At 45.2% G+C, this 72,089-nt stretch overlaps 1 long non-coding RNA gene across 1 annotated transcript; it reads right to left on the reverse strand.

The window, feature by feature from the left end:
* Positions 1-21,796: 21,796 nt before the first annotated feature.
* Positions 21,797-35,044, reverse strand: LOC146036703 (uncharacterized). Its single transcript, XR_014460937.1, has 2 exons — positions 34,910-35,044; positions 21,797-22,055 (listed from the first exon to the last, which is right to left on the reverse strand). It is a non-coding gene; the product is annotated as an uncharacterized LOC146036703 (long non-coding RNA).
* Between the last annotated feature and the right edge of the window lie 37,045 nt (positions 35,045-72,089).

Raw genomic sequence — 72,089 nt, forward strand, 5'->3', positions numbered from 1 at the left:
GAGAGATAGAGAGATATAGAGAGAGATAGAGAGAGAGATAGAGAGGCCTAGTGACAGAGAGTGCTATCTTTTGTGCTGCTGCAGTGTGATAGTTATAGATAGAGAGATAGAGAGAGATAGAGAGAGATAGAGAGAGAGAGATAGAGATAGTGACAGATTGTGCTATATATTTTTTATATAACTGACTGCTGCCCCCCCTTTTGTGCTGATCAGTATAAATTAACTGATCAGCAACTTTTTGGGGGCGCAGATTTTTTTTTATATATATATATATACCTGTCACTGCTGCTGCTGCAGTGTCATAGAGTGTTAGATAGTGAGAGATAGAGAGATAGAGAGAGATAGTGACAGAGAGTGATAGAGAGTGCTAAATTTTGTGTCTGCTGCCCCCGCCTTTTGTGCTGATCACTATATCTGAGGTGATCAGCAACTTTTTGGGGGTGCAGAGGTTTTTTTTTTTATATATATACCTGCCAGTTGCACTGTCAGTTGCACCTTAGATTGTGCACCTGCTGCCCCTCACTGGTAATCAGTGTCGCATCACTGATCACCTTTTTTTTTTTTTGTGTGTGCTGTGGGGTCTTTTTTTAAATTTTTTTTTACACACACTGTGATTTTGTGGGTGTCCTGTGGCCGCTGTGCGCTGATCAGTGACGTACATCACTGATCATCTTTTTCGGCACAGGGTTGATCTATTTTTTTTTTTTTTGATCAAATTCCTGTTGCCTTTGAGCGCTGTTTAGTGACGGACGTTACTGACCAACATCTGTGCTCAATTTTTGGCGCAGGACCTTTTTTTTTTTTTTTTTTAACCCCTTCAATTTTTTTTTTTAACCCCTTCAATTTTTTTTTTTAACCCTTTCAAATTTTTTTTTTTGTATAAAGTCTTTTTTTTTTTTCTGCACTACATACACACTCCACACTACATACCCCCCGGCTTGAAATAAAGTTTGAACCCCCCCCCTACACTATACACGTGTTGAAACATTTCACTACCAGTAACACAAAAATAAAAATGGCATCCCAAATGTCATCCCAAATGTCATCCCAGTCATCCAGAAGAATGTATTCAGTGGAGGAGGCATATGCCATGCTTGCCTCTGATTCTGACACAGCCAGTGAGGCAAGCGGGGAATTTGAAGGATTCGTCTTAAGCTCCTCTTCCTCCTCTGGTGATGAGGGACCCCCTCAAAGACGCCCCCGTAGAGCAGCTGAGACCCCCCCCCCAATAATTGATCTCGTATGGACCCCACCACCAGACAATTTTGAGCCCTAGGTTCCTGAGTTTTTGGCCATGCCAGGAATCCAATTTGATTCCACAGGTCTCAGAGAAATTGACTTTTTCAAATTATTTTTCTCTGATGATTTTATAAATTTAATGGTGGACCAAACTAATTTATATGCCCAGCAGTTTATTGCTCAAAACCCCACGTCATCATTTGCTAGGTGGACCCCTGTAGATGCAGTAGAGATGATGACGTTTTGGGGTCTGGTGTTTCATATGGGCATAGTAAAAAAGCCACAAATTAGGCAATATTGGAGTACAGATGTTCTGTACAGCACCCCATTTTACCGTATGGCCATGACTCGGACTCATTTTGAGGCAATCCATAAATTTATACATTACACCGATAATGCACAGTGCCCACCCAGAGATGATCCCACCTTTGACCGGCTATTCAAAGTCAGGCCGGTCATTGATCATTTCAGTGCCAAATTTGCAGAGCTATACATCCCTGAAAAATGTATTTGTATTGACGAGTCCCATATACATTTTAAAGGAAGGGTTAAATTCCGCCAGTACCTTCCCAGTAAGAGGGCAAGGTATGGCATAAAAATGTATAAGCTGTGTGAAAGCACCACAGGGTACACCCACAAGTTTAGGGTATATGAAGGGAAGGATTCAAGAATTGAACCGCCAGAATGCCCCCCCTCCCTCGTAGGTGTTAGTGGAAAAATTGTCTGGGATTTAATGCACCCCTTCCTGGATAAGGGTTATCACCTCTATGTGGATAACTTTTACACCAGCATCCCCCTGTTTAAGGCCCTTGGTTCAAGAGGTACAGCAGCTTGCGGTACTGTGCGCAAGAACCAAAGAGGCCTCCCCAAAACGCACATTGCCCAAGTAATGAGAAGGGGTGAAAGCAGGGGAATATGCACCGAAAATATGTTGTTGGTCAAATATAAGGACAAGAGGGATGTCCTTATACTGACAACAATTCATGGAGACAGTACCACCTCCATCCCTGTACGAGGTACCAGTACCCACACCTCAAAACCAAATTGTATCCTAGATTACAATAAGTACATGGGCGGAGTGGATCTTTCAGATCAGGTACTGAAGCCGTACAGTGCCCTGCGGAAAACAAATATCTGGTACAAGAAGCTGGCCGTGTATATCATCCAGATGGCACTGTATAACGCTTACGTGCTATTCCGTTCTACCGGCCAGAGGGGGACATTTATGCACTTTCAAGAGGAAGTCATAAAGGGCCTAATATTTGGGAACCAGCAGGCAGAGGGCCCCAGTACTTCTAGTACTGGCCCCCGTATTGTACCAGGGCAGCATTTTCCCAACGAAATCCCCTCCACTGCAAGAAAGGGCAGGACACAAAAAAGGTGCAAAGTTTGCTATAAAAAGGGAATAAGAAAGGAAACTATTTTCCACTGTGAAACTTGCCCCGACAAACCCGGCCTATGTATAAAGGAGTGTTTCAAAATATACCACACATCGATGGATTATTAGGTTCATCATTTCACCGTGCATCGGGGGTCTTGCTAATGCCACATAGCACCCACCATTCATTCCACCAGAATCTGAGCTGCAAAATCCAAAAATCACTCCTTCCCTTCTGAGTCCTGCCATGCACCCAACTGGTATTTTTTGGTCACATGTGAGGCATTGCCGTACTCTGGAGAAATGGGGGCACAGATTTTGGGGTGCTTTGTCTCCTTCATTCCTTGTGAAAATGAAAAATTTTGAGCCAGAAGTACATTTTTGTGTAAAAAAATGTAATTTTTCATTTTCACAGCCCAGTTGTACCAAAATTGGTGAGACCCCTGGGGGTTTGAAATGTACACTATACCCCTAGATGAATTCCCTGAGGGGTGTAGTTTGCAAAATGGGGTCACTTGTGGGGGGGTTCCACTGTATTGGCAATGCAACATAGCACCCACCATTCATTCCACCAAAATCTGTGCTGCCAAATCCAAAAATCACTCCTTCCCTTCTGAGTCCTGCTATGCGCCCCACTGGTATTTTGTGGTCACATGTGAGGCATTGCCGTACTCGGGAGAAATTGGGGCACAGATTTTGGGGTGCTTTGTCTCCTTCATTCCTTGTGAAAATGAAAAATTTTGAGCCAGAAGTACATTTTTGTGTAAAAAAATGTAATTTTTCATTTTCACAGCCCAGTTGTACCAAAATTGGTGAAACCCCTGGGGGTTTGAAATGTACACTATACCCCTAGATGAATTCCCTGAGGGGTGTAGTTTGCAAAATGGGGTCACTTGTGGGGGGGTTCCACTGTATTGGCAATGCAACATAGCACCCACCATTCATTCCACCAAAATCTGTGCTGCCAAATCCAAAAATCACTCCTTCCCTTCTGAGTCCTGCTATGCGCCCTACTGGTATTTTTTGGTCACATGTGAGGCATTGCCGTACTCGGGAGAAATTGGGGCACAGATTTTGGGGTGCTTTGTCTCCTTCATTCCTTGTGAAAATGAAAAATTTTGAGCCAGAAGTACATTTTTGTGTAAAAAAATGTAATTTTTCATTTTCACAGCCCAGTTGTACCAAAATTGGTGAAACCCCTGGGGGTTTGAAATGTACACTATACCCCTAGATGAATTCCCTGAGGGGTGTAGTTTGCAAAATGGGGTCACTTGTGGGGGGGTTCCACTGTATTGGTAATGCAACATAGCACCCACCATTCATTCCACCAAAATCTGTGCTGCCAAATCCAAAAATCACTCCTTCCCTTCTGAGTCCTGCCATGCGCCCAACTGGTATTTTTTGGTCACATGTGAGGCATTGCCGTACTCGGGAGAAATTGGGGCACAGATTTTGGGGTGCTTTGTCTCCTTCATTCCTTGTGAAAATGAAAAATTTTGAGCCAGAACTGCATTTTTGTGTAAAAAAATGTAATTTTTCATTTTCACTGCCCAGTTGTATCAAAATTGGTGAAACCCCTGGGGGTTTGAAATGTGCACTATACCCCTAGATGAATTCCCTGAGGGGTGTACTTTGCAAAATGGGGTGACTTGTGGGGGGGTTCCACTGTATTGGTGCTTTGGGAGTCTTGCTAATGCAACATGGCACCCACCATTCATTCCACCAAAATCTGTGCTGCAAAATCCAAAAATCACTCCTTCCGTTCTGAGTCCTGCCATGCACCCAACTGGTATTTTTTGGTCACATGTGAGGCATTGCCGTACTCGGGAGAAATTGGGGCACAGATTTTGGGGTGCTTTGTCTCCTTCATTCCTTGTGAAAATGAAAAATTTTGAGCCAGAACTGCAATTTTGTGTAAAAAAATGTAATTTTTCATTTTCACTGCCCAGTTGTATCAAAATTGGTGAAACCCCTGGGGGTTTGAAATGTACACTATACCCCTAGATGAATTCCCTGAGGGGTGTACTTTGCAAAATGGGGTGACTTGTGGGGGGGTTCCACTGTATTGGTGCTTTGGGAGTCTTGCTAATGCAACATGGCACCCACCATTCATTCCACCAAAATCTGTGCTGCCAAATCCAAAAATCACTCCTTCCCTTCTGAGTCCTGCCATGCGCCCAACTGGTATTTTTTGGTCACATGTGAGGCATTGCCGTACTCGGGAGAAATTGGGGCACAGATTTTGGGGTGCTTTGTCTCCTTCATTCCTTGTGAAAATGAAAAATTTTGAGCCAGAACTGCATGTTTGTGTAAAAAAATGTAATTTTCCATTTTCACATCCCAGTTGTACCAAAATTGGTGAAACCCCTGGGGGTTTGAAATGTACACTATACCCCTAGATGAATTCCCTGAGGGGTGTACTTTGCAAAATGGGGTGACTTGTGGGGGGGTTCCACTGTATTGGTGCAACATAGCACCCACCATTCATTCCACCAAAATCTGTGCTGCAAAATCCAAAAATCACTCCTTCCCTTCTGAGTCCTGCCATGCACCCAACTGGTATTTTTTGGTCACATGTGAGGCATTGCCGTACTCGGGAGAAATTGGGGCACAGATTTTGGGGTGCTTTGTCTCCTTCATTCCTTGTGAAAATGAAAAATTTTGAGCCAGAACTGCATTTTTGTGTAAAAAAATGTAATTTTTCATTTTCACTGCCCAGTTGTATCAAAATTGGTGAAACCCCTGGGGGTTTGAAATGTACACTATACCCCTAGATGAATTCCCTGAGGGGTGTACTTTGCAAAATGGGGTGACTTGTGGGGGGGTTCCACTGTATTGGTGCTTTGGGAGTCTTGCTAATGCAACATGGCACCCACCATTCATTCCACCAAAATCTGTGCTGCCAAATCCAAAAATCACTCCTTCCCTTCTGAGTCCTGCCATGCGCCCAACTGGTATTTTTTGGTCACATGTGAGGCATTGCCGTACTCGGGAGAAATTAGGGCACAGATTTTGGGGTGCTTTGTCTCCTTCATTCCTTGTGAAAATGAAAAATTTTGAGCCAGAACTGCATGTTTGTGTAAAAAAATGTAATTTTCCATTTTCACATCCCAGTTGTATCAAAATTGGTGAAACCCCTGGGGGTTTGAAATGTACACTATACCCCTAGATGAATTCCCTGAGGGGTGTACTTTGCAAAATGGGGTGACTTGTGGGGGGGTTCCACTGTATTGGTGCTTTGGGAGTCTTGCTAATGCAACATGGCACCCACCATTCATTCCACCAAAATCTGTGCTGCCAAATCCAAAAATCACTCCTTCCCTTCTGAGTCCTGCCATGCGCCCAACTGGTATTTTTTGGTCACATGTGAGGCATTGCCGTACTCGGGAGAAATTGGGGCACAGATTTTGGGGTGCTTTGTCTCCTTCATTCCTTGTGAAAATGAAAAATTTTGAGCCAGAACTGCATGTTTGTGTAAAAAAATGTAATTTTCCATTTTCACATCCCAGTTGTATCAAAATTGGTGAAACCCCTGGGGGTTTGAAATGTACACTATACCCCTAGATGAATTCCCTGAGGGGTGTACTTTGCAAAATGGGGTGACTTGTGGGGGGGTTCCACTGTATTGGTGCTTTGGGAGTCTTGCTAATGCAACATGGCACCCACCATTCATTCCACCAAAATCTGTGCTGCCAAAACCAAAAATCACTCCTTCCCTTCTGAGTCCTGCTATGCGCCCCACTGGTATTTTTTGGTCACATGTGAGGCATTGCCGTACTCGGGAGAAATTGGGGCACAGATTTTGGGGTGCTTTGTCTCCTTCATTCCTTGTGAAAATGAAAAATTTTGAGCCAGAACTGCATGTTTGTGTAAAAAAATGTGATTTTCCATTTTCACATCCCAGTTGTACCAAAATTGGTGAAACCCCTGGGGGTTTGAAATGTACACTATACCCGTAGATGAATTCCCTGAGGGGTGTAGATTGCAAAATGGGGTGACTTGTGGGGAAGGTTCCTAACTTTTAGCACTTATGGTGCCTAGAAACCTACATGGTGCCTAAAAAAAAATCTCATAAAAAGGAGGCTCCAAAATCAAGTAGGTGCTCCTTCTATTATGAAGCCTGTGGTTTGGTCAACGTGCACACTAGGGCCACATATAGGATATTTTTGAAAACACAAGAATTGGGGGAATCAATTTTTAGTCACATTTCTCTAGTAAAATCTACTGTATTTGTTAGAAAAATGTATTAAAATTGAAACTCTGCAAAAAAAAAGAAATTTTGAAATTTCACCTACACTTTGTTTTAATTCCTGTGAAACATCTAAAGGGTTAACAAACTTCCAAAATGCTGTTTTGAATACTGTGAGGGGTGCAGTTTTTGAAATGGCATCATTTATGGGGGTGTCTCACATACAAGTCCCTCAAAGTCACATCAGAACTGAACTGGTCCCTAAAAAAATCAGTGTTTGAAATTTTCTTGAAAATTTGAGAATTTGCTAGTCATATTTGAAGCCTCCTAGTGTCCAAAAAAATGAAAAGGGGGTTGAAATAATGATGGCAACATAAAGTAGACATATGGTCTATGTTAGTTATTAACTATTTTGAGTGGTATGATTATTTGTCTCACAAGCAGAAAATTTAACATTTTGCATATTGCTAAATTTTCCATTTTTTCACGATATTTTGGTATTTTTCACAAAAAAACACAGACTGTATCGACCCAAATTTACCACTAACTTGAAGTACAATGTGTCACGAGAAAACAATCTCAAAATCACTGTGATAAGTAAAAGCAAAAAAAAGTTATCCCCACTTAAGTGAGACATGTCAGATTTGAAAAAAAGGGCTGTGTCATGAAGGCACAAACTGGCTCTGTCATGAAGGGGTTAATACCCCTTTTACACCAAACATCAAATTACCAGGTGAAGCAGTTCTACCTGGAAATTTGTTCCAAGGAAAATGGTCAACCCTGGTCTTAACTTCCAGGTCGCCGACCTGGCTTTTTACCAAGGTTTCACATAGAATAAATACCCATGTAATTCAGCAAATGACCGGGTTGACATTTTTAACCCGGTAATTTCCTGCTCAGTGTAATACCACTTTTACACCAGAACTGCCAGGTCGCACCATGGTTTTTGAACCTGGATGTAATCCGGCAGTTGTTCACTTTTACACCGGCGTCCCCCAGCATTATGCCGGGTGGGCGAAGTCGGCGAAGTCGGGCCCTGAGCCGGCGTTTGGAGATGACATCATCTCCAAGAGCTGGGAAACCCACCAGCCTGACCGACATGCATGCTGGAGGCAAGTCCAGCTCCCAGGAAAGCTGCTGGGCCGCCCCCAGCCTCCGTGCTCCCCCAGCCTCCGTCCATGAGGTGAATGAATGCCGCACACAGGCATCCATTCACCTCCTCCCAGCCTCCACTGCTGTCTGCATAGTACCGCAGACAGCAGTAGAGGCTGTACATGGCCCCTGCCCAACCTCCGGACTGACCGCAGGACGCTGCGGTACGGAGGTTGGGGCTCCCCTATTGGTGGAAATGGTTCCCCGAGTCGGATAACCCGGGTTACCCATTTACAAGCCCCGTTTATGACCCTGACCATTTGCTGGGTCGGACACATGCAAAACAGGACTCGGGTTTTTTTTTTACCCATTTTACACCAAGCCCCGGCCCGGACTAGCGCAGCAATAACCCGGGTCGAGGCTCTGGTGTAATAGGTGTGTAAAAGGGGGTCAGACTGCACCTGCCGAGTAATTGCAGGGTCGCAGGTCTAAAAGGGGTATTATTATTTAGTCTATGGAAACTTGTATGATTGAAATATCATCAGTACTGTATGTCTTTGAATTGTATCTGGCCTGCACCGGATGTCTCCAGCCTGTCCTCCATGGTCATTTACAGGTGGAACCATTATAATTTGTGTCTCAATCATTACTCTATATACAGGTCCCATCTAGATATTGTTTCCCGTTTCCTAAGATGTTCTGAATGTAACTACTGTTTGATATACAGTAAGTAGCCATTCTATTAAGGCGCTGAGCACTAGATGAGCACTCTCAGCATACTATATGTGTGCTTGGGAATTCAGCTAAGGCCATCTCAAGGCTTTACAAGAGATATACCAACAGTCTCTCTTTGATCTGGTTCAGAGCATCGCAGGTAATTGTCACACCTTATTTAATGCCCTTGGTGGCTTTGACCTTAATGTAAAATATTTCTGATATAAACTATTAATATCCTGCATATCAAAGATCAATTGTGTACCTGCTGGTTCTAGGAAAATCAAAGGTAGGAGGGTTTTATGCAAATATTGCCATTTGGATGATAGGAATGAGCAACCCAAAGACATCAAGACCTGGATGAAGATCAAGGGTTTAACAATAGATTATTACAACAGTTATTTGCAATTGCTTTGATGCTTCAGATTACTAATGAAGAACCTTATACTTTGGGTGTACATGCCGTGAATGTAATCACCCCCATTCATCACAGACGTTTACCATCAACTATGGATTTTTATGTTCATACTTTGTTTTTAACGTTCTTTTTTTTACTGATTTTGTAACTTGTAGGCAAAGATACACCACAGCATATAATATTATTATGTATTATTATCCAGATAGAACTTGAAATCTACATTTATTGATGTTTATACAACACAGGCATTATTGTTTATTACATTTTCCCTTTACATTTGAAAACATTGATGTTTAAGGCCAGAAGTAAGCATAATACAATACTTGCCCACTCTCCCAAAACCTGTGGGAGACTTCAGATTCTATGGATAGTCCCCCTGCACCCCTGGGAAAAGAGTGGCCATTCCTCCCACACTTCCTAGTGAAGCGGGCAGAATGGGTAAAACAATATAGGGAATCAAGGCTCTGTGTGAAGGGGGTGGGTCTATGGCAATTGGGTCATTTTGACCCCTCCCTCTATGCAAATATGTGGGTGGCAGTAATGGAACAAATAACCTTGCTCCGCCTCTGTCTCCTCTTTGGACTTCTCATGGATAGTAAACTAGGATTGTAGGCAGATATGCTTTATGTGAGAAAAAAACTAACCTAGGTTAGTGTAGAGCGCTTTCCCAGAGTAAATTTTGTCAAAAAGCTGCTGCTTGAAGGGAGTAGTCAGTTCCCAAATGGATAAAAAAACAAAGAAAAATGGAAGCAGCGCTGGTGGTATCAAATCCACATGTAGTACATTTAGTAGTGAAACATGATAAAAATACACAATAATAAAACACAAAGTATAATTCAATAAAATTTGAATGGACCCAATTTTGATAATCACCAGTTCGTGGAGAAAGATAAGTCCTGCTCTGTTCTTGGTGTAAAATGGGAATGAGTCCGTATTAGCCAGTTGATGGTATCCTGTAGATGTTTGGGATGGACTCGACCGATGGCACAGTTGGAATTAGCCGGATCGGGAGTCCTCACTGCTGCGAGTGACAGGTTTCCACATGGCAAGAGACTTCAGGGGGTAAATGGATGCGATCAGATGTATCAGCAGGCGGGACTGGTCCTTCAGTAAGTGTGGGTATCTCCTTTGGGGCAAAAAAATTGGGTCCACAGGGCAAGCACCAACGCGTTTCGCAGTGCACTCACTGCTTTGTCAAGGTGGCTAATACGGACTCATTCCCATTTTACACCAAGATCAGAGCAGGACTTACCTTTCTCCACGAACTGGTGATTATCAAAATTGGGTCCATTCAAATTTTATTGAATTATACTTTGTGTTTTATTATTGTGTATTTTTTATCATGTTTCACTATTAAATGTACTACATGTGGATTTGATACCACCAGCGCAGATATGCTTTATGTATTGGAGATGTCTTCTGATTTACATCCACTGTCTCCCGCTGTCAAAGGCACTTTCTGGGCCTACTCCTCTCCTGCAGTCTAGAGACACTGGGATTGTACCAGGGTCTACTGCACATACGCAGGTCTCCGGGAACATGGCGCCTGCACAGAGTTCCTGAGGACATCTCTTTTGCACATGCGCCAATCACTGGAAAATGGCAGCGGAGGGCATTTGCTGCTGCACTGCTAATGCTGGACTGCTGAAGAGGTGGGTATAATTAAATGGGTGCAGGGTGTGCACTGTACACCTTACATCCATTATAGATATGCCAGTGGCCACAGCAGCCATACTCATATTTGTTTATAAGGATGGTTCTTGTTTTTGCAGATCTTTCTTGAATGGACTAAAGCCAGCTTCAGAAGTCATTAGCACTTTTCTGCTATGAGGTTGCATTGTGATCCCTCTCCAATGGGTGTAGGACGTCACAAAGCACATAACATCTATTGCTGTAAAGCCAGACATGCGCAGACAATCCCTACAGTAGGTAGAAGTGTTGTCCCACTGTTTCTCCTACAGGTCTCAATATCCCATGAGCGCTGAGCACACCCCAAAGTGACATGAACAGGGAACCATGGTGCTAGGCCATGACCGAGGCCCCGATACATTAATAACAAAAGTTGGGTGGTCTGCAGATGTTTGTGTGCCGGTGATACACAGAGTAAATTTAACACAGAATAGGATACATACGGATAACTGACAGACAGGATGCCGACAGTCAGAATACTGACGCCAGCATCCCAATAGAGGGAATCCTGACAAGTACCTTCCCCAAACCCCCCTAACCCTCCCAGCAGCCTAACCCTAACTCTCCCGGATAGTGCCTAATCCTAACGTTACTGCCTCCTTAGCCTAATCCAAACCTTCCCATTCCTTAGCATAACCTTAACCCCTATACTGTGGTTCCCCCCTAGCCATGCACACAGGGGGGAACCACACCATAGAATGATTTCCCCCCCGCTCGCAGCACTGAGTACATCTAGGCTCACTTGGCGCTGTGAAGACCATGGGGAGAAGGAGGCCGCTGACTTCATCACCTCCCAACGGATGGGGAACACCTGCATTTTCTGGGGCACTCCCAGAAAATGCTGCGTTACCGCCCCCAAACACCCGCAAGCAGGTCTAAAAAAAACCTACGAGCAGTCAGCGCAGGCTAGCCTTTGCTGGCTGCCTTTGGATGGATGGCTCGCTCATGCGCACTAAGCACAGTGCTCCTGCGCGATCTTCATTTATCGGATGGGCTGCAAATTCGCAGCCCGTCTGAATGGGACTGAATTGTGCCAAGTACGACAGTGACATAACAGGATGCCTCGGTCAGTTCCATGCGGGAACACTGATTTGCTGACACTTTATACAAATGACGCTCAGAAAATAAAATTTGAAGCATGATCCTTTAACTACAAAGAGAAGCACATTTGCTGCTCGCAGTTATTACAGCTGTCAGGCGTAAGAGAGGCCTAATCAGCCCACATATCTTGAGACAACATACATAAGAAAGAGTAACGAGTTTATTTATCGTGAAAGAGGCAATCAGACAGTAAGCACATAGAGAGGCTGAGAATATATATAGCTGATTTCTCATTTGTAACACAGTTCCCAAGTTTTCAGGAGCTATACTAGACACATCAGGGGTCATTTAGAAGCTGATGCTGTGGGGCAGAGGTCCTGCAAATGTTTTTGGGGACGCACTAGTTTGCAGGAATCTCTGATCTGCAAACTGTCTTGGTTCTATGGAATAGGATTGCCACCTAGCAACAGCTGGTGGGTTAGGGCGCAAGCCCCGGGCCGGCACTACCCGCTCAGCAGAGGATGCATTGCAAGTAGGCGCTGGGCAGTCCCTGCTCTACATCCCCTGCTGTCCTCACACTCCAACACAGGCACAGACCTCCCTCTTGGTTCGCAACTCCCTGGTCAGCGGCAGACTCAGAGAAGGGGCGGGACTACTCGGATGGAGGGGGGGGGGCTACATGGGATATAGGGGTGGAGCTATAGAAGAGCAAGACTGAAAACAAAGCAAGCAGGAGAAGATGAGCTGCCAGCCAGAACTAGATGAGTAAAATGTGAGCATACTATTGTTGGCAACTGGTGTGGGCATATGTATAGGCAGTGCTACTGCTGCTGGAAACTGATGTGGGTATTTGTATAGGCAGCACTACTACTGCTGGCAACCGGTTTGGGCATATATATATATATATAGGCAGTGCTACTGCTGACGGCAACTGGTGTGGGCACATGTATAGGCAGTGCTAGTACTGTCGACAACTAGTGTGGGTATATGTATAGGCAGCGCTACTACTGTCGGCAACTGGTGGGGGCATTATGTATAAGCAGCGCTACTACTGTCAGCAACTGGTGTGGGTGTTATGTATAGACAGTATTATTATTGCCAGCATCTGGTGTGGGCATATGTATAAGCAGCGCTATTACTGTCGGCAACTGTGTGGGCGTTAAATATTAGCAGCACTACTTCTCTCAACTGTGCGCGTTATCTACATATAAGCAGGGCTACTACTGTACGCAACTTTGGCCGTTATGAATAAGCAGAGTTGCTTCTGTGGGCATATGTAGGAGTACTCAGGGCATTACGTGTAGCATAATGTGTGGGCATTATGGTGTGTGGCATATTGTGCAAGGGGCATTACAGTGTGTGGTATAATGTGTAATGGGCATTATGGTGTGCTGCGTATTGTGTAAGTGGCATCATGATGTGGGGCATAATGTATAATGGGCATTACTGTGTGTGGTATAATGTGTTATGTGCATTACAGTGTTATTGGTACTGTTATATGGCCACACCCCTTCCCATAAGCCACGCTCGAACATTTTTCTGCATGCCTTCGACGCACACTCTCCCAGTTTTGACTTTGGTGGTAGGTTAGTCACCAATTTCCTTTCAGGCACAGGGCTCCAAAATGGCTAGTTACATCACTGGTGCTGTGTACAGTGTATAAGATTGTGCTACTGTGTGGTGTAAGTTGGAATGGATGTACTATTGTGTGGCCACACCCCTTTCTTGTGAGACCACACATCTTTCTTTTGGTGTGCCTTTGTAAAGTTTGGGAAGGTGCAAATTTAAAGTTTGCAGGAGGGCGCTAAACACTCTAGCACAGGCCCTACCTCCCGACATACAGTGGGATGGTATAGTGAAAGAAAAACAGGGAGCTTAGCTGCAGTGCACGTGCATGGCAGGTCAAGCACGTGCACCTGCTGTATATAAGGCTAAGACCCTGAGGTCAGATTTTACAGAAGTGGAACAAGAGAGAAATGAGAAGGAAAAGAAATGTCAATCATTTCTTAAAGCATAATAAAAAAGGACTCAAGACTGTTGTATGCAAAAGGAAAATGTTAACTAGAGAATTTATAACGATCAGATCTGAGAAACTCTACTGAAAGATCAACAAAAACTCAGCCCCTCTGGCTGCAAAGTGAAGCTAACTTCTTTGAAAGGCCAAAGATATCTGCAGATGGTGGTATAGTAGCCAAGAAGTTCAGAAAAGGATTAATATACCACCTAGTAGAATGCTGTGGACATGGAGGTCTAGCTAGGAAGAAACCTTTATGTAATTTTATTATCTGTGTGGCCTGGGATTAGGAGAGCTAGAGCCAAGCCATATGAGCATATCTTGGCCGAAGCAAAGCCTGTTTCGAGCTTAGTTGCTAGGAAGTACACAGAAAAAGGGGGCCTGAAGAAGATGGGTTAGAAGACTGTCAGGCCAGAAATCCATCAACTATGGATTGATATCTGGATCTTGTTCTAGGCCTCAAACAGGCACAAAGCAAGGCGGTGGAAGAGGCTGAGAGGTTGGGAATGGTCAACAACCTAGTAATGCTGCTATCCACATGCAATGTCACCTCACATGACCTGTGTCTGGGAGAAGCCTCCTCTGAGGACTCTGTGGCTCTCACATTGCTCACGGTTCAAACTGCTTGTTGAACAACAGAATGACCCTCCTAGCAAATGGGCCCCTTGAAGAACTGTGGACCTTTAGCGGTATTTAACCTTGTCTATGAAGTCAGGGCTGAAAGATCAGAATTAGGTTTGGGGCCGCAGCGTCAGTTACTTGATTTTTTTTTATTTTGTCAATCTCTGGGGCAAATAGGGCAGGGATTTCAGGAATGCCCATGTGTTACAGAGAACCATCTGTCCTCCTTAATAAGAGGCTGCAAAAGCCAGCTGGGTGAAATTATACACCTGAAGCGCTCGCTCAGTGCCGAGTGAGCTGGGTATAGCTTAAATGGGGCGTTTAGCTTGCCAATGCCACTCAGATCATTTGCAAATCACTATATTCACCCTGTGAGAGGAATCACTGGATCTTGTTACATCCTTAAACTCCCAATATATTGGGGTGTAGTTTGCCTCTCTGGGGACTGTGTATTGTGGTAACTAGTCCCTTTATGAGCACATTGTTGCGCATACTGCCAGTCACAGGCAGGAAAATGCAAGAGAGGCTGGTCTGTTACAGAGCTCTCAGGTATTCCTACTGCAGAAATTACTGGGTAAAGAGATGCTATTTCCTGAACAGGCATCTCTTGAAGAAACATGAACTGTTTCTTTCTTTTTTGTTGTGCATTTCCACAACACTCTGAGAATAGGCAGGGGGAGAAGGAGACTCTGCCTGACTGGGCTCTCCTTTCTTCAGCACTCTAAGAATAGACAGGGGAGGAGGATACTCTGCCTGACTGGGTTTCTCCTTTCTTCAGCACTCTGAGAATAGGCAGGGGAGGAGGAGACTCTGCCTGACTGGGCTCTCCTTTCTTCAGCACTCTGAGAATAGGCAGGGGGAGGAGCAGACTCTGCCTGACTGGGATCTCCTTTCTTCAGCACTCTGAGAATAGGCAGGGGGAGGAGCAGACTCTGCCTGACTGGGCTCTCCTTTCTTCAGCACTCTAAGAATAGGCAGGGGAGGAGGAGACTCTGCCTGACTGGGTTTCTCCTTTCTTCAGCACTCTGAGAATAGGCAGGGGGAGGAGCAGACTCTGCCTGACTGGGTTCTTCTTTCTTCAGCACTCTGAGAATAGGCAGGGGGAGGAGGAGACTCTGCCTGACTGGGCTCTCCTTTCTTCAGCACTCTGAGAAAAGGCAGGGGGAGGAGCAGACTCTGCCTGACTGGGTTCTTCTTTCTTCAGCACTCTCAGAATAGGCAGGGGGAGGAGCAGACTCTGCCTGACTGGGCTCTTCTTTCTTCAGCACTCTGAGAATAGGCAGAGGAGGAGGAGACTTTGCCTGACTGGGCTCTTCTTTCTTCAGCACTCTGAGAATAGGCAGAGGAGGAGGAGACTCTGCCTGACTGGGCTCTTCTTTCTTCAGCACTCTGAGAATAGGCAGGGGGAGGAGGAGACTCTGCCTGACTGGGCTATCCTTTCTTCAGCACTCTGAGACTAGGCAGGGGGAGGAGGAGACTCTGCCTGACTGGGCTCTCCTTTCTTCAGCACTCTGAGAATAGGAAGGGGGAGGAGCAGACTCTGCCTGACTGGGTTCTCCTTTACCTGCAGAAATGTCCCTGCTGTCTTCCGACCTGACAGGGTTAAATAACTTTCTCCTGTTAAATAATACCTCCTTCTGAAAGAAGAGTTGTAAGCAGCCACAGCCATTAACTGTTTGGAGGGATGTCTGTTTTGCTGAGGGATTGGGCAGACACAAACACAGCTTCCTCCATCCTGTAACGCTGAGGTAAAATCTGACCTCAGGGGGCTGGGCTTAACCTTATAAACAGCAGGTGCATGTGTCCAGAGTGCACGTGCATGACCTGTCGTGCATGTGCACTGTCTGTGCACACTACTCACACCTCTGCGGCTAAGCCTCTTGCTCCCCTGTCTGTAAGAAGATAAGTAAAAAATTAGTAGTGAGTGAGATTGGTGCTGGCTCAGGGGTCACATTTCCTCTTTGCCCACTACTACTGCCCATGAAGCATCACTGCCTATTGACACATTGGACAATGAGAAAGAAGTCCCTTCTCTCTAACTGCTGCTAGCATAGCTACACTTGGCAGCACCCCTGGACTGATAGTGCACACTTGACAAGCACCCCCAAAATTATATGGCACACATGGCAGCACCCATTGACTGATACAGCACACATGGCAGCACCCCTGGAATTAGTTGGCACACATGAATGCACCCCTGGAACTATGTGGCACACATGGCAGCACCTTGAAATTTTACAGCACACATGGCAGCACCCATGGAATTATACGTCAACATGGCGGCATCCCTGGAATTATATGGCACACATGGCAACACCCCCGGAAATATATAGCACATATGGTGGCACTCCTGAAATTATACGTCAACATGGCGGCATCCCTGGAATTATATGGCACACATGGCAACACCATCGGAAATATACAGCACATAGGGTGGCACTCCTGGAATTATACAGCACACTGTAACATGACAAACAGGAGCTGATTGGCTGATACTTTAGCTCTCTCCACTATCCATGACATAGTACATCTCTGACATAGTCTTTTACATCTTGATGATTTACATCTACTTATAGTTGGGACAGCAAAAGCAAGAAGGGTACAGTACATACATACGTTTGATACAATTAGACTGCATCTTAGGAGCGCTGGAGGGCTGGTACCTCTGATCGGCTAATTGCTTTAACCTATTAGCTGATAGGTCTATAATTAATAGCCCGGTAAGTAACAGCCATCTATTCACATTACTTAACTGACATTTCAATTTAAACTACTGCAAATATGGAAAACAACAGATGTTCATATTTAAAGTAATTTGATTTGCTTTTATACTCTATGCTTATGTTAGCAGTCTGCACTGTAGCTGGGCTTGGAGGTGACCTGTGCTGGCAACCTTCCCTACAAGTCCCATTGAAACAGCACACAATAAGCACAGTGGGAGGGAATTGATGGGTGCAGAGTCAGACACATCCTTAATGCCCCTTTCTATGTTGCGGAAATATCTATTCTTTTTACACCACCTGCATTAAGTACAAGGATGTCTTCCACATTGACATCCTTAATTTTGTGATAGGAAGACCCAGTGGTGCCCCCCAGATCCTGGCACTGTAGGCAGCTGCCTAAAGCGGCCTAATGGTAGAGACAGTCTTGGCCAGTCATCACATAACTTTCAACTCTTCACCATTATTGTATCCCATGTTCTGGCAAGAGAAGTTTGACAGATTTAAGTGAAAATACATCATTTATTTTTCACATCATGTATTTAGTTGTTTTCATCACATCACAATCGCATTACAAAGTGTGAAAAATATGCCTCTTTGTATCCTTGTACAGAGGAATTTGCTTTCTTTTATAAAACCCTGGAGCCTCCTCCTGGCGCTGGTGAAGTCTCTTTCCAATTTACCTCGGCGTCTCCTTTGCTCCAATATTATGACCTTGGTCTCTGTCGCAGAGCCTCCATCATGTTGCAGCTTAAGTGCCAATGAACAAACCCCTCTGCTTCTATGGACTGCATCGGCTGCAGCCCATAGAAGCTGGCTAGAGCTGGTGATCAGGCAGGGAGTGGTTTCCTACAGGAAGCTTGTTACCTGCTTATCACAGCCCAGACTGGCAGCCCCAGAGGGATCAAACACCTCCTTATAGAACTGCCTGTACTGTGGGTGACTGGCATGTAGAACTTCCAATAGGAAGTCACTGCCACACACAGGACTGCAACTGGCTCACTGCATTGGCTGATTTTACTTGGGGGACGTCAGTCCTTCAGCCCATAGGTAAGGTCTGCCACTGCATAAAACTATGCTAAACCTTATATATGTATTCTTTATCATTGTACACTGTAGATAGATAAGCTTTGTGCACATAATACATATGTACTGTATTGTATACTTGCGTATGTGTACATATGTATATCTTGTACAGCACTTGTTTGAGTGGAAGTAGAGATCATTTAATGTGTGTATATGTTTGTTTGATTCATGTACATGCATGTATAATGTGTACGTGTGTTAGTTCAGGCACCTTGTGTATATATGTTTTGTGGATGACAGCTCAGCTCTAGTCTGTCTGATTTCATTCCGTTTGCACAAATGACACCATAGCACCCCTGTGATTTCTGCTTTACAATTCCAGAGAAAACATTTGTGCGCTGAAAATTGCCTATTAATGTCTTCCCTCTCATTTACTGTCACTTAACTGGTGTCTGCTCTAGAAATGTGAGGAGAGCTCATAGGGGACTATATACTGTCACTCTGTCTGCTGTCTCGGCTCTGCTTACCCCCCCTCTTTCTAATTCTCTCTTCCCTATGTCAACTACTCTAAGTCATGTTCTCTACCGCAGTACAATGAAATAGAAATGAATACAGATGAGGAAATTGATCCTGCTGAATGCGAATGCTGCTGCAGCTGAATGTAAAGCTAAGTACACACCTGAACTATAAGAGGAACTATCTACAATGTGTTCCTGACAGCTGATACGATCCAGAGAACATTAGATTTCCTGTTAATATTCTAGAATAAGAATCCTTCCTATATGAATGAGTCATTTCTCGAGGTTATGATTTTCCTTGCAGTTTATCAGAGGATGCCTGTCTGTGATTGATTGGGAACTAATATCAGCCCTGGAGAATTTTGTATATGTGGCCCGACATGGGCAGCAGCAGAGGTATAACATGCCATATAGACATGGCAGCATCACTGGTTGGCAAAGCTGCTGTGCTGCAGAGGTGGAATAACAATGAATGGGGACAATGTAGTGTAATGTGTGCCAGTGGGCTGAATAGGACTCAAGTACACTTCTTCCCACCAGGAGTCTTCCCAGTGTCCCCTATGGTCAATCCACCCCTGATGCCTGTACACACTTTATTCTCAGCTGGTTGGGACTGAAGAACATATTGGGAGCTGATCTGTTGAGATTGTGTACAGCCGTCTCCTGGTGCTTTGTACACACTGTGCAATAATCAACCTGACCAACCGAGAATTGGCTGATCAGCATAGATACCTCCCAACTATGAAGCCTCTAGGTGACTTATTGCACACCTAAAATGGGGGATTGGCCTCTTACCTGCTAGGTCATACCTCCTAGAGTGTGACATTTTAGGGTTGTGACAATTATTGTAACACTGGGGTTAGCCCAGCACTCTGGCAGCTGCTAGTCTGCCCCCAGCCTCTCACACACTGATTGGACGGAATCCATTAATTGCTGTAGAGCTGTGGAGAGTGTTCCCCAACCTACCAGGAAACTGCTGCCCACAAGTCAGTGTTGGCTGCCACAGATGCTGAATGGGTAAGGATTCACTAAATGATTGCAGGGTGTGCATTGTGGGTCCCCATGGACTTGGTGTCCTACTGTGCATACACTGAAGGATGTAGTGGCCGAGGGGGAACATAGGAGGGATTCAATCAGACCCCTCTTACACCACAGATGTGGAAAGAAGCCCTTAGACCTCTATAAGTTAATACCAAGCTGGCATTACCCTCCACACCATCCAAGGCTTAGTACATAAATCTGAATACGGGTTTAAGGCCACATGTTTCTGTTACTACATCCCATCCCATGTCCAAGCAGCTTGATGTTCCTGGGACTACAGTTGCAAATATTATTAAGAATTGTAAAGTCAATTAAGCTCCAGCGAGACCTGAAATTACCTGTTATAAAACCGGGGTTGCCTATCCTTCCGGAATGGCTGGGGGGCTCCCATAATTTGGGTCCGCCACCTGTCCCCCCGGAAAGGTGGACAAGTACCCCATATTGCAGCCAGTCTCCTGTGACCCCTCTTTAGCTGGGGGGTGGTCCTTGAGACCAAAAGACGTGTATCACGTCATTGTAGCCCCACCCACCACTTTGCAAGGCCTGTAATACCGGCATTCCATAGCGTGGGGCATGGCCACAATGATGCGATTGTGATGGCCACACCCCAAACACTGCATTCCCTCATAGCTCCACCCACTTAACCCCTTTCACATCACACTGGTGAACCCGCCCTGCTGAGTGTGTGTGTGTCTGTAGGCCTAAATATAAACACAGCCCACATATGTCCCAGTCCCAAGTGTGAGTGCATTAGCAATACGAGACAATGAGCGATGTATTACTTCTAGTTTTGCATTGAAGTGTCTCATCTGATCATCACTGTCAGTGTTGATTACATGCCATTATTTTTGTCATTGCAGACTCTTCTGTTATCAAGAGTGCAAATGCTAATTTTTCTATTGAGTGTCATTACCAAATGTCAGCATGAATTGCCATTATATCTATATCATTGTGTTATTGTTCAGCTACTCTTAAGGGGCATACACACGTAGAGATCTGTGCTAAGCAATTTTGCTAAGCAATTTTTCTTAGCAATTTTGCTTAAGCAAAAAAAGGCCGGGTAGTTGTTCAGAATGAGAGATTGCGATCAGTATCTCTCATTCTGTACACAGAGAGATTTGCAGTCATTTGCTAAGCAATCTAACTAGATTGGGACTGCATGCACTGACTTAGTTAGCAAGAGATATTTAATCTCTCAGAGCATACACACGGAGAGATCTGTGCTTACTTTCTAAGCAATCTAGTTAGATTGCTTAGAAAATAGCACAAATTTGCTCCGTGTGTACACCCCTGTAGTCTCAAAGCCTAAACAATCTTGTTCGTCCTACAACCTGCTTTATTCCAGCCACCTCAGCTGCTCTATCTTTATTGAGTCCTTTATCTCTGTCCCTACTTAGCCATTACCAGGCTGTGTAATAGATGTTGCAAGTGGCTTTCTATTTTAACTTGATCCATAGTTTTGAGTGTTTTATTGTGAGCTGGGCCAGGTTTCTCAAGTCATCCCCTGATTGACTTAATCAAGACCCCGAATGAACTCTAATGGAGACCCTGCACTTGGTAGGAGGAGAGACAACTGTGATATTACCCACTCCTCATAGTACACTGTGGTACCAAGTGGTGGATGTCAAAAGTGTAGTGGTCTATTGCACAGACTCCTTGTTGGTACCTATGTGGAGCCTTCACTCCCAAACCAAAATGGCTATCAAGCCCAGTACTGAGCATACATGGCACTATCTTGTCACTGTATATGCGCAATGCAGTGGTACACAGTGTACCACTTAGCTCCAGTGAAACGATATACCTGCTCCAAAGCGTTTCTAAAGTATCCTGCAGTACTTCCTGTACTCTCCCCAGTAGGTGAGTTGTATTACACCCCGCTTCAGGCTTCAGTCAAGTTTCCCTTGATGTGTGTATCTGAATATGACTGTACCACTCCACCAGTTAAAAACCTGGGCTGTTCTTTACTCTGCTCCATCCTTAAGTCTGTACATACAGCATTTTCCAACAGTGCAGTGGCCACAGTGTAACACATTTTGTGTTATGCTGACATGAACTTGATGAGCCCATTTTGTATCTATAAAAATTAAATATTGGAATATTATTGCAACTCATCTATTTAGTGCACCTCACTCTTCTTACCTGAGCATGGCAAACGTCTCAGGACGAAGTCCTAGCAGCTCAGGACACTCCATAAATCAGGTCTGTTCCACAAAATCAGGATACAGCCCTTGTCTCTCTTGCCTGTGCTTGGAGCTTTGACCACCTCCTGCTGCTGAAGACTAAGCTCCGTTGCTTATTCTCTGGATCCATGAATGTTGGGGCCACATTTGGAAAGGGTTGGGTGGTATTCACGTTCTGAAAAGTTGAGCAATAAGTTAACTTTCTAGAAAGCTGAAACCCAACCACCAACCAACCAACTAACCAACCAACTAACAACCAACCAACCCTTACATTAAACTAATCAAAGTCACATTTAATAAATAGGTCTACTGTCCTCAATCAACTTTGATAATAAATGAGTAGAATTCATAATTAACAATTAGGCCAATTTCCTCTCAGCCTCCTTCACTTTTAATGAATAGTATTCACAGTTAATAGAGAACCCCTACCCTGCAATAATAGCCCTCACATAACTTTAATATGGGCATGGGTCATTTGGTAGACCCAATTTAGAACGACATCCATTGGGTTGACCACTTCAGGTTGACAGGGCTTAGGTTGACACCTTAAATAGGTCAACATGGCTATGGTCGACAGGGTTGAAAGGTCGACAATGGCAACGTCGACAGTCAAAAGGTCGACATGAGGTTTTCACATGGACACCGTCTAAGTGTACCGCGTCCCCTCGCATGGCTCGCTGCGCTCAACATGCTTTGCCCACTGTGCCTCGCTGCCCTCTGCACACTATTTCGGCACAAGTCGTCTAAAAACTTAAAAAAAATAAAAAACGTGGAAAACTCACATTGACCTTCTGACTGTCGACCATGCCATTGTTGACCTAATGATTGTGTCAACCTTCCAACCCTGTCAACCTTCGCAATATTGACCTTTTACAGGTATTGACCTAAACCCTGTTGACTTTCAGTGGTCAACTCAATGCATGTCAACCCAAATGGGGTCAACCTAGTGACCATATCCCTTTAATACTGTACCCCCATGCCAGTGCCAAATAACAATAACCCCCACACCAATCCACGCACAACGCTCTTACCCCCCCCCCCCCCCCCCCCCAGTCACCACAGTATATGAAAACCCCTATTTCTCAACCCAATGCAATTCCAGTTCTGAGAACCTTCTTGTATTTTCAGCTTTTACGCACGTGTATACATCTGTCAGCCGCCGGATCCCTTTATCTATAATGCAGTAATACAGCTTCATCAGATTTCTGTGGTAAAAGTCAATTCTTAGTTTTACTAAAGATACTTTATCATTGTTATTGTAAAGCTTTGGAAGCTCACCTCATGATCATATATTACAATTGTTGTTTAACATCGGCTACATAATATCTAGCGGTATTTGTGGTTGTTATCTGGAGCATTAAGTCTTATGTATTTTATCTTTTTGTTGTTGAAGTTTTTATATTATGTATTAAAAATGATTTATAATGTTATTGTTTTGTCTTTGTTTCTGTTTTGACATATTTCAAGTGAGCCAGTGTTTCCCGATGCTTAGAACGGCTTTCGAAATCTTTTTACACCACATTTAGGGGTTATTCTAGTCCATTCTTTCTGACAAAATCCTTCTTAGATGGACAAACCCATGTGCACTGGGGGTGGGGCAGAGAGAATTATATTTGGGTGGGGTTTTTCTTCAAAGTGAGATCTATATTGAAGTGTAAAATCATGCAGTCAGTATTTTCCCTGCACAGAAACAAAATAACTCACCCAAATCTAATTCTCTCTGCACATGATACATCTGCCCCCCTGAAGTGCACATGGTTTTGTCCATCTAAGAAGGATTTTGTCAGAAAGAATGAACTAGAATAAACTCCTTAGTGATTATTAGGAGTTTGGCCCTATGATTACAATGTCTTTGCTATTGGCGATTTGTATTCAAATTCAAATAGTAAGAGGACCAGAAGACATATTTACATTATATTCCTTCCAGCTCCTGCTGCTTATGCAGGTGCGGGGGTGAAGAGATTATCTTAAATACTGCAGCGAGTGTTGGACTGTTACAGGGGAAATTCCCAATGGGCCCCATTGCTGGGGGGGCCTCACCTCCAATTATAATGATCAGGATTCAGACCGAACTCCATATGAATTATACATATGTTACCTTATACTGCACAGGGCTGTGGTGTATCTTCTACAGTGCATTGCTGTTATTAATATGGTACATTATAATACACAGGGCTGTGGTGTATCTTCTACAGTGCATTGCTGTTATTAATCTGGTACATTATACTGCACAGGGCTGTGGTGTATCTTCTACAGTGCATTGTTGTTATTAATCTGGTACATTATAATACACAGGGCTGTGGTGTATCTTCTACAGTGCATTGCTGTTATTAATCTGGTACATTATAATACACAGGGCTGTGGTGTATCTTCTACAGTACATTGATGTTATTAATCTGGTACATTATCATGCATGTACTAGCAGTATTAACTATATATTACTATACTATACAAACTTCTGTGGCCGTAGGCCACACCTCCTTATGTGACAGGCCAAACCCCTAAAGTGGGCACCTATCATATCATTCCCTGGTGCTTTATGCCCCAGTCTGACCCTGATTTCAGCACTGTGTGGAATCAGAGGGCCAGCAAAGATGGCAGACTTGAGCCTCAATGGACTTGGGCCCAGCCAGAAAAAAATCAATTTAATATGGTGACCATGGGTTAATTTCTCTTCACAGTCCCTTGAGGCTGATGACGGCCAATTTCAGGTCCCCTAAACACAGGGCCACATATTGAAAGAGGCACCACGAGCAACCCAATTATGGCGCACCATAAATCTAAGATGAACACGGTCCCTCCCCTGTCACTAACTTATATAAGCAGGCATGAGAAAGCGTTGCTTCATCCGGAGAGGGATCAAGGAAGAGCTCAGAAAGTCTGAAGAAGTAAGGTGAAGTTTAGGAGATGGCGGAAGCCTAGTGCTAATAGGGACCAAATATGCCAGATGGAAGAAGGGCCATTGAAGAAATTGGATGTTATGGAGCAGCAGCTATTAAAAAAACAGGATCAAAAACAGGTTCAAGCCCACCTCTGACGAAGAGCTGCATGAGCAATCATGGCTGAGTTCCTGACAGGTTCAGCCAGAGATGCAGCACAGGTAGACATTGTAGTTAGGTTTTCCAATTCCACTTGTATTGAAAACGGTTTTCTACAGTAGGACCACAATCAATGCAATGTATATGGGCTTTTAATAGGCCCGGTATAAGTATTACTGTTGGCCCCTTTGGTAAGTGGGCAATTGGACAGAGGACCTGAGTGCACTTGGCTCTGTAGAAATGGTATTGGCCTGTTAGTCGTGATCCCAGGATTTGGCCCAAAAATTGTGGACCCCGGGATTTGGCACCGAAATCCCGATTAACAGGCCAATACCATTGGCTCTGTAGAAATGGTATTAGCCTGTTAGTTGGGATTTCGGGATTACCCTGCGAATGCAAAGTCTAATGTTGGGCAGTATTTGAGCATCCACTCAGACACTGGCCGGCTTCTTCCGTCTCCAGCTGTGTGGCTCTGTACAGCGAGACATGGTCAGAGGTCACGCTACACAGCCTGCTGTTCATACCGTCACCCAGCTGCTCCTGGCCACTCCTGGCCACACCGCTCCCACCCAGGCAGGGTATTTTTTGTATTAGGGAGCCCAATACTGGGATCCTGGGATTCCCGGAATTGAGAATTTTTCAATCCTGGATCCTAGGATTTAAAAAGATTCCCCGGGATTAGCATCCCTACATGTAATAGTAATGAGGCACTGAAGGTACTAGGCCTTTTTGGGTTACTGTTGTTGGACACTTGTTAGGGAGGTAAAGGTGGGTTGGCCCATCCGGGCTCAGCATGTCTTCCTTCCTTTACAATCAGGGTTGTACTTGCACTTTTCACATCTGCTGCCATAATCAGCTGCCTATAGGCAAGAGTGAGTGGCGTGCGGCAAGTGTCCTACTACCCCTGCACGGCAGCAGGTTCTTATTCTACAGCCACTCTAAAAGCGGCCAACATGCTGCAATTGTTCTCTTAAGAAGATTTGATAAATCTCACTTTAAGTGGCGTCATTTGTAGAATGCTGTGAAAGAAATAGAGAGCATTACAGTTATTGTGTCCTCTTTGACCTTTTTTTCTATCTAACCAGCCAAGATGAGGGAATGACAGTGATTTCTGCACCGCAACTCTTGCAGTCGGTAATAGACCGTACATGGATCAGATTTGTGCAGTATCGTCTTTTATTCAAATAAAATACAAATAATGGGTTAAATGCTTCATTTTCCCCCTGTTCATTGTAAAGCAGCAATTTCTAAGGTATTGAAATGCGGTCCATGAACTGATATATTAGCAGAAGACTTGTAAGGCTGCCGGTACACCGACAGGTATTATGCCTAATATTTCAATCCAGCCATGTGTTTGATGCAGAACACGCTTCATTGATAACCATTTACCTTCTTTACAAGTAAACCCTCCGAGAGCTCCGGGGATTTCTATGCCGAAAACAAATCCAGTAAAATATCCATTATTTTCTCTTTTCTCTTTTCACCTCTGTCCCTTTTCAAACTGCCTACTAGAGCAGAACAAAGCAGATCCGCCATAGCATTCTGTGCCGGTATAATGCTGAGTCTTACATCGGAATGCAAACGCAGTCCTACATGTACTGTATATGCTACCAAATGCACAGTACCCCTGCTTTATTCTCAGATCTGACAATTATTGCCAGGAATCATATTCATTTTGCGAGGGACTAACCCATCGCATCTCTGACCCCTTGGCTTACTGCATTACCCATTCCGCTATCAGTACCGTTCTCTGTATTCCCACATTAACATTCAGAGCCATAAAACAGAAATGGCCTCTATTTGTTCAGCTTTCAGCATTAGATTATAGTCTATAATCACCCAGTAACCTTCACTGCAAGAAATAACCTTGGGGAGTAAGTGAAAATGGCCGCGGAAACCATCTAACACAAGTGCTGCTTTGTAAGACATGATTTTCACATTAATGTGCTTGATCCTATTGTTGGGGAGAACAGAGCGAGTCAGTGGGTAATTTTATCACCCTATTCTATTGCTGGTGTGGTGTCTGAGGCGTAGATATGATTAGATTTGTGCCTTGAATTAGAGACCGATGGATGGTTGATGTGAAATGGAAACAGGTCTTTTCATAAATAATTCACTTCAAGAAGTGACATTCAATGGTCTTTCAAGAATTTTAGGAAACTTGTACTGGGCTGTTAACCCTGTACTGTCTGTCTGCCTGAAATAATCACTGGGATATAAAATTCAGGGTGATTGTTCTTACTGAGGGTGCTGCCAGAGGGTGAATTGCATAAATTTAGTCCCACGCTGGCTTTTCCATGCCAGTAATGTGGGCATTGCTCAGTGAGGGTGAAGCGGCAATTGCATATTCATTCCCCAAACCACTCCCTTTTACAGAGCTCCTCCCCTGAGCACCAGAAAGTCGGGAATAATGAATCGAGGCCTGAGTAGCTTTTTATTACTATTAATATTATTATTGCGATACATCTGATTATTCCTTCTTCCTTGATTGTGACGTTACAGAGACCAAACAGATCCTAGGATGGCCACACCCCAAAACGGGAAAAACACGTAGGTCGCGCTAAATACAATTCAGGTATGCATGTAACAAACAAATTAATACATTTATTAAATGATAATGATAATAATATTAAAAATAAACAATAACAAGAAGCATTTAAATTTTTTATATATACATAACCCGGTTGCTGTGTATTTCCTATAGTTGTGTTATAATCACCCTTGGTGCCCGAGACTGGCAAATCTCCTAGTGTCCCTTCCTATGAGGGCCAAAACGTTGATGGAGTAAGTGCTGTAAATAGCAAATTGCTGGACAGGAAATGTTCCTCTCCACACAGTGGTGTATATATATTACCGGGCTGGGGGTCCATTGATGTTGATTATGGAGGATGAGATCCAGATGTAGGTGTAAAGCAGGCTGGTTGGGTCACTTGCCAGAGATGGTGATGGTATTGGAGGGTGTCATAACAGCTTTGGATCCAAGTACCAGTTGCCAATGTGTTTCGCTGCAACGGCAGCTTTTTCAAAGTGTTCTGACTGGGCACTGGTTATGGGTATATATGCCCATATATACCCTACACAATTAAGATATCATGCACACCTGAATACCTGAATCACATTTATTCATTGCACTATACATTACAAAAAATTCATAGGAGACAGATTAGAATATTCATATGTATCAATTTCATTTGAAAACGAGTATTGTAAATAACCACAAAAACCTTTTATATAATTAATTAATCAGTTCAAGTCGCGTCATATCCCGAGGCTTCCGGTCCCGGATATCCGGTCTGTGAAACGCACGTGGCCCGCACATGGCTTCCACCGCTTGGCTCAATACATGCCTCTAAAATATTTAATTTATTACCAGCAGCATTAATGGTTTGCTTGCATTCATAAATAGCCATAAATTCAGCTTTTGTGGCCTATATTTAGTCTGGGAATGACCTAGGAAGTGCACTGGCGATATTCTTCAAAGTAGTTGGAGCAACAAGTGGAGCGCATTTGCGTTCCACTATGGCTAGGATAATAGATGAATGGTATTTTTTAAACACACACTTACAAAGCAGTACGGGGAATATCTTTACAGTTTATCGGATAGGAGTTAAGGTCCATACACACTGGGCGATTTTGAGTTGAAAGCCACTCAAAACACCAATTTTGAGCAGCTTTCAGCTGCATCATCGCCGGGAAAGCCGCTCATCTGCTTGTATTTCCAGCAGATGAGCGGCTTTGTGGACAGCTTTGCATAGCGCTGTGCTATGCAAATCCATCCATGACAGTGGCTCAGTGTGTATGCACTGAGCGGCTTTCCCTGTCATCACTGTCCATACACGCTGGGCAAAATCGCTCAGTGTGTATGGTCCTTTAGAGTCAAGGAATTATTATTCAGCAATAGTACTACTAATAATAATTATTTTGTAATACTACAATGTGTCTCTTGTCTTTCTTTCAATATTTTGTTATAATCGCGAACAATTTCACATAGAAACAATTAAAAAAATACAGAAGTAGCAGAGAGGCAAAGAGTTATTCATATAAAGAAATGTAAGGATATTTACTGTCCATAAGGTGCATAATATTTCATTTACTACATCATAATCCATTTACTAATTGCATCCAAAAAAAAAGAGGGTCAAAAGAGTGGTTAAACATGAGTGTATTTATTTCAGCACAGGGGTATTTATGTGAACTCAACCAGGGGCTTTTTTCTAAAGAGAATTCTCTGATGCGCGAACAAAGGGTTACTCAGAGGTTGGATGCCATCAATGGTTGTACTCCAACAAACTATGTCATGAGTAACCATCGATAGTTCTAGCTATCAACGGTCATCCATTTTCTTTGACTGACTAGCCTGTGGGCCAATCAGAATGTGGGGGCGGGGCTTTGGGGTTGTTGTTTTTTTTTTGGGGGGGGGGGGGGGGTGAGCTATGCTCCGTCTCCTGACACCTTGAAAAAAAAAACTTCGGTTCTGCTGTGCCATCGATGTAGGGAAACCATCTGGTTCTCCCACATCGATGGCAAAAGTATTCATCATCGGCCATAAACCATCAATGATTTAAAATCATAAATGGTCAATGGCCATCCCTATTGTAGGCACCTTTGCACATCTTCCAGGGCTGCCACATTTATTACACAGCTGCTGCATGCAGATTTGTGTCTGCAAATGCCTTTGTATACCTCTGCACTAGGTCCTATGTTAGGAAATAAATGCATATGAATAAGGAAGGCAATCTCGTGTTTGTAGATCTGACATCGAAACGAGGTTTCTCTTTTTATCATGTGACTCTTCAAGCGCGTTTGCCTAATCCCCAAAGGTGTAGATTTGCAGGGTCCACTCCAATGGATGAGAAGTGGTTGTACACCTTGGAATACGATGAGCTTATAAATACTGTAGGAACACATGTACACATAGAAGTGTGGTTCTGCATTTTTGAGGTTTTGTAAATGACCCTTAATGGACTATCAATTAGTCATTGCATAAGTGCTATATATTGATTTGAAAAACAAAAAAAACAAAAACAAATCTTACCTCTATTCACATAATTGGTGTACATATATGCTAACAAGATTTATTAACCTTTTTTTTTTACAAAAATAAAGTGAAAAGGGTGTTTTCACATACATCTCACATTATTATAGTGTTACCTGAACATATATAAAAACTTAAATGACACCCAGAGAGGCACTGCTGTGTGACCTCAGGTGCAGTAAAGTGATGCTGAGAAGGGGCAGCTCACTTTACAGCACCAGTGCTCACTTGGCAGAAGATAGCCAGTAGCCCTCAATAAGAACCGGTAACAAACCCTGGGTGTAGGTGAGTGTGGGTAGCAGTGTGTGTGTGTGTGTCGGAGGGGTAGGCAACTCTGTCCATGCTATAATCCATGTGATTTAATGAATCATCGCATTGCGGATTTGGGTAATGTTATCACATCCCACATCATCAGATGCGGAATTCTGGTCCTAAAAGGTAAATTTATTAAGATGGGAGTTGTATTGAAGATGGGATGTTGTTCATAGCAACAATCAGATTATCTCTTATATAATAGCCCAGATCTGTCACTCTGAGTGTGTGTATAACGCTGAGTGGAGTCATAGAGTAAATGACTCCGCCCAGCGTTATACAGATCTGGCCTATTATATAGTAGCTATACAGGGGTGGGGTCCTGGGGTGCACACCAATTGAGAGGTGCGACCCTGCGGAGACCTTTCAGTAGAACTGCATACAAAGTCAAAGGTGCAGGTGCACAAATTAAACTCCCAATTTAAAAAATTTTGCAATAAAATTTTGCATTTTTAGCGAGGTTCTTCGCTTATTTATGGCCATAAGTAACAGCTTGCCCACCGCGTCCAGGTGACCTCATTAGTCAGGCAAGTCCCTAACATTTTGGGGGGTACAAATCTAGGGCACAGGGCACCCCAAAACTGTGCAGCCGAGTGACCCCAGGGCAACACAAGACTGAAAGAAATATATAGTGAAACAAAGTGAGGATAGGTTAGTGAGAGAGGCTGCTAAAAGATAGCAGGGGTAAGTAAGTGAGAGGCAAAAAAATGAGAGATAAAGTAGTGAGAGGTGAAGTAGTGAGAGGTAAAGGTTAGAAATGAATTACATTGAAATAAAACACACAATAGGGATGAAAGTGAAAATGAAAATAAGTGTTAATTTGTGTTGCTCCTGAGGCCAAACAGCCACACCAGTCCAGGGGGGCCCACAACCCAGAAATGCACCCCCCCCCATCTGATAATCCATTAAACATTTGTGCAGGTCTCACCTTGCTCTGCATGCAGTCTAAGAAATGTCAGGAACCTAATTAAAACCAATATATAGGACAGGTGGGCGTGGGTGCTACCACCAGGCGCAGAAGGGGTCTCTGGCCTTCTAATGTGTATGGAAATACACGGCATTAGATATACAGGGGTGGGGTCCTGGGGTGCACACCAATTGAGAGGTGCGACCCTGCGGAGACCTTTCAGTAGAACTGCATACAAAGTCAAAGGTGCAGGTGCACAAATTAAACTCCCAATTTAAAAAATTTTGCAATAAAATTTTGCATTTTTAGCGAGGTTCTTCGCTTAGTTATGGCCATAAGTAACGGCTTGCCCACCGCGACCAGGTGACCTCATTAGTCGGGCAAGTCCCTAACATTTTGGGGGGTACAAATCTAGGGCACAGGGCACCCCAAAACTGTGCAGCCGAGTGACCCCAGGGCAACACAAGACTGAAAGAAATATATAGTGAAACAAAGTGAGGATAGGTTAGTGAGAGAGGCTGCTAAAAGATAGCAGGGGTAAGTAAGTGAGAGGCAAAAAAATGAGAGATAAAGTAGTGAGAGGTGAAGTAGTGAGAGGTAAAGGTTAGAAATGAATTACATTGAAATAAAACACACAATAGGGATGAAAGTGAAAATGAAAATAAGTGTTAATTTGTGTTGCTCCTGAGGCCAAACAGCCACACCAGTCCAGGGGGGCCCACAACCCAGAAATGCAAGTAGCGCAAGAACTAAATAGCTACCCAGTGGTGCTGTACAGGGGGATGGCTCAACTTACACTCATTTAACCTAGAAACCGCCATTACCCTGCCTCTACTTACCGGCAAAATCCCAATGAGGAAAGCGACCTCCGTGTACCGCCCCCTCCTCTGCCGTCCCTCCCTGTACCGCCCCATCCTCGGCCTCCCGTCACACCCACTAACCACCACTGAATGCAATGCTGACTGACGGCGAGGTCTCCATGGTGCCGAAGCCGGGTCCAGGCGCCGGACACCCTCCACCCCTCCCCTGGACTGCCTGCTGCTATGTGTAATATGGCCACCGTCAGGTCCGGCGCTGCCCGGGTCTCCTCTCCTGCAGTTATATATAGTACACCTGGAGCAGGGGCAGGCTTTAGCCAACACAGCGCCAATATCCCCCCACCCACCCAGATTGCAGCAAGCTGTCATATTGAGGCTGCAGAAGGCTACAATGTGCCCCTCTGCAGCTAGCATAAAATCCACAGGTTTCAACAGCTGCTGTCATCAGCGCACAATAGTGACTGTGCTCTCCTGTCCCCCACATATACAAGGCAGCATAGTGGCTCCAGGCTGCCATGGCCAGAGACAGCCAGTCCAGAAGCCAGGAACAAAGCATCCCTAGAGGGAGGTCAGTGCTCTATTTAGTGCCGTGCTTCAGGTCACTGGGCAGGGGGAGGGTACGGAAGGCACTGTCACACTTTGCCACACCCTCCCTTACTTTTATCACTCTGTCTCCTCCCATGCACCTTTCTGTGCTCTCTCACCTCCTTCCCTCTGTATTCTGCCAACATGTCACCCCCCTCTCGGTTCTGTCACTCTAGCACACCCCCCTCGGTGTTCTGTCACCCCCCATAATTTATGTTACTCTATCCCCCCCCCCTCTGTATTTTGTCACCCCCAGAGCCAACAGAACTCAGTACGTGGGTTAAGAGCAGCAAAGGGGCCACCAAGCTATAACAGCACTCCCCTCTACCAGCTATTATCTGCTAGATCCCTGGTCTGGAGACTGCAGTCTACTGTAGACAGACACTACCACCTCTAGCGTTTGACAGGAGGAGCACCCAGCGCTACCCGAATGTGCAGACTCCGGGACAGCTGGCATGCTGTGTACATCAACCATGTAATCCCTCTGGCCAGCGAGCATGTAAGCCTCCTGGGTACCGACCATTTAACCCCCCCCCCCAGACAACTATCATGTAACTCCCCCTGGCAATGAGCATGTAATCCCCCTAGGCAATGAGCATGTATCTCCCCATAGCAATGGTCATATAATACCCCATGGCAACAAGCATGCAACTGCCCCTGGCAATGATCATGTAATCCTCTCTGGCAAAAAGCATGTCATCCCCTGGCAGTGAGCATGTAACACCTCCCTTCCCCTGCCATCGAACAAGAAACACCTGGCAATGAACATGTAACTCTTGGCAAAGACCACATAGGTATGCGGCACTTATGTGGCATAGTACGTCATAAGCATTTCAGTGAGTGCCAATATAGGTAATCGGCATTATGGAGTGTGGCATTATATGTAATCGGAATTATATTGTGTGGCATAATATGAAATAGGCATTATGGTGTATGCTATAATATGTAATAGACATTGTGGTGTGTGGCGTTATATGTAAAACGCATTATTGTGTGTGTCTCAAACCTGCTTGTTTTGTTGTTCTGGTCAGCAGCCTTCACACAGCCTGGATCATTGCAGTCTACTCTTATGCTGTCAATCTAGGTTCAATCAGAGGCTGGGTTCAGCCCTTCACTGATTGTTCACCTGAGTAGAAGTCAGTCTGTAGCTAAAATTAGCTGTAACCCTTCAGTGGCCTGTTTGCTTTTTGTTCAACTGTCTAGTTCTGACAGAAGCTCCTGAATCCATGCCTCTAATTGCTGATTACCTACCTCCCTGTCAATCAATCAATACTAGGCAGGGGGATAAATATCCGGCCCTCATACCAACAGTTGCCTCCAGCAACTGCTCTTCCTACTTGCAGTTTCCAGGCACCTTGGGGCAGATGTATTAAGCCTTAACAAGAGATAAATGCAAGGGTGATAAAGGGCGGGATGCTGTAATATTCACTGCGAATCTGGGGATTTTTCGTGTAGTTAGCGCTTGAATATCGCCGCGTAACGGCGTCTGTCTTCTCCATATTCTGTGTATCTGTAGCTGTTGCGCGTAGTTTGCGTTATCCTAGTGTCATGGCGATATTTTTTTTCCCCCTGGTGTCCTATGCGCATGCGCCCGTTACGAGCTGGCCGGACAACGCTCAGCATCCCGCCCACTGGATTTTTCCAGATGCCAGCAGTCACGTGAGGTGCTGTGACTGTGCGCATCGAGGGCTCCTCGGTCTGTGGGCTGTGTATGTTGCTGGCGCAGTGTCTGTAGGTAGTAATTAGTATTACTGTACCTCTCCGCCAGCCAGAGGAGGTGAGGTAACACACAGCTTGTACTAGCGCGGCGGATGTAACAGCATAGGGTGCGCGCGCTTCTCCTGTACAACCCTATGGGGAGAGCAGCGCGCACCGATAACCTCAAGAATGCGGAAGTGCTGAGAGAAGCACTGATCTGCCTGAGGTTAAAGAATACAGCGGCGCCGAAAAGTACCCGAGGCCGCGGCGGTGAGTGATAGAGCATCCCGCCCAGTGAGAGATAAACACCCAGCCAATCACCTACTAACTGTCATATTACAGACTGTGTTTGAAAAAAGTCAGTAAGGAGCTGATTGGCTGGATGTTTATCTCTCTTTATCACCCTTGCATTTATCTCGTGTTAAGGCTTAATACATTTGCCCCCTTTTGAGGTGTTCCACTGTTACCTGACTCCAGTCACTTCACCTGGGTACCTCCAGCCAGTAACTCTGCTGAGACCTCCAGTGTTTGTTCCCATGCTAGTACTTCTCTACCTGTATCCCAGGGAGTACCTAGTGTCCTGAGCTCCAGAACCTGTCCTGGGTGTATCTTGTACCTGCATCCACTGCCACTTACCTGCATACACTGCCAGTTACCAGCATCCAGAGACTGTTACCAGTATCCTGTGGCAGTTACCTGCATCCACTGCCGGTTACCTGCATCCACTACCAGTTACCAGCATCCAGAGCCAGTTACCTGCATCCAGAGACAGTTACCAGTATCCAGTGGCAGTTAGTTGCATCCACACCTGCTCCCGAGCTCCATCTGCAACCTGCACCTGTGCATTTTCGTGCTCCTGGCACCTGTGCTTCATCCGTACCTGCACCTGTGCTTCATCTGCACCTGCACCTGTGCTTCATCCGCACCTGCATCTGTGCACCCCCTGCTTCCATCATCTGTGCTTCCTCTGCTGCCAGCACCTGAGCACCACCAGTTCCAGCACCTGTGCACCACTTGCTTCCGGCACCTGTGCCCAGCCAGCTTCCATCACCTGTGCTCTACCTGCTACCAGCACCTGAGCACCACCAATACCTGTGCACCACCTGCAAATCCGGTACCTAGTCCCAGCACCTTTTCCTGCAAACCCAGTACCTGTTACCTACACCTGCAATAGAAAGTCTCCATCTCACTTGGTCACAACTGGGTCCTCAAAACCAAGATTCCTGACTGTGTGTAGCATAATGTCACTATACCACCCACGGCACCCTCACCCACCCACCCACACCACACCCACCCACAACACCATGCGATAAAAGTGTTTACAGGTTAAGGGGGTAAAGCCCCTTACGACGGTGTGAAGAGCGCCCGTAGGGTGCGATGAAACACCTTATATTCTAGAAGTTGCTAAATAAATAAGAAGTCGAATCTGATTGGTTGTTATGGGCAACATTTTCTCTTCAATAGAACTACCATCTCAGTAAATTTACCCCTAAGCATCTACCAAGTTCCTTTGTCTTTCTATTGTTTGGATCTGGAGAAGTTATTATTATTACTAGAACACTGTTCTTTACATTTAAATTGGTGCTTTTCCCTCCTTAATGTATAATCTAAAGTTTCCAGTTATTTGCATCAATAAGCAAAATGTGCAATAGAAATATATTTTACTTTGATTCCTTTTTAACATCTTATTTTCAGGCTGAAGGCAAATTAGTTTCGCCTTTATTACAGGTGTAACAATTTCTGCAGCTTAGCTGTCTGCCGGTTCCTGGTTTCCTAATTGCACTATCCCTGCTGTGGTGAGCTGACCCCTTTTAAGTCCGCACATTTTGGAGCGCTTTAATAGTTTCATTCTTTTGTATGTGAAATGCAGTTTGTCTGCTGTTTTTAATTCTTTGGAGTCTCTTCTGCAGCTCAACAACCTGTCTATTGTAGGCTTCAAGCTGATTCAGAGCAGTATTCTCTCTCCTGAGCTCCTCCTCTTGGCTGACTGTACAGAATTTAGCATTTTACATAGAGTTGTTTTCCCTCTAGCAGCCTCGCTGTCTTTGCAAATCCCCAAGATCTTCCAGTGTTTTGCTTGACTCTTACTTCACCCTTTAAAACTCTGCTACTTTATCTGAAGAAGGCTGCAGAAAATCCATGCCATCTTTTATTGACTATGCCTCACCCACGAGCAATATTAAATCTTCATTCTATTCTTTTAAATCTGTGCTCTTTCTAAATACATCCACAGGCTTAGTTTTAAGCTGTTGGTGCTTGCTTCCTGGAGTGTTTTGATTGGTTGAAGAATTCCATAAGAACTTGGCACTCAGCAACATGTCCAGTCTGCGTTCGAGCTCTAGACTTAGGCTCCATGTACTGTGTTTACTGTTTCACATCTTTAGAGCTGACCAACTTTCCATCTCCAGGTGGCTTCATGTTGAGTCTTTTTAAGTCAACATTGTCTCTTTCGGAGAGCAAGCTAAAGGCACATTTTTGACCACATGTCAAAGGCTACTCCTCTTTCAGATACTTCTGCGTATTTGCCAGAAACCATTATCTCCTCTACTTCTTCTCTTGTAGTTTCCTTCAAACTCAGAGGTCCACTTCCAAAGCTCTTTTACCTACTGTATGCAGGGAGTTTGCATCAAAATGTATTTCTTTTTGTTGTCAAAGAACTCTTGGAGAGACTCATTTTTCTTCTATTTTGCTCTATTAAATATTAAAATGGAGGAGTCACCCAACTGCCCGTGAGTTCCGGTCAGCAATGTTTGGCAGTGGATGTTGTTGTTGCTCCCCTATTTGAATTTTGGATGGCATTGCAGCCTCACTTCTGCAACAAAGTAGCTGGTTGAATGGGTTATGTTGGAGGCAGTGGTGGAACGTGTGGGCTGAGGGCCTAGGTGCAAAAATATTATTTTGGCCCCCATCCTCCACCCCAATCCAAGTTAACAGTATGCAACGCGGTAAGTGGATGACAGGGAGAGGCAGAGGGTGAAAGGGAGAGGCTGATGGGGAGGCAGAGTGTGACAGGGAAAAACAGTGGGTGACAGGAAGAGGGAGACAGGGACAGCAGTGGGTCTCTTAGTCCTCAGGGGCCCCGCTGCACTGTACTTGCTGCACCAAAGGTAGTTCCACCTCTGGTTGGAGGGAATGCTGTTCTTAGCCAAACAGTGTTATCTGTCATAAACATTCTAGCATCTGATGTGTGACCTTTGGCATGTGTACAGTTTTAACATTCAATAAACTTACTTACTATATCTAAACCTGAAATAAAGACTCAGAGACTTAGGTTTGGCAGCAAGTGTTCGCCGAATTTATGTAAAGCACTTTAAGCTAATTAATTTGATTATAATGAATTAATTAATGGTGGCCAAGAAAAAATGACTAATTATCTAAGCTTCACCCCACAACTGACATACGTAAACAAACATTCCCTAAAAACAAGCGGTATCCACTCCATCTTCTCCATTGACTGCCCACCTGTCCGGGTGGGGTTGCTGTCCCTGAGTGGGTGATCCAGCGAAGGCCTATAGTCAATGAAGACGAGTGCACCAAAAACAAACCATGTACACTGAATAATCACTTAATGAAGACCTAAATCACTTAACCTGCCGTTCTTTCCCGCCAATCAGCCAACACAATTACACTCACCCACCAGTAAGCCAAAAAGGGAGGGCAGGGAAACTTTCAGGAAAGAGAGGAAGACTCCTCCTTTTCCTGTCCCTATTATCCCAGATAACTCTGCCATCCCCTGCATCCTTATTGGATCTGAGTCACATGCTTACCTAGGTGCACACAGCCTTGGATGTTTAACCCACTACATGCCTAGGGCAGTCATTCCGTTATTCTTTGTTGTTTTGCTGAGCGCTCTCTTTTTTAAAAGTTCCACACAGTTTTCTTCCAGTAACTCTTTTAAATTCTGTATTGTACTCTGCAGTTTTGTAAATAAAATTCATATTTGTCATAAGTCTGCCATAAGTCAAACATTTCTTTACGGAGCATTTCTTTTCCCATCAAATACCATACCATTCTCTCATGCAGAACCTGATTCACATTTGTCCTGATGGATCTCAACAGTATGCAGTACCAGCCTTGTTTTCCTTTTCTACATTCATTGGTTCTATCTCTTCAACATTACTTTATATGTCATTCCATTGCCCAGTATACAAGTTTTATACATTTGAAGTCTTCTCTATCAAACATACAGTACGTGTTCTGTTTGTGGCCTGCAGACTCTAGTCTGGGCTTTTCATCTTTCCAAACTGAGGGGTATATTTACATAATTGTGGATTTACAATAGTTGAGGTGATGCTCCTAGCAGCCAATCAGCTTCTACTTATCATTTAGGTACTCTTTACCTAGCACGGCGCCCACGATTTTGATCGTGGACATCGCAGGTAAAAAACTCGCGGGCATCGCAGTCATTGAATGCACTAAAAATGGGGTGCGACGCGACCGACGCGATGCCCGCGATTTCCCATAGGGATCAATGTTAAATTTCTCATTTGACCCGATTTTACTGTTCAATGCCTCAATGGACCCCATTTTTCCATAGGAAACAATGTTAAATGGCCCACAGAGGCCAAATAGCCACCCTGAAGTGTGAAATGGCCCCCACAATTGTTAACGCCACCCCACGATCAACGTGAACCCGAAGCGTGGCGAGCGCAGCGAGCCCGCGAGGGGCGGCGGTACGCGTCCTACGACCTTTTCCTACCCCCACTATCCACGTCGGCGTGGAGTTGAGAATAGAATAGTGTGGTGAGCGCAGCGAGCCACCGAGCCCGAAGCGTGGCGAGCGCAGCGAGCCCCGCGAGGGGACGCGTATACCTTCACAGGTAAACGCGTCCCTTCGCGGGCTTCACAGGTATCCGCGTCCGCTCGCCACGCTTCAGGCTCGGTGGCTCGCTGCGCTCGCCACACTATTCTATTCTCAACTCCACGCCGACGTGGATAGTGGGGGTATGAAAAGGTCGTAGGACGCGTACCGCCGCCCCTCGCGGGCTCGCTGCGCTCGCCACGCTTCGGGTTCACGTTGATCGTGGGGTGGCGTTAACAATTGTGGGGGCCATTTCACACTTTAGGGTGCCTATTTGGCCTCTGTGGGCCATTTAACATTGTTTCCTATGGAAAAATCGGGTCAATTGAGGCATTGAACAGAAAAATCGGGTCAATTGAGAAATTTAACATTGTTCCCTATGGGAAATCGCGGGCATCGCGTCGGTCGCGTCGCACCCGATTTTTAAGTGCATTCAATGCCCGCGATGGGCGCCGTGCTAGGTAAAGAGTACCATCATTTACAGCACGGGTGTCAAACACAAGGCCCGCGGGCCAAATCCGGCCCGCCAGACCTCGTCATGTGGCCCGCGCGAGGAGATAGCATGCAGGGGCAGTGTGTCCCAGCTCCTGCCTAGGCCACCTCCTCTCCCCCAACCCCCACCCCGCGCGCACTCGCTCGCTCGCCGGAGCTGGGGGGTTGGTTGCTGGGACTGGTGCTGGACTGCTGGTAGTAGCGGTAACCGTGTGTGCGAGGTGGCTGACTGAAATAGGTTAGTAGTGTATAGCTCGGGTTGGTCGCTGTACGTGGGGATCTCTGTCACTGAGGGTGACATTTACACACCAGGCCATGCTCTCCTCTAGTCACTGCGTGTCTATCTTGCTAGCCCACATTAAAATGTCTTTCCCAAAATGGTGTCACCTCCTCTAGCATCCCTAAGGCAGCTCTGTACCTTCTGTCTACCACTGAACCCTGCACCTCAATATAATTAGTACTGGATGTGGAATTAAATTTCTGCAGCATAGCTCTGTGTTTGATGGCCCACCATTTTTGTTATCACATTATTGTTATATGCATGTCCTGTTTCATACTGCTTTTTGGGGGACCGGCCCTTTGAGGGGGACCAAACTGCTGATGCGGCCCCCGATGAATTTGAGTTTGACACCCCTGATTTACAGTATCTAGCACCTTCTAGAAAAAAAAAATTGCCAAAATCTGATTGGTTTCTGTAAGCAACATCTCCACTTCCAAAAACATGCACTTTTATAAATATACCCATGACATTGGACAGAATTGTGTCAATGCCTCAGCCTGGCTGTGGCATTGACACAATTCTGTCCAATGTCATTCGGAAATATAAATAGCTATTATCAATACTGATATTTGTACTGACCAATGGACAATATGATAGTTCGCTGTTTCCGTAACCTTATGCTCGTTTGACTCATTACCCTTAGTAACCATCTTTGTTACCGGCTTTATCTACAGCCGTTGCTCCGTATCGGTGTATGAACCAGACGCAATTGCATCTACAGACTATATATTTCTATACAAATGTAGTTGTATTCCTCAAACACTTATCAATAATACTTTACATTTATACAGTACCTTACCTTACTATAAATTGCCAATGCTTTCTAAGCATTTCAGACGCTCTACATCTATCAAAGAATTAATACAAAAGGCCATAGGTTTGTATTGGGATCACGGATCCAACCCGGTGACCAAGTATATTTTAGTCCTTAATGGACAACGGTTCACAAAGGGTAACAGACACTTAAAGGAAACAGTTTCCACAATACAATTCAGGGTATACAAAGTTTACATTACAGAGAGATATTAAACAAACGCAGGTACAGCTATCACAATGCAACAGACACACATATTTGAAAATAAATTACCGTCACAGACGCAGAGATAAGATCGCACGCGCTCCCCCAGGATCCCAGGTAATGTGTTCTGAGTACAGTAGATCACATGTGTGCTGCTGGTCTTTATTTAACTTATTTTATAGGAACGGGGCTGGGGGAACAATCTTGATGTTTATTGGATGCAGAAAGGAGTCCAGGTGTCTCCTCATTGGTTTTCTTCTTATTTGGGCTACAGATGACTATCTATGGGCAAGACTGGTCACCAGTACTTTAATAGCTCTTTGTCTCCGTTCAAAGATATACATGTATATACCTGTATATACCAATTTATTTGATATCTCTGGAGCTGTACATTTCTTAGTATTAATATTGGTCTTGTGAGGTTGCGCCTGTGACGGTAGTTCTAACAATATCAAACAATAATATGGGGACTGCAATATCCTAATGTTTATGAAAATACATAATGTGAATTTCTCACATTGATTTGTAAGTAATGCATTACGCTCACCATTAATCAATTTCTGATTCTTTCATTAAGCTAAAATATGAAAACTGCGTATTTAAATGATGGACATGATGATCGCGATGCATTAGCAGGATAGAGGTGCAAATTCAACTTCCATACTATGATAGCTTAAAAAGTGGCAAAAAATATATTCATAAGCATTTTCAATACAACAAACGCATTTGGCTAAGGTAATAGCCAGTATCTTCAAGAAGTCGGTATGATTCCGCTAAAATACTGTAGTTATTAGATTTAAAGAGGCACTTACTGTAGTTCAAACTGATTGCCCCTTTAAATCAAATGACTTCCTTGCCAGAATTGTGTTGGCTCCCACAAATTACAGGCCTACAGTCAGGGCCGGCGCTACCCGCTCAGCAGAGGATGCAAAGCAGGTAGGCGCCAGGCAGGAGAGGCGCCGTCCCTGCTGTGCATCCCCTGCTGTCTCTGTGGCTGCCGGTTGCTGCTGCGCCTGTCACACTGCAGGGCACGCAGCAGCGCCGGAGGCACAGAGCTCCCTCCAAGCAGGCTCCTAAACATCAGTACCCTGCTCGAATCACTCCCCCGCTGCCTAACCCACCGGCTCCCTGCTGTGCCGGGTGCCCGGCTGCCCCGGCAGAAATTGTACTGTATCCGGCGTCCGCTGCTATTTCCAATTAAGAATCACGCTGGACCGCTAGCCAATAGGCGCTTGCTGGACTGCGAGCGCCTATTGGCTAGCAGTCCAATGGGAGACTTAATTGAAAATAGCGGGGCACGCAGGGGCAGGGAGCCATGTGCTGTTGTTTTTTACCGCTCCCTTCCTGTCGCTGCCGCTGTTGCACGGACCCGGATGGCGAAGATGAGGAGGCGAATGACGCGCAGCAGAGTCCGGACGAGGGGTAAGTGGATGGAGCTATCCAGGGATATCCTTTCTATACCTGTGCTGCTGTGCATGTGTGAGCGGGACACGGGCTGGACATCTTTGTACAGGTGTGTGCAGAGAACACGGCTGGCCTTATACATGTACATCCACAGCTGACTCATACATCAGTAGCCTACTGTGTAGTCAAGTGAGTCAGCCTGGGGGGGCTTCTGATGTAACATGTGCAGAGGGTGGAGGTCCTGATTGCACAGTCAGTACATACATGTCACATGTGAAAGCATGAATATATGTATTCTGTGTGTAAGGAGATTGGGCACACTGTAAAGAGGAACCTGGCTGTCACTGTGCAAATCTCATTAATATCATCCTCTTCTGCAACATGACATTCTGTCTACTTCCTAATAGCATTCATTTATACATGCATGTAGTTGCAGGGTATCCTGCGTGTGGATGATCCATTACAACTATGGTTGTCACATGAACTATGGAACAAGAACTATGGTTGTCACAGAATATGATCATTGCATCAAAGTGATCTAGTTCTCCCTTTCTAGAGAGCAGAAAACTATGAGATTATTCTGTGAACTTTTATGCCCTATTCCTTACAGCTGGCGGCGCCGTCCTTAGTGGTGAGCACACACCTTCGTTGTGAAACCTCTTAAGGCCCATACACACTGGACGACTTTCAGCCCAGTGTGTATGCACCAGTGATGAGCGCTGGTGCAGCCTGCATCATCACCGGGAAAGCCACTCATCTGCTGGTTATACCAGCAGATGAGTGGCTTTGAGGACGGCCAGTGTGTACATGGACATTTAGTGTGTTATCAGTGAGTACACAGGGTGCTGGCTGCTTGGAGAGAGGCAAGCTCTGTCCTGCTTGCAGTTCAGGAATACAGGAAGTGGGAGCTTTAGACTTGGGGGAATATGGAAATCCAGACCACCTATTTTTTTGTACTTTGCTTATTTATTGTGCCCTAGTGTAAACTATAATCAAACTTTAGATCTATAATTTCCATCTAGCTGAATACCTGTAGAATGCGGATGTTGTGGCTTTTGGTCAGTTGGCCCTAGAGATTGTAAGCTTGCAACAGGGCCCTCCTACCTCCAAGTCTGTCTGTTGTTACCCAGTTTGTTTTATCATTGTCTACTATTGTGAAGCGCAACGGAATCTGCTGCACTATAAAGAAACTGTAAATACATATCCAGTCCTGTAAGCGGCAGCTTTCAAAACATGGCCGCAGCTACAGGAACATGGCTGCCGGCCTCCTGTATGAGGACATGTCCAGCCGCCTCCGCTCTAGGAGCCCGGCCATCTGTCTTACATTAATTTCCTCTTGATCCCTGGAAGCCAGTGATGGACACAGTGTGGGTGACATCATGATGCCGAAGCCATCCACCCGTGCGTCTAATGTGGGGGAAGAGCTGGCAGGCGGAGGACGTAGACTCGCAGGACGGATCAAGTGTGGCCTTATGTATAATTGGCATTATGGCATGTGGCTTTATGTGTAATGGGTATTACAAAGTTCGCTAAAATGTGCAATGTGTATTACGGTGTGTCGTATAATGTTAGGCCCTTTTCGCCGTGCAAGAACCCTGCCTACTACAAATGGCGGAAGGGGCGTGAAACACGCCCTTGCTCCGGGCACAGTGGCACCTAGCTACACCACTGGGCAGCGCTACTAATGTCGGCAGCTGGTGTGAGCGCGTGTATTGACAGCGATACTACTGTTGGCAACTGGTGTGAGCATGTGTATAGGAAGCGCTACTAATGTCGGCAACTGGTGTGAGCACGTGTGTTGGCAGTGCTACTAATGTCGGCAACTGGTGTGGGCACGTGTATAGGCAGCACTACAGCTGTCAGCAAGGTGTATAGGCAGCGCTACTGCTGTCGGCAACTGGTGTGGGCATATGGTTACACAGTGCTACTAATGTCGGCAACTGGTGTGAGCACTATGTATAAGCAGAGCAACTACTTTTGGCAACTGGTGTGGGCATTATGAATAAGCAATGCTACAAATGTGGGCATATGCAGGAGTACTTGGGCATTATGTGTAGCATAATGTGTGTCAATGTCATATGGGCATTATGGTGCATGGTATATTTTGTAAGGGGAATTATTGTGTGTGGCATAATGTGTAATGGTCATTATGGTATGCTGCATATTGTGTAAGGGGCATCATGATGTGTGTCAGGTATAATTTGCATTACTGTGTGTGGTATAATGTGTAATGGGCATTGAGGTGTGAAGCACCGTATGGGGAGTACGGTGTAATTGATATTTTTATGTGACCACACCCCTTCCCCGTGAAGCCACGCTCCTACATTTTTGCACGGCAAAAACAAACTCTCCCTGTTTTTTAACTCATGGCACCAAAATGGCTAGTTATAGCTGTGTAAGGTGAATAATATTGTGCTACTGTGTGGCGTAATATGGAGTAGGAGTACTATTGTGTGGCCATTCCCCTTCCTTGTGAGATCACACGTTTTTCTTTCCGTGTGCACTGTCCCTTTGTAAAGCTTGGGTGGGCGCAAATTTATAGTTTGCAGGAGGGCGCCGAACCCCCTAGCACCGGCCCTGCCTACAGTATTACCTTTGTCCATACCTCTGAACTTTCTGAATATGGGAAAAGGGATTCCTGTTCCCAGCAAAGCAATGCGCACCCGATAGTGGGTTGTGGCCTCTGCAAAATGGGGCGTGGCTTCACAGAGAAGCCGCTACCACAAGCCACCACCTATTTTACCAGTATGTAGGCATGGCAAACACTTTGTGGGCTACTGGCCGTACCCCCAGTCCCTCTGTCTGGTGTGAATAGGTGATGTGCACATATTCACCACACCTGTGAGAAAGGGACTGAATTGCCCCCACCGCAGGACAAAAACACCGGACAGTTCTGTAAAACCCGGGGTAGCAGGGAGGTCTGCTTTGTCTCAGAATGTGTGGCACCACAATAGCCAGTATGTGTCAGAGTGAACCCATACCTCTCAACATTTGAGTGTCTGAAAGAGGCACAATGCTCGCGCTGTAGGCGTGTGACCGGAATTTTGGTGGCGTGGTCTAGTGACAAGGGGGCGTGGCCTATAAATGCACTGCTCTCATGAGGCCATGCCCCATTTTTGCTGCTGTGGGGGCCTGGCCAGGCCTCCAGCCCATCTGGCTGCAGGAATAGACATCTATTCGCCGGTTACAGGGAGGGACTCCCAACTGCTCCCCCTGCCGCGGGACAATGCTGATCCCGGGTGGGATGCGGGAATGCCCCAAAAGCCCAGGATGTTCCTGCGATAAGTGGGACAGTTGGGAGGTATGTGAATCTCTTATCCATAACATTCTATACCTCGTCCAAATTTTGGGCAAGCCGTCATAAAGTTTTCATACTTTAGCGAAAAATATGTATTTGGGTTTTTCTCTCTTAACCCTTCTTTTTCAACTGTGACTGAACTCCTTTGTATCGCAGGATTAAACAGCTCAGGGAATCCTTTCTAGTCTTTATATTCCACCACTTATAAACATTTGCTTCCTCCGTACCAAGACAGAACATTTTGATTTGCAACAGTTTTGCAGATTCCTATTTTCTCTTATGTCTCTTCAAAAGGCAAAAATGTCCAGTAGACACGGCCAGTTTAACACTTTTATTTTCCAGTTAATCTTCATTCTAGAACCTTCACATATTCAAAAAGCATTTGGTTTATCTTTATAGAATAACACGTTTAATCATTTACACCATGTATGGGAAAAGTACAGTTGTTATGCTGCAGATATTCCACATGCAGGACAAAATATCCAAGTTCTCCTGTGGTGTACTGAAAACTTGTGCAGACCTTCAGGTGCATTTCTTTCTCTGCCGTATTGTGGTGGGGATGAAGCTAACAGCACTAGGAAGCAGCTTAGTTACATACTGTACATTTTGTGTTCCTGAAGGGTAAGGAGGCGGAATGGGCTTAGGTGTCATCAGGCCCAGTCCCCAACCTGGAATGAAATAAAATGTTCTCGGTTTATGGGTCTGTAGGCTAGCGGGCGGAGCTAAATTTACCCCTGAATGTTAATTCGTTGTGTACAAGTAAGCCAGCTCAAAGCAAATGCTTGGAATGCTAGTCTGCTATCTTATGATTGCCTCTGTGTGTGTGCATGTGTGAGAGAGAAAGAGATGAAGTTGCACTCACTGCCAACAGATGGCAGTGTTTCGAAGACACACAATCAGACACTAGACATATATATATATCAGTCAGTATATATGTCAGTCTGGAGGAAGGCAAGTTGTGCCGAAATGAATTCGTCGACTGCTAACACTGCCACACAGCTGTGTACAGCCTGCATATGGATGGGTGAATATATCAAGTGTCCCATTATTCCAAAAAATGCTGTTATCTGACTGTTGTTGCTGGTGGCTAGAAATCCAATAAAACAAGGAACTTTTTTCTTCCTTTAAAAAGGAGTGCTGCCCTATATGTACCCTGGTGGTTACACAGTTTTCTTATACACTATCCTGGTCCGGCACCCATACCATAGATATTTAGTTAAGTGTGCGAGTTGCATATGTTTTCATATATATACATATATATATATATATATATATATATATATATATATATATATAGAGAGAGAGAGAGAGAGAGAGAGAGAGAGAGCAAGAGAGAGAGAGAGAGAGAGAGAGATACAGATGTACCACCACACTCGCCATTCCTAAAAATGGGGTGCAAACAGCGCCCACACTTACCAGGTTGGGGTGCAGTGGCCTGTGACCACACACTCTAGTAAATACAAATACCAGTACAGGGGGCCCTGCACTCACCATAATAAACTAACTCACCTTAACATACAAATAATCAATTAAATAATGGCAGCCCATCACCAAGGGACCCAATTTCACTGCAAGTCCTACACTAACAACTGGTCTCTACTGTGGTATATATATATATATATATATATATATACAGTATATAGATGATATATGATAGGAGAAACATGGCATAATACCATTGTAGGAGAAGCTGATGAAATGCTACCTGTGTCACCAGGGGAATATTGCCTCTTCTCTTGCAATGTACGTCGCCCTATTTCGGCAGGGAATTGGATTAGAGAAGACTGATTGCAAACAAGGAAACAGTTTGAACTAAAACAAAACCAAAGAGACAGTTCTACTTAGTATTAATGTATAAACCAATTGGTAACTATGGGATGAGAAATACTGAGCTACATAGATCAATGGCCGAATGAAAAGGCATCACTAAGGCCCTTATTCTGATCGGTGCGTACTTTCCCGAATTCTTACGGTGCGGTCCGCACGCTACGCTGTGCGGTGGCGTACGGCCAACGTCCGTAGAAACGCCCACGTGTCCTCCGCATTCGGACGGACTCACTCTTTAAGAACAGGGCGTGTGTACGGACGACATACAAACCGTGCGTGTGCGGTGGGCACGTACAGATTCTGCACGGTCTTCCCGCACAAGCACGGTCTTACCGCGTCAGAACGTACGGGAAGCTGTCCGTACGCACCGATGCTGAGTATTTACGCTCAATCCCACACTTTTTTACTGAGTACACACAGTGATCACATGACCCACTTAGGCAATTAGGCAACCTCATTAAAAAGGGATTGTTATCTATTTCAATCAATTAAATGCTCATCTATACTGTCCCACATTCCTACTACATTCATTACACACATTAACCCTTACAGCATGTGACCCTAACATACATCTATATACACTATTTACATTTGGCTTATTTAAAAGATTTTAAACAAGTTACACATATACTTTTGCATGTTAGAAAAAAACACTGACAACTTTGAACTGTAAATAACTATTTATTATTAGAATGAACAAATGTAGCAAAAAATAATTTACAAAAAAATTAATTTGGGCCATCTAGGAGCCGGTCCAATTCGGCCATCATCTGCCGCATGTGGCCTCTCATTCGGAGGAGGGCCCCACGGAGACCCTCCTCTGCTTGGGCAGGCTCATCTGTGGACCAAATACAAAGTGAAAAATTAATAATGATATTCATGCATAAATTTAACATAGTTATACCTAAATTTTAAACATGCACCGTCACAGGTGTGTGTGTGTATATGTATATATATATATATATATATATATATAGAGAGAGAGAGAGAGAGAGAGAGAGACACATATATAACTATATATATGACACATACACCTATACATACATGCATACATACTACATGGAAAGCCTGATTTTTGCCCTATACCCTTTACTCTGTAGAACACCTCACAGTCATACTGCTCCTTCTCAATCCAAACCCACCCATGACTAAGCTCTGAGAAGCATGTCACGCGCTGCACCAATCCCAATTCTGCAAACAAAGTTCAGTGTCTGTTATATGATGGAGCCTGGCAGGGGAGTTACACAACTCTCAGGAATGCTCAGTACATTTGTGCAATCAAGCATGGCTTGCCTGCTGATGGTCTGCTCCATAAATCATTGTCATAATGCCAGTTAGGGGAAGCTGCAGCACTAACCCACTCCCATGCTCAAAAGCATTACTAAGACCAAATCAACACACAATTATGGTGCAAAACATACATGCAGACCGCAGGGGGTGGTTAGCTAGAGGAGGGCCCAGGGGCACTGACCACTTGTTACTCCAGTCTAAGCCACGCCTGTCCATACTCCATTTATGCCATACTGAATCTAGTTTACAAAGATCAATCACCAGTAAACTCTACTCACCTATATGAGGCTACAGATTGTATGCTTGCAGCAGGGACATGTAACCCTTACATGAGCAAGTCATCACTTTCTTCCAGGATACAGATTAACTACACAGGTTCAGTGGCACTTAAAATCGACCTGAGAGCCATCCGCACAACCTGTGTCATTAATATGTGTCCAGGATGAAAGGGATGGTTTGGCCACCCTATCTAACCCCAAAGTGTGTCTGTTGCTACCCAATTTGTTGTTTGCCTTTATAGTATTTTCAAACACATTTGAATCACCAGTGCTACATATCAAATAATGGATGACAAAAGGAATAATGAATCTTTATGTATACATACCACTTTCCTCCGCCTGCGCCACCTCACAGGCCTCCTCATCCTCCTCTTCTTGGTGGTCCTCCGCAGCTGGCACCACCTCCTCTTCAGCTGGCACCACCTCCTCCTCCACCAGCTCCTCCTCCTGTGGCACCACCTCCTCCTCCACCAGCTCCTCCTCCTGTGGCACCACCTCCTCGCCCATCTCGGCAGTGCCCTCCTCCTGGGCCTGGGACGCCTCTACCTCCTCCCGGGCCTGTCTTGCTCGATCACGTGCTGTGTTTGGGGAAAGTCAAAAAAGTGCCAATTAGTGGTAATTTGTATTAAGCCTTATCAACCTATAAATGCAAAGGTTATAAGTACTGATAATTGTACAGGCAAACAGCTCCTTAGTGGCCTTTACAAAACACAGCCTGTAACATGGCAGGTATGCTGTGACATTTGGCCCATTGTAAGCATCACAAGCATTAATCCTCCCCAATAACATATTTTATGACCATTACAGGGTGTCAAACAGGAAGTAGCACTCATATATTGTATGCCATGTTTAACTCATGATCAGGCTGGTGACCTTAGTGGCTTAAATAATGTCAGGTAAGCAATCAGGTACAAATGGACATTTACTGTAGAAACACTCACATCTAGCAATGCTGGCCCTTATTTGCTGAAGCTTTTCTGGCTCCCGGCGCCTCAGGTCAGACCACCGCCACTCCAGCTGAGCGATGGTCCGCCGCACCTGGGTGCGTGCGAATATGCCGCGGCGGGCCACCGCATACGCATTCCGCTTCTGGCGGTTAGTAATAAATGGGCCCGCCCGCCCCAGCCTGGTCTCCATAACGGAGACCAGTGTCCTGAGCTCCGCAGCTGAGAACGGTGCTGCTCTTCCATAAGCCGCCATCTTAGCAATGGCACAAATCAAACAATCATGTGCTGTCATTGGTTGATCAGAGTGATATTTGGTATTAACTTTATTGTTAATTTTTACACTAACAGCGTGTATGCGCCCGAACAGACGGCTAACCCATTGCATCGCACACCATCCTAAACAGTGTCAAATAAGATGGGAACCCATTATATAGAATCTATAACAATCACCAAACATGGGTATAAGCAACAGGTGAAATAGTCTGCATCACTAGACACTTACACCTAACTCAACAAGGTACTAAACAGCTATTTTATAATGAAAGCTATGCAGCAGAAACATAGCAAATAGTGCCAGACCTTTTCCCAAAATTAGGCCATGCTGCCATATGTACACTTACCTTCTACTGGCCCATACTAGAGAGGTGGAATGAAAAGTAGCTAGCATCCAGGCTGAATTTGGAGTGCTTTCACATGTGATTTGGATGCTAGCACTGATTACTTGTGCCTAAGTGGTGGACTGGATTTACATATGGAATTGGTATTGTCAGTTGTACTACATACCAAACAAGTGCACAGTACAGATGTACATTCAAATATACATTTCATGTGTGACCTCAGTTTTATTTGGTCATTGGTGGTCAAATCTGCATTTACATACTAAATCAGACTTACTCGGTTTGCCAGGTTTTTTTTAAATAATTTTCCACAGCAAGGGGGCGTGGCCTATGCGCCGCACGGTTGACACGGCCAGACGGAACGCGGCCGTACGGAACGCAGGTTGTAACTGATTAACGCCAATTACATAAATAGTATTTAAAGTGGTCCTAGAAAGGCAAACAGTTGTTGCAAACATGGCTGGCTCAGAGTCTGAGGAAGAACAGGTGGTGCAGAACCTCTTGGCCCGCATGGAGTCCAACACCACCTATGTCCCCCTCAACCCAGACCAGCCATTGGGGGAACAGCAGCCAGATGGTCCATCAACATCACGCCATTCGGCAGCTGGACCATCCTCAGTATCAGCAGAATCATTGGGAACACAGCAGGTGGCTTCCCAACAGAGTAGCCTGGCCAGCACTTCAAGTACAGCAACCGGTGGCCGTGGCCGTGGCCGTGGTGGTGCCAGTGGCTGTGGCAGTGCCAGTGGCAGTGGCGGTGCCAGTGGTCGTGGCCGCAATCAGGCAACAGAGGAACCAACCACCAGAAACATGGCATATGAACCGCAGGAGCTTGCCATCCTGGTGACCCGGGCACGGGATTTGATCGAGTGCCCACCACAAAAGTTGACACACACAAGGAGATGGAAGATCTGGGAGGAGATAACGGCGGAGATTAATGCGGTGGCTCCACAAGTTCGTGAGGCGGAGCACGTTAAGAAGAGGCAAGTTCATGTGTGTTACATTTGAGCAGTACAAGTTCAGTAAAGTTTACATTCGATATTAGATGGAGTATTCAATGGGTGGTCACGTTGCTTGGAGGCACAGACATGTTTGCCATGTCATTGAATTGATAGTTATTGTAGGGTGAGTGTGATTGTATCTTCTAAGGGTTGTGTTTCAAAATTAATATAATCTAAGTTTGGTGTCAGGAGGCACATGTTGTATTATGTTTCAGATTGCAATGGGTGCTACAGCAAACATGAGGAGTGACATGTATTAATATGTACACTTTGATTGCAGGTGGCACGACTTCAAAGGGAACCTCAAAAAGAAATTGGCCCAGCGGTGGGAACACAGCCACACCTCTGGGGCTGGCACCATGCCATCAAAGCTGCAGCTCACCCCCTGGAAGAGATGGCACAGTGCTGCATTGCAGTCGAGGAGGTCCAGGGGGTGAGCACCATAGACAGCGAGTCCCCAGCGGAAGTGATGGCTTCTACGCTTGAAGGTAATTATTTGCCAGGCCATAAGTAGATGTTTTGAATTTTGCATGGAATGTGTGGTAATTGGTATTTTCTCGTTCAACAGAATCCCCACCGCTTGGTCAAGAATCTCTTGAGGAGGTTGTGGAGTCTGTGCCACCTGGCCCCAGTAGCAGGCCCGTGCAGCAGCAGCCTCCAATGTCCGCGGCTGAATTGGCCACGTGGGGGCATGTGCTTGAAAGTATTGTGCAGCAGGGAGAGTCGGCATCAGAGCGGGTGCGTAGGGCCGAGGAGGTGCTGCTGGGTTTGACCACCAGCCAGCAGAGTATTGCTGCGAGCCTGCAGGGTTTGACCACCAGCCAGCAGAGTATCGCTGGGAGCCTGCAGGCTATGGCTGTCACCCAGCAATCCATTGCTGATAGCCTGCAGGTGCTGACTGATCAAGCCCTGCGGCAAAATGACCTCCTCCTCCGCCATAATGAGCTTATGGTGGAGCTAGTTACCAGCAATAGGGTCCTGATAGCATCCGTTTCTGGTGCATTACCAACATCATCACTCCCTGCTGCCAGAGGGGGAAGAACATCCCCCCCCTCCCCAGCATGTGCTCCACGTGACCCACCATCTGAGCGTGGCCGTGGGCGAGGCCGAAGAGCTTCTGCACGTGGCAAGGAGCCTGCCAGGGGCAAACGTGCCCGCAAATGAACTTGTGTCCCCATTAATCTCCACCGTTATGTCTTCCCAAATCTTCCATTGAGCTGTGTCTGTCAGCATCCTGTGTCAAATTCCATGCCGAGGGTCACCACATTTGCCCACGGTTCAAATGTCATGTTTGGTTCCCCTGTTGCCCTGTTTCGGCTAGCATTACTGTGTGCTGTACTTGAAGTGTTGGTGCTCTACTTTTGTTGTGAAGCCACCTGATGTGTTCCTAATGATTCTGCTGTGGCTATTTATTATATATTATTTACTTTTAGTCCTGTTATGGTACCATTTATTTTGTGATGGTTTCGAAATTATTTTCTAAGTTGATTTAATAAATGTTATTTTTGCCCCCCAAATGTCTGGATTAATTGATACATGCAGAAGTGACATGTGTATTAGTATTATTAATATTAAGTTGTGTTCATTATTTGCAGTGTAAAAGTGTGTGAAAACTGCAGCATATATGTGTGTGTTTAGTAATGGTCCATTTAAGGTGCATTGGTTTCAATTGAAGCAGTGAGAAGCGTGTAATTTACAAGTAATGAGTAAATTAGGTGATTGTATTGTGTTCAGCTGACATTGGTTGCGGTGCGTCCGTCCTGATTAGGCGTTCCGATTGCCTAGCGCATGACCGAGTGGTGTCCGCTAAACAATACTAGCCTTTTGGACACCGCACATTTCTTCCCTTTTTGTTCGCGTGCATTCGGTGTGCTATCCGAATGCACGCCTACCAAAATAAGTGTACTCCCCCGTGTCCGCCCATGTTTCCGCCCAGTTTAGCCCACTTTGAAACTAAGCCCCTGTGTCATTCCGCATGACGCCCATAACACGCCCATATTGCCCGAGTGATTGCGGTGCACATTTCTGTACGGTATTAGTGAGAACAAGTACGGAGACCATGCGTGGCACATGCGCATGGCGTTCCCCACGCATGCGCAGACGGCTAAAAAACGCGATCCGAAAGAATTCGGGAAAGTACGCACCGATCAGAATAAGGGCCTAAGTCACGGAGAAAACATTTTCCCTACCCCTGATCCTTTCCCCCCCCAAAAAAAAACCCCAGACAGTGACTGAAAGCTGTCTTTCACACTAATCTATGGAAATCCCTTTGACCGCAATTGCAGCTGAGAGTATATTTTGGGTATGTCTGGATAGTGTAATTTACACATACAGTCCTCTGCAATACTGGCCGAGTTCCGTCATGCCGGATGTGGAAATTTGGTTAACAGCAATTTTCACCCACTAGTCTTCACAATACAGTTTGAGCTTCATCAGGTTAATGGGGTTTTCGAATCATTGCACAGATTCCTCATGCAATTGAGGCTATGTGACTACAGTACAGTATACAGTACTTTATCAGCCATTTTTATGTTGGAATAAAAAGAATGTCAGGTAACCTATTGTCTTGCAGATGACACTGGGTTTTCTTCTAAACCTTGTCTTTATCTTCCAACAACCGCTTCCCCCCCATGTTTCTGACAGTTCTTAAAGCAGAGAAGCACCCCAGTAGCATTATGGTCCCACTACTATGCTTACAGTATTTGTGGTACCCGTTTAGGTTTATACTAAGCCTGCAATTTATCATTAAAGCCAAAAAAAGGTGAAACCAACATCTACTGCTTGGTTTCTTTCCCATAAGCTTGGCAGGTGGATTAGAGTTCATTTGCATATACTTTAAAATGCATTTATTCTGTCATTCTCCCATAAAGCTGATTTGTGGTGAGTCTGGGTCTGGTCTGTTATTGTGTCATTGACAAGTTCGGCCATCTCTGCCATTCAAGACTGTAGTCAAGAGTGCTGAGTTGGTGGGGTGGCTTTCTGGGAAGGTGTAAGCATTACCTCTGTGAGGGTATGGCCACGGTCCCCCAGAATAGCACAGATCTTATTAAAAGAATACAATGGTACAGTAGGTGGCCACACCCCAAATTGACCACACCCTAACCTGAGCCCACAATGGAACTGACTATGGTTTTTTTTACCAATGCCATAGGCCCACACTTAGTGACTTTGCTAACGAGTATCCTAGTACTTTACCTTGTCACATGGGAGTTCAGTTGATCGAAAGACTTGGCTAGTCTTGTTATTTGATAATTGTGCAGGTGCCTGCGCTCAATTCAGTATGCCTGAGTAGGCCGAGTGCTGCAAAAGTGGAGGATACCAATTTGCGCTCTCCTATTCTGGTGTATAGGTTCCTCACCTGGAACCTATGGTCAGCCATAGGTGAACGCAGCTGACTTTTTGGGACTTTAAAAGAATGCAAAGGGAAAAGTAGTATTTGGTTGCTAATAGCAATGAATCCAAATAATGTCTTTGACTTTGACATGCAGCTGACAGTGGTCTTTACAATACGAGTTCTTGACTGTTCTAGACTCTTACTGTAAAGACCATTGCCAGCTGCATGTCAAAGTCAAAGACATTATTTGCATTCATTGCTATTAGCAACCAAATCCTACTATGGGACTGACGAATGATCAGGAGGTAAAAGCTAAAAGACTGAAAAAATAGAGGAATAATATGTGCAAAACATTCAGGTGAGGGCAGCTGGCAAGCAACAAGTGTTCGACCTCTGTGTAGAGGTCATGGCAGGTAGCCATCAAAGGAATTATCAGGGCCCAAGTAGAGGTAAAAGTGTTGAAAATACCGGTGCTGGAATCCCGACATCAATGAGGATGATGATGCTGGGATCCTGACTGCCGGCATCACAAATGTAAGTATGTTGGGTGGGATTGGCTAAGGGTTAGGTTTAGGCACTAGCAAAGGATTATGGTTAGGGTTAGTCTACAGCGTAGGATGGTTATGGCTAGGCACTAACTGAGAAGGTTAGGGTTAGGATGCATCATTTAGGCTTCCGGCATCCTATTTGTTGGTCATTCGTTTTGTGACAAGGAATCCCATACACTGGACAATGTTTTCCATTGGAGGACATACCAAATCATTTTGCATCTTACTGGTAAAATTCTCCTTATTGTGTTTTTTTTTTTTTTCATTATTATTACTTCCGCAATTGTAATATATAAAAACTACTGCAACAACAAATGTGTATAGGAATTGTATTTGTTCTTTAGTGAGTGGTTCGTCCTTGATCTCCGTCGCAACTGCACTATCATCTGCAAAATAGAATTATTCAAATATGCTGCAACGATAAAAGAAAAAAAAAACTAAACACAAAACACATATAAAGCATCTTCAAAATTTTATTGCTGTAAAATCCCATTTCACACAGCAAAGAAAATGGATCTGGAATCCTTCAAAGGTTTTCAACACAATTTGATGATGCCTCACAACTGCCTATGCACATGTACAGTAGTGTATTATTATCATTCAGTCAATCCTTTTGTGGAGATGTTTGAAAACGTGAACACGGGCGTTTTGGTAAGCGGAGTATCAGCATAATAACATACATTTATTATATGAAAAGTCTGGATGTCTCTGATAGGTTACTTTAAATGATAATAAGATGACAGGAAGGAATTGAGGGGGAACATCTTACACAGATCAGAGGTCATCTGCTAGAGCTCTTACATCCCCTAAGTCTGTAATTTGACTTTATGGTCCCTTAATTATCTGTAGGGTTAGAAACAATGAAGACTTCAGGCTGTCAAAATTGATTTAAATTTGAGAGGTTATTAAGGGCATATTTATCACGATCCCCATCTCAGCTGTGGATGGGATTTGATCAATTGTCTCCAGTCTGGAATGCGGTCTTTGAATACATAACAGGGAAATTGTCAATTATTACATGTAGAGACAGAGCTGAGGAGAATGATCTGTCCCTGAAAATCTGCTTTCCACAAATCTTATGTTATTTTTCATGAACTGTAGCTGAGATTGTACCGCATCTGCGCCGCTGCTGGCTAGTGCTACACCAGGGTTGCCTACCCTCCCGGATTGGCCGGTAGGGTCCCAGAAATCAGGTCCCCTCCCGGCCCCCCGAAAAGGTGGGCAACCCTCCCGGATTCTGCCACATTCTCCACATATCCCCGGCAGCTGCCCGGCCGCCTTGTTGATGTGAGGAGGGGCGGGGCTAAATATGCAAATCACGCTATTTAGGGGCTTGATGACGTCTTCATCCGGCCCCGCCCCCAGAAGTGATGCTTTCAGTCTCCTCTCCGGGCTTCTCCCGGAGAGGAGAGTTTTAAAGTAGGCAAGTCTACGCTACACCATACTTGCCGACTTTGGAGCTGCCCTCTCCGGGAGAGGCAGGGGGGCGGGGCCATTGCCAGGAGTAAAAAAGAGCTGGTTTGGGGGCGGAGCCACATACGGGTTATCATGCCTAGGGTAATTGCCTCATTTTAGCCAGTACCCTTGTCTTGCAATGCCGGTATTTCAGGCATCATTTTACACACACACACCCCCCATTGCCGGGAGTAAAAAAGAGCTGGTTTGGAGGAAGAGCAACAGACAGGTTGTCCTGCTGGGGGGGGGTGTGCCTAGGGTAATCGCGTCATTGCACTCGTCATTGCAGGCATTGCACTGCGGGGGGGGCGGGTGCTAAAATGACGCGTCACATAATTTTAGCCCCCCGCCGAGGGGCAGTTCCCGGGAGAAGGCGGGACCATTGCTGGGAGTAAAAAAAGAGCTGGTTTGGGTGCGGAGCCACAGACGGGTTGTCCTGTTTGGGAGGCGTGCCTAGGGTAATCGCATCATTTTAGCCACGACCCCCGTCGTGCAATGCCGGTATTTTCAGGCATTGCACTGCGGGGGTGGGGCTTAAATGATGTGTCGCATGCCAAGGGGCGGTTCCCGGGAGATGGGGGGGTTATTCGGGAGAGTTGCCCCCCTTTCCGGGGGGGTGGGAGGGGGACCCGATTTCCCGGGACCCTTTCGGCCATTCCGGGAGGGTAGGCAACCCTGCGCTCCAAGCACTGCCTCCTCCATTGGTGTGATTTGGAAATGGATCACTCGACCCGATTAACTGGTTCACACCGCAAAGCAACACGGCAATGAACCAGTAAGAACCCTTATTTACGTCGGTTTGTATTGTGGTGTTGCTACTGGACCTGGTAACCCCTTTTACATTGCAGAAATTACCGGGTCGAACCGGCAAGAAACCCAGCATGAACATGGTAATTAGGTGTGATGTGAAAGGGGTATAAGCTATTTATACACCCTCAAGCTAAAATGCTTTGATGTGGTGGTTTCTATCCAATATATGGCTTCTATCCAATTGGATCCCTCCTAGCAACCTGGTGGTATGACACATTCGTAGATGGACTCTTGGTCCCAAACTCCGTTCCCACACTGCTAAGCACAGCTCTTATAATCAATATGCATGGGATGAATGGCAGTATGTATGGCATCAGAGCACAATGTGTCAAGCATCCCACATGGGGTGGCATAATTGGCAACCATGCTAGAAGTTATGTGGATACTATATATTACCTGCTGAAGAGTGACATAGTAAGACGGAGTAACATAAATATTAGTAAACTGAGATGTTCTCAAACGTTTCTGTCTACAATTTATACAAGGCCAATAGCCAGAAAGAGCGTAAGCAAACTAGCTGCGGCCTTGAAAGGGAAATATACCCCCTTGGTTCCCCTCTATGAAATCTCTTACATTGGGCATCGCACATTATTGCTTGGAAGGACTGAGAGAACTGATTCACATTCATCCATTCGCTTTCTCCTGCTACAGCGGGATGTCACAGATTTTAGCCCGGGGGAGACTTTTAGTTAAATTAGGTAAATATTCCCGGCAGGGTATGCGGAGTTAAAGGGGGTCCTTATGTATAGTATGTTGTCTATCTCATATTTTCAGATCACACATCTCCTCTCACAGGGGGGTATTTTTTGAGACTTTGTGCATTTCAGAGATACAATGCTTATTGATTCCTTTTCCCAGTTCCACCACAATCCACTGCAGTATTGGAGGCAGATTTGAATAAACTGTAAGCATTAAACCGGGTAAGAACTTTAAAAAAATGAATAACGATACAATATAGGGTGGTACAGGGTCATGGGTTCGATTCCCACCATGCGTGGGGTGCAGGGGCGGATTGGAAAACATTTTTATGAGTGGCTTCATGTGGGTGGCACTAAACAAATGTAGGTGGAACCCTCACCAAAATAGGTGGAATTAATACATCACTACACCTGTGTGGAAGCCGTTGGTTTCAATATGCTTGGGCGTCTAGTGACTCCAGACCTTTAAGTTGCATCTGCTGGAAGGGGGCGCGCGCCTCATTTTGATGGAGCTCTCCGCTGCCTCCCCATCGGTCCCCAGTGCCTCCGGGAACCCCGCCTAAACCTACCCATCTCCCTGAAGCGGAGACGGGCAGGGATTCTGCCACCCATCACCGAGCGACGGGGATGCACGTGCGTGTGATACGCTTGCACGTTCCCGTCAGATGGAATGCCTCTCTGCCAGCTCTCACCAGCGGAGGGGATCTGGGGAGGGCTGGGGATAAATGAGAGGTGCGCCATCTGTACCTTGTGTTTAGGGCAGACTAATTGAGCCAAGTGTTTCTTACTTGTTGTTAAATTCTAAGTTTTTACCCTGTCTTGTAGACTGGCTCTATCCTTCACCCTAGATCCCTAACTCTCAAACTCGGTCCCTACACAGTGCATTTTTTGCAGGTCACCTCACAGAATCACAAGTGAAATAATTAGCTCCACCTGTGAATCTTTTAAAATGTGTCAATGAGCAATGATTGCACCTGTGCACCTGCCGGGTGACCTGGAAAACGTGAACTGTGTGGGGTTCTGAGGACTGAGTTTGAGATCCCCTGCCCTAGATCATTCCCCTAACCCTCCCACTACTGCCTAACCCTAACACCCCTCCCGCAGCCTAACACTAAATTAACTGAAACACCGAATCCAAACCCGGTCACCCCATAGCCCATGCCTAATATTAATATTCTGACAATGCCCCTTATTCTGGTTGAACTGGTTCACCAAGGGCCACCCACTGCCCACCCGCAGTACGCATACAAAATGTCAATTTTCTAGTGTGAATGTCAGCATAGTCAGTGACATTATAACTGCGCAATATGCCCCACATTCTTTTGTAAAGTAAACGTTTTTAGTGTGTATTTACTAAATCTTAGAGAGAGATAAAGTGGAGAGGGTTACAGTACCAGCTAATCAGCCTTTGTTAGAGGCTAGGGGCCAGATGCACTAAACTTCAAAAGTGATAAAATGGAGAGCGATAAACAGCCAGCCAATCAGCTCCTGCCTGACAGTTTTCAAACACAGTCTGTGACATGGCAGGTAGGAGCTGATTGGCTGGCTGTTTATCACTCTCCATTTTATCACTTTTGAAGCTTAGTGTATCTAGCCATAGGTGTGAAAATGACTGTTAGGAGCTGTTTGACTGGTACTTTATATCTCTACACATCATCTCTCTGCAAGGGCCAGATGCATCAAGCTTTAAAAAGTGATAAAGTGGAGAGTGGTAAACAGCAAGCCAATCAGCTCCTTCCTGCTGCTGTCAATCTGGGACTGGACACGGGTGTGATTTCTGAATCGCCCCTTTGTGGATTCCACCACTGATGGTGATATGCTTGAAATCTTGTTTCTATGTGAGTACAATACGCTAATATAAAAACTGTAATGCTTTATATGACAATATTGCACTATCACATTTAGTATTTCCCCGAACAGGGCTATGGATTTGTGTAAACATATATTTATAGTAAGATCTATGTGGTTTTTACATTCACCTAGAAGTTATCTTTATCACACCACCCTAGCACCAATGTGACACCAATACTTGTTTATCTATGACTGCAATGTAACACGATTTATACAAATATTGTCTGCATCGTTATATATGGGTATAGGTCATAGGGTCCACAAGAAGAAGGTCGACATGCAAAGTCAACATGGGATTAGGAAGGTCGACATGCATTTTTTTTTTACTGTTTTAATCCCGAATGATGACACAGTCGACATGGACACTAAAAAAGTGCACTGCTGCGCTCCCCGTGCTTCGGGCACGGTGCCTCGCTACGCTTGGCACACCATGCCCTAGTAGATGGTAGGACATGAAATCCCGTCTGTCAGCACATGTTGGCTCAAAAAAATGTGAAAACCCCCATGTCAACCCATTGACTGTCATCCTAGTCCATGTCTTCTTAATGCATGTGTCCCCCTAATGACCCTGTCAACCTAACCCCATGTCGACCTTCAGACAGGTCGACATTCATGCATGTCAACCTTCAGTGGTCGACCCAATTGTATGTTGACCTTCCCCTTGTCTATCTAGTGACCACAATTTGTTTCCTCATATGCATACCTCCCAACTTCTGGCTGGAGGAAATAGGGACACTCGCGCGGCTTCGCCGCGCGAGCGCCCGAAAAGGGGGCGGGGCGTATGCAAATGAGGGCGCGGCTTATGCTAATTAGCCGCGACCTCATTTTCATACGAGAATAGACGCTGTGCGCATGCGCACAGCGTCTATTCTACTAGATTGGGGGGTCTCCCAACTGCCACCCCCCGCAGCGGGACAATGCCTGCCGCGGGTGGGACGTCGGGACAGGACCCGAAAATCGGGACTGTCCCGACGGAATCGTGACAGTTGGGAGGTATGCATATGGACTCTGAGTGCCCTCTACCAACATCTCCTATATATACACATACATGCATACATACACACACACACACACACACACACACACACACACACACACACACACACACTCTCTCTCTCTCTATATATATATATATATACTGTCTATTGTATGTTTTCTGAAACATGTGTGTTCTTTAATACACACATGCATTGATATATTTATATAAGGTGCTGTGTGTGTGTGTGTGTGTGTGGGGGGGGGGGGGTGCACTAATATTTATCTTGCCTCGGGGCACCTGGGACTAACTTACTCCTCTGATGTGTATGTACGGTATGTCTGCTCTGGTCTGTGTGTTGCCATTAACCCCCGCACCTCCATAGAGCCGGCCTATCCCTTGGAGTGTATTAATGCTGAAAGCCGTCAATCTGCAGCTGATCTGCCGCCGGCTCGCTGCACCAGCACACGTTAAATGCACAATTCTTTCTACTTGTGTGAGCAGCAAGCAAATTGACGAGAAGAAAAGCTGCAGAAAGGGAATAAATGAGATAAATCTGAGGAATGCAAGCCCTGAATGTCAAGAAGGAATGTGCTGGGGAAGTGAGAGGAGCTTACTCTATGCTTTGGCCTGGCACATAACTGCTGTCTGCCTTCTCTCTGTACTTCTGTATTTTGTGCTTGCCTGACTCCTGAAAACCAGTAAAAACAAGTTTAGGCCAGGGTTCAGTGATTCTATGATTTGTTTTACAGATCGTCAATACTTTGTTCAGATCCTAGGCGTAAATGAAAATCACGTCTTGATACGGGTAACTTGGTAAATTGACATCAGATATTTGATGAAGTAAGAAGGGGAGCAGGAGGGTGATATGGACAGAAGGGGTCACAAAGAATAAAGGATTATAGTACAAGGGGATCTTAGAGAACCAAGGGTTCTATTCATGTTTACTCGGAATCGGGTATATTCGTACCCGTTCCGACATTTTGGGGTCTGCAAATGCGCAAGCGTGTATTTGCACATGTGCAGTTCCCGGCAACGAACGATCTCGACAAGTTACATACTCGCCTTGCCGTTGGTTGTGGAGGGTCGAACGCCGGCAAGAATGGAAAGAAAAAGAGATGCCAGCGTCGGCTGAAATTATGTAAGATGGTTCAAATGAATGAATGTATTAATAAATCATCACTGATGATAATGAAATAAAATATTGGCAATAATTACACATTTAAAATAAATCTCAATATAAAAAAATGGTGTCCTGTGATAGCAATAGGAAGGACAATATTCTGTATTGAGCTGTTCCTGATGATTGAATGAACTTTGAATAAAAGTCAAACTTTTCCAACTGTATAATTGAAATTCATATTACCATTCCATGCAGTTAGGCTGGTGGGTGGAAAGGGAATCCGGGAGGAATTAGGGATATTGCTGTTGTCCCAAATGTTGCAGAGAACATCTCCCTCTGATCCCTTTGTGCTCTGTATTTCCAAGAGCTGAGGACGCCTGATGACACTCCACTGAATCTTCTGGTTTGATAAGGGACAGATGCTGATAGTCCCAAACTGCGGTAACCAGTTCTTTTGTGGTGCTGTGTCTCTATCATTCAGCAAACAGGGGGATACAATTCCAGGTGGATGTAGGTATAATAAGCTCAATGCTTTTCCCCGGTAAAATACACTCCAGCTTTCTTAGGAGCAAATGTGGGGCAGGAATGGGGCTTGCCCATGGGCGTCCCCATGAAAATGCTGTGCATTCCCATGGGTACACAGGAGGGCCACTGACTGCCAGTTTCCACTGACTGCTATTTGTCAAGACAGGAGAAATCATACAATGGTCGTCAAACATCCAGCGGTGGAGACTTGATGTGTTCTCGTTACACAACCCCTCACATGTTACCGAGGGGAATCGGCGGTGGGGGGCGGAGTTTGGAAAGGACAGCATGCGGTGGCTCAGGCATCCGGTAAGATGTGATGTTTGCAGCTTACTGAGCAAACCTGAATTGGGTCTGCATTTGTTTTTTGAGTGCGGGATGTACAGATGTGTCCTTATGGATCATTGCTGCAGTCACATCAAACAGCTTCCTCCCGACGCACCAGGTTCCACGATACTGCTAGCATCAGGCTTCTATGTTTCTAAAAATACATCTTAGTCGCAATGTGACCAGGAGCAGGGCCATCGTTATGTATATGCCCAAAATTCTAGGTGCCTTTGAGTAGGGGAGGTCTGCTCCAAAAACCAGTGCCTCAGAAACTTCTAAATTTCCTGGGAGGTGGGTATAGAGGGCCACTCTAAATGGCTTTCAACATGCTGATTTGTTGTATAGCTGGAGCTATCCACCAATAATAGCACACCATTCTCTACCTCTCAGTCTGCAGCCAAACAGTGACATGCTATTTACATGCAGTGGCAGGTGGGGAGTTTGACTGTGGCGGTATACCTGTCAAACTGTAACGCAGGTGTCCCAAGGCGAACTCAGGGAGGACAGAAACCTCCCATGGAGCAGAAAGGGAAAAGCTTTGCCTCCTGCTACACGGGAGGTTTCTGTCCTTCCTGAGTTTGCCTTAGGATTTAATTAAGTTGAGAATAAGTTACCATAAGAGTATGTATTTATTTGAATGAATGGTTTTTCCTTTTTTCCAGATTTTATTTCCATTTGAAAATTTTACAGCAAAGCGTCTTTTACAAGAGGCGCAAAATATTAATGTATAATTAATATTAATGTAGAATAGAGAGCATAAAAGTAAAAAAATAAAAATAAATTGGTACTTGTTTCCTAGCACGGTGCCCGTTGTGGGTCATCGCATCCCTTAAGTTAAGGTATGTGATGGACCGGACCGATGCGATTTTGGGCTATTTTTAGCCTTTTTATGACAATGAAAAAATCGCGTCCATCGCATGCCATTATAATGGCATGTGATGCGACCGACGCGATTTAACATTGAATGCATTGTACTAAATGTAAAATTCCTATGTAAAATCGGGTCCATTGTATGCCATTATAATGGCATGCAATGCGACCAATGCGATGGACCCGATTTTACATAGGGAACAATGTTAAATGGGCCAATGTACCCGATTTTTTATTGTATACCCACCCTGATGGGTAATTTGTGTATCAAATGCCCCCCCCCCCCATTGTTAACGCCACCCCACGATGAACGCCAACCCGAAGCGTGGCGAGCGCAGCGAGTCCGCGAGGAGCGGCGGTACGCGTCCTCTGACCTTTTCATACCCCCACTATCCACGTCGGCGCGGAGTTGATTTTATATAGTGTGGCAAGCGCAGCGAGCCACCGAGCCCGAAGTGTGGCGAGCGCACGCGTAATACCTGTGAAGTAATGCACGTCCCCTCGCGGGGCTGGCCGCGCTTCGGGCTCGGTGGCACGCTGCGCTCACCACACTATATAATATTAACTCCATGCCGACGTGGATAGTGGGGGTATGAAAAGGTCAGAGGATGCGTACCGCCGCCCCTCGCGGGCTCGCTGCGCTCGCCACACTTCGGGTTAGCATTCATCGTGGGGTGGCGTTAACAATGGGGGGACATTTGACCCATCAGGGTGGGTATACAATGAAAATTGGGGTCTATGGGGCATTTAACATTGTGCCCAATGTAAAATCGGGTCTCAGGGACCATTTTACATTGGTTACAATGTAAAAATCGCCTCAATCGCGTCGATCGCATTGCATGCGATTTGGTTGCATGCGATGCGATCGACACAATTTTTTTAGGTCCCGATGGATACAATTAAAATCGCTGGCGCCGTGCTAGGAAACAAGTACCAAAAATTTATAAAAAGAAGAATTTACATATATATAATTCATGCCACTACATGTACAGTATGTGGCCGTATAAAGCTTGTCACAGAGCTCATAAAGCATGTATACACGTAAAGCAATATACAAAGCAGTGACAAAATGTGTCTGTGCGTATCCCTATACGGGCAGACACATTTTACATACTGGACTTATTTGCTAAGGTTTGTATACGGCACTTCTGCTCCACGGGAGGTTTCTGTCCTCCCTGAGGTCGCCTTATGGATGGCTGGAGATTTCCACAATCTGTGCTAATTGGCGCTTGGAGGCATTTTCCAGCACTGGACCTGGTATCATCACAGTCTGGCTACTGATAATAGATACTGGGCAAAGAACAGGTGCAAGGCGCACCTGTCGGCTTCCATCAGTAGCAAGCCCTTACTGTGTGGAGCTTGTACTTGGGTGGCTTAACTAGGGGTACTCCAGCTACGTACCCACAATCCAAAAACTGAAGTAAATTATTAGGTACATTGGCTCAAATTGGCTCTCAACAAAACCATTATCCCTAGTGCATAAGTGTACATGATATACATGTGTTTAGGGCAGACTAGATGGGCCAAGACATCCTTATCTGCTGTCCAATTTTATGCTTCTAAGTTTCTTGGACTGGCCCTCACGTGTTAATGCTGGCTGTTTGGGAACCCAGACTGGTAATATACTGGCCACAAAACAAATCTATCATTGTCCCTTCAGTGCCACATCTGAATTGCTGCATTGGCAGAGAGGGAGATCCCATGGTCAGCCAGCAGTGAGGTTTGTGCTGCTAGGAATTGTATCTACAGCTTTTATTTCCACTGGGAACATAGAAACGCCAGGTACATTGTCTCAGGAATTGTTTCACATTCAGTCTGCGTTTTTTCTGTGAAATATGTGCATACTAAAATCTGCATTGGTAACAGTGTATGTATTAATTACAAACCTGTGATATAAGTATTTAAAATATGTGTCTGGCTTTACTGCATGGCAACCATTATTTGAGGCTAACAGATAAATAAATCAGAACCCCTGCATACAGAGCACTTAATGAGCAGCCAAAATTCCATAATTTACATTTTACAAAGTGTTTTATAGAGGGCGAGATGTATTAATATACATCGCCGCCCATTGCACTGATGTTGAGGCACCCTGCGATACTTGTGAGGTGGTGTGTGGGGTCTCTGTCACCTCTCTGGGCTCTCCTCACTGCCCCCACACCGGGAAAAGGAAGCAGGCTGTCACCGGCGCCTCCTCCACCCCCTGCAGCCAGATGTCCGGCTGCGATGCTAGGGGGAGGAGGAGATTACCTTCCAGGTCCAGGCCTCCTGAAGGAAGTTATGCCAGGGGAAGGCATCTGCGGTCGGGTCGGCGGGTTGCGGTGGCCGGCAATAAGGTGCCGATAGGCTTCTATAGGATATCACCATCCAAAGGTGGCAATACACTGGGTGGTGAAAATGCAGTGGCCGGGTTTTAGTACATTTGAAAATTGGGGTTTTACCGCATTTTTCCCTTAATACATCCCGCCCTAAGTATGAATAGGCACCGGGCTGGTGTAAGGCTCCTTTGCCATCTAGGCAAAACTTCAACATACCGCCCTCCACCAACCACACACTGCCACCAAAAACCTCTTTTCAGCTCCTCAATAAAAGTGTGGAGGTTGCATCAGATAGTGACGTCAGATAGTGACATCACAGGTGCTTTCAGCCAATACAATTCATGTTCTGACACTGCAGTGGTTTCTCATTGAACCACTTTTTGTATCACAGTGGTTTCAGTTATGGAAACCCCTTTTTATTAAGTGGGGAGGATAGACCAAAAAAGCCAATAAGGCTTCACATTGTTAGTGCTTGCCATTACCAGGCGTTACTTTGGGCAGATTCAACTGGTGCTTTAACAAGAGTTAAGGAGAACTCTTACTACACATGCAGACAGGCTGAAGCCTTAATGATTAATAGGCACTGAGTTCAAACACTTTGTCATTCAGATACTAAGACACTTTTAGTTTAACTGGGACTTACAATACGTAAAGTACAGCATGCCTGTCATAAAACTTGCATATATTCTGGCAAACCTCTTTGAATCCTCTGTACTCCAGTTAAGTATAATTGTGCAATTTCGCTCATTTGTGCATTTTTGGCAAATTCTGAAAATGTTGCAGAATCTAATCTCTGCTATTAGCAGTCATTCTACACTATTATGTGTCTCAGGTCATAAGAATAAGGCAGGAATAAGAATGGGGATGAGATTTCTGCAATTCCAGAGATTCTGCCTAGTTTTTATCTGGAAATGGATCTTCTAATATAAGGCGGCAAGAACAGCGTTGGGACAATTATTATAAACTGTCAGCTAGCCCTAGAGTCCTGAATGATATATTACAAAGAGGAAAGAAATATATGACTTTACTGAAGGACTCTTGTGCGAATGTGCAAAGCCCTTCCTGGAATTCTGATGGAGAAAATGTGCAATTAAGGAAAAAAAACACAAGGCTATTTGAGAGGTCATCTCTTCTTTGTGTGCTAAGTTGTTACATTGTTAATCAACTTTTATATATCTCTTGGATATTAAAGAATAATGGGAAAATGCCTATAAACATGATTTATATCCTCACTCCGCTTTATGTAATGTTTTCTTGTTTTTGCACCCGATACATTCTATACCTATGTTCCAATAGTCAAGTTATTTTGAGTCACAAATGTTTCCAGCACCATGGACAGCGTAGCTTGCGAAAGATAATACTGTATATCAGTGTCTGCCGCTGTCCATGGTTCTGGAATACATTACACTGTTACCCACATGCATTAGCCAAGAATTTCCAAAACTCCACCATTACAGTCCAAGGTTTAGTATGCCCATGCTTGAGCACAGTGTCTTCTTAGTACCTCAATCAATTGGATTTGATCATCTAGACCAGGCATGTCCAACGTTGGTCCTCCAGATGTTGTGAAACTACACATCCCAGCATGCTTTGCCACAGTTTTGCTATTAGAGAATGCTAAAACTATTGCAAAGCATGCTGGGATGTGTAGTTTCATAACATCTGGAGGGCCAACGTTGGACATGCCTGATCTAGACTCAAGCATGGAAATGGTTAAAACGTGGACAGTAATACATGGATTAGCTTGCTGTTCTAATGAATCTAAATGAATGCCTAATTCAGGTTGGCTTGCTAAGCAGTGGTTGTTCACTGCTTAGCTAGCAGTTGTGGTGTCGAAATCGCACATTATCGCATTTTTCAAAATCGCATTTTTTTAAGAATGCAACTATTTAATGAGATGCAAATTTGTGGCAAAAAATGTGATATGGTGCGATTTTAAGTGAGAATTTTAGTAATGAAAATGTGCGATTTTGGGGACATGGTAATGTGCGTTTTATTTAACAAAAAACGACATGAGCGCTCTCATGGTAATAGCTGATGACCGGGTGCGGACAGCTAACATCACCAGATGCCAGCTGCCCGCCCACTTCCCCCCAAGCATCCATGCATATAATAAGTGACTTTAGAATCACTTTCATATTGCGTGCGCCTTTGCCATCTATCCATGGTCACCGACCATGGAATGATGGGGGAATACCACAAGGATGCGAACAGATTCTACTGTGTAACATCCGTTCAAAAGCCCTGCAAATGGGTGGCGGCCGGCGGGGTTGGGTTGACTGCCAAGGGTGCAAATTCGCAGTCAAACAGAATAACCCATTTCAGGGATATCCAGCCTCCATATTTATTCTGGTAATTAGGGACTACTACTCCATTCCAGTCTGTTATAAGCTGTACTCCATTATAGGGGTTATTCAGACTTGATCGCACATCTGCGAATTCACATGTATGGGTGATAATCGGTTGACTGTGCATGCGTATGGATCGTCCATCCTGCAATAAAAATCCCACAATTTCTGTAATTGACAGGAAGCCAGTGTTTGGGTGTGGTAAATGGCTATTTTCTAGGAAGAATGCAGATGTGCCCAGGCATTCTCAGAGAGGATGTGTGGTATCAGCTCTGGCCACAGTCAGCCTAATACTATCGCACTGGCCTAGTAGATCCTGGGCTATGCACAGATTGCACACACTTCAAAATTATTATTAGCTGGTGAGCGGCTGCGAATTATTTGCAGCTATTTACATGCCTCTGATATCAGGTTTGAATAACCCCACTAGTCTGGTACCAGCTGTACTCTGTTCCAGTCCCATATTTAATGTGACCTGAAAATCATCAAAATAGAAGTAAAAATAAAATAGGCTATTAATTCTGAAAAACAAAGGGCAGAAAAACAAACTGTACAAACCCGGTATGATCAGTATTGCACAAGTGGCACAGTAACATCATATCTGGTAGCAGAGCCCACTTGTGATGTCATATACAATGGTAGCTCCGCCCATCCTTTTGTTCAGTCTGCAGATCGGCCGCACACAAATGCAGATATACTGATAAATCTGGATGATATATTGGTTTCGGTTGTGTCGCAGGACCAACCTGATATGTCTGTGAACAACGACAATCACTGTTATTATGGGTGTATACACAAAACCATCAGCTATTGATATAGCTTACAGGAAGAATTCACAACCAGTGCGCTCCCAGGCGGGCAGCAAATGTGTACCAGAGATATAAAGGAGGTAATTCCACAACCCCTCCAACCAGAATAAACTATAGCAACAAATGTAATATCTCCAATACTTATGCGCACCAAACCTTCACGTGTGCATGGAGAAAAAAAAGGAAGAAATTAGCTTATCTCAAGCCAGTTGATTATATTCAATCCTCTCTCCAAGTCTCTCGGTTTTTATCATGAAAGAGAGAAATATGTAGCCACCATAGCGTAATTCAATTTTTAATAGAAAATTAGTAGAAAGTTCTCTAAGTGAGCATAAAATACATTAAAAGGTGACCCCCCCCCCCCAGTCCGTCCAGCAAAGAAGAAAGAAAGTCCGCAAATGACCAGATCTTATGGAGAACTCAAGATGGACTCGGTTCTCATGCAGGCAAAAACTTGCGTCTCCACGCCGTTCCTGGAACTCTGCAGTCAGTCCCTGCTCAGCGTCTACTTCTCCTTGTTTCCGTCCTGGTGGTGGGTCTCCGTGGTCTCCTAGTGTGATCCGACGTGTTTCGACCACGTCCGTGGTCTTTATCAAGGCAGGTAAGGTGAGTGTAAAAATAACAATCCCAAATCCGCTTGTTATAAGCTGACTTGGCAACTACAGATAGGGCAGGCCTTATGCTTGCTGGCGAATCGCCAGCAGCATGCTGCTGGCGATCCGCCAGCAACACGGCGCGCCATCTGACTGAGACGCGCGTGCGTCCCCCACGCACGTGCGTCTCAGTATCCGGGCGGCCGGCGGGCGAGGCGGACGCAATACTGTCCGCCTCCCGCTCGAGGGGGGCTGGGGGGACCCGAGGAGGCTGTGGGGGGTGCGGGCGCCCGGTGTGGGCACCGGGCGACCGTCGGAAGGGGACGGTAGCACCGTCGGAAGGGGACGCGCGCGCACCTCGTGCGCGCGCGTCCCCTTCCGACACACAGATGGCGCGGGAGCAGGGAATGGCGATGGCGTCGCCATCGCCATCCCCTGCAAAGATGAGCCCGGCCCCATCTGTATGTGCAGCACGGTCCGCAGACCAGTACGTCTTACAAGCAACACGTGTTGTATTTTCTCTATGCACATGTGAAGGTTTGGTGCGTATAAGTGTTGGAGATATTACATTTGTTGCTATAGCTATTGATATAGCATCCATTGATCGATCAATGCAGTTGATTGTACATACTGTAGCAGCTATCCCAGGACCACTGCTGCAGGTGTATACACTAGTGCCACCACCCCGGAGATGGAGTTACCAAGCACTGGGCAGTGAACCGCAACAGCCGAGGTGTTAGAAACGCAGTCACAGGTAGCATCACCTTGCCAGTGTACAGTAGGTGGACAGGCGGACAAACAGGACCGCATTGCAGAGCAGCACCGGCTACAGACGTTCAAACAGGCAGGGCCGCAGTGTGAGCAGCACTGGTTAAGGACAGGCAAATGAACAGGAGCCGCAAGCGGATTAGTCGCTAATAGCGACACCAGAATATACACATGGACATACAGAGGTTCAGCAAGAGCAGGTAAATACAGGACATGGGTTCATCCAAGAAAACACAAACAGAAGCAGGCACATAGAGGCTGGGGTGCACAAGGTATGAACAATAACAGGTACATGCAAAAAAAAAAAAAAGATCTTTCAGAGAATTCAGGACTAGCACTAGAAACTAGCAGTATAACCAGCACAGAGCTTAGGGCAGGCTGGGTAATATAGGGAGCAACTACCAATGGAAACAACCATGAAGGACAAGCCCCCTAATCACCGCAGTTGGACAGCCAAACACACAGGCAGAGTGCTAATGGCCTGATTATGACAGATGAGACTGCACATTCAGATGTCACGCTACAGTAACACAGACCCGCCAGGGGCGACTCATAACAGTCCCACAGTTGGGAATTAGGAATCCCCCCTGCCTGGCTCCGCTCTGCTGAGCAGAGCAGCAGTGAATATTGCCGGACATTGCCCTGGTCACTAGGACACACCCCAAAATATCAGTCATGCGCAGGTGTCTTGCCCAGTCCATACAAACTGTTGGGAGGTATGGATGGAGCTGCGGCTCCAGGCCTCCACATAAAATAGGCCCCCCAGCATGACAGCATGATGATCACCTGACAGACATCAGCTGGCCACATGGTCTGACATAAATCATAAGTGTTAAAATTGCATATCATCCAATTATTCAATATTTACAGTGTTATATATTAAGGGAGACATTGGGGCTTATAATGTATGGGATCTACATGGGGGACTTGGTGGGGGATATAATATATAATTCTATGGGGTATTTTAAGTGCTTTGCTGGGGTTATTAAATGCAGATGGGAGGTGTACTGTAGGAGGGGAAAATATCAAGTGATGGGAGACTGCATCGACAGATAACAGGTTAGAATACTGAGAAAATCAAAAGGTTATCCATCATTTCAACACAGGAAAAGTGTAGGAAGAGATTTCCGGAAGCATGTTGTTTGTTTTTTTCTATCCCTCTAGCAAATCTGCCCTTATTACTAATAATGGTAATTGGAGCCCTGTTCTG

This window comes from Crinia signifera, chromosome 9, assembly GCF_055691185.1.
Source record: "Crinia signifera chromosome 9, ASM5569118v1, whole genome shotgun sequence".
Classification (NCBI taxonomy): Eukaryota; Metazoa; Chordata; class Amphibia; order Anura; family Myobatrachidae; genus Crinia; species Crinia signifera.